Consider the following 54,206-nt stretch of genomic DNA (forward strand, 5'->3'; position numbering starts at 1 on the left):
TAACAACTTTTCAAAATCTTCTAATATTTTTTAAATACTTGGTTACAGGCCTGATTCTTTTATGATTTGCTGCTCTATGCTCTTTTTACCTGACTACTTTTTATCTGACTACTGTTTTTATGATGTGTTAATATGCTTTTATCTGTTTTTAAATTGTTTTTAATCTGTTTTAACCTGTTGTAAGCCACCTTGAGTTCCTTTGGGGTGAAAGGCAGGGTAAAAATAAAGTTATTATTATTACTTTTCATTGATTTGCTGTTAAGGATCACTTTTGCCGCCAGCGTGGATAGGATACCCCTTTCCCATCTCCCCTTTGGGAGGGCTTTATCAGCCCTCCTGTTTCTTCTTCCCAGGACAGGTTTAAACTGGACAGGGGCTGTTTTGGATCCAACACAACACCACCAGTGGCATCACTAGGATTCGCGTCACCCGGTGCGGGAGGCCTGCACATCACCCCATGCAGTGGGCGGAGCAACGGCCCAGGCGGTGGGCGTGGTGATGCACCATTGCCCCACCCCCACTGGGTTTTTGGCTGCACCTTTCGTTAGAACACAGATATTTCAATGTGGTTTGTTTCATTGCATTCTGCATGAAATTACGCATTAATTGACATATAACATGATGGGATTATTCCTCCAAACTCTGATTTTAGTGATTTTGAAAACTTGTAGAGTCTCCCACACAAACTTGTAGAGTTGACACACACGTGTCAACTTACTAACAACTTATTGCAGCAGTTCTCCAACTTTTAGCACTGGGACCCACTTTTTAGAATGGCAATCTGTCCAGGACCCATTGGAAGTGATGTCATGACCAGAAGTGACGTCATCAAGCAAATTAAAATAGTTATAAATAATTAAATTAAATTAAAATAAATAATTAAATAAGGGGGAGCCAGTCCTGTTCCACCAAGTGAATCTAATCTGAAGTAAGTCCCATAGTGGTCAATGGAGCTTACTCTTTAGCCTGCCTGCAATAACCCCCGTCCCCCCCCCCCCAAAATAATCAGTGAGATTTCCAGCCCTCTCCAGTGCCCAGTTTAAAGTTCTTCTATTTCAGGTATAAAGAGCCTCCTGGCTTCACAAGTGCAAAATAGAAAACTTCCCCTTACCAGCTGAAGCTTCTTTTTTGTCCTTTTTGTTGGGGTGGGGGGGGGAGGGGGAGGGGGAGGCTGCCTTCTGAAGCATCTCCAGCTCCATCGGATCAGGACCCTTCTGGTGTCCTCACATTCCCCTTTGCTTGGCCTGACCACCAGCCAAGGCACATCTGCCTACTCACAAGGAAACATGAAGTGAGGCTGCTTGGCTTTCCATAGGGCTCCATAGACTTCAGCTGGGAGGGACCTCCTTCTCCCTTTTGTGTTGTTGGGGGCTGCATTCATTGGATCAGGACCATTCCAACCTCCTTGGAGTCCTCTCAGCTGCCCTTTCAGATGGACTACTTGCGAGTAAATGCAGCCACGTGGCTTCGTTTGGGCTCAGACTCGCAGCTGAGAGGGATGGGACCTTCTCAGGTGTTTTTGGGAGGCTGCATTCATTGGATTGGGACCATTCTGGTGTTGTTGGAGTCCTCTCAGCCTGCCCTTTCTGAAGGACTATGGCAAGTTCACCTAATTGCAAGTAAAAGCGTGATACAGCTGACTTTCACTTTCCATAGGGTTCCATGCATTTTTTTTGGCCATAACTTTTGAAGGAAAGGAGCTTTTTTTATTCTGTTTTTTGCACTGCACGCCGCTGGCCATTCCACATCCAACGGTGTATGGCATGATGAGGTAGCTCCTAACCCCGCAAAGTTAGCCGTCCTCCCCCAGGGCACATCACCCGGTGCAACCCGCACCCCCCTACACCACAAAAGTTTTCTTCAGGTAAATTTCTATGTTGCTAAAACAGCTAATTGGGAACTGAAAAACTAGAGCACAGCAAAAACTAGTGAATATTTGGTGTAGCTACAATTTTGTCTGTCTTCTGGATAAAGAGAAATGGAGTACAGTACTTGTGCTCTAGATCAGTGATTTTCAACCTTTTTCATCTCAGGGCACACTGAGAAGGCACACCTTGCTGCCAGTGGGGGGCGGGGGAGGACTCACATCTCCCATTGGCCCTACTAATAAATGACCTTCCCCCAAATTCCTGTGGACCACTCGCGACACACCAGTGTGCCATGGCACACTGGTTGAAAATGGCTGCTCTAGATGAAGGGGGGGGAGCAACATCCTGCCATCAGAGCCCACAGTATGTTAATAAGTCCTTTGCCTGCAAACTGCATTAATTTTCCTTTTTCATGCTGCCAAAGGTGAAAGTGTCAACATGGGAACCAAGTTTTGCCCCTTCCTTCCTTCTCCAGTTCTCTAGCATGAATGAAGTTGTATCCTTGGGTACTCTGCATTGTGGAAGATTGCTTATTAAGGCATGACCCTTTGTCAATCATGTTTTAGTAACTTCATATCACTAGCAGCCCAATCTCTTCAGGGTAAGAGGACATTTGTCCCTTTGTCCTGGGATCAACCCCAGCAGTCACAATGGGTCAGCTCAGAGCTGCGCCAGCAATATCACTGGTACAAGTCCGTGTTGATCTGTGCAGCTGGATCAGACACAGGAAGAGGGTTTGGATACAATGCTTACCAGTGCCACTTATCCCACCTCCCTGCCCCAGGCCAAATCCACCCACCACCTGCCCTCCCCTACCTTGTTCAATCCCCTCCCTGCCCTCCCCCTCCCCCTGCACTTAATGTACCTGCTTGGGTGAGCTTCCTGATGATTCCAAGCACCAGCAGGAACCTGCAAGTGCACCTGGGCCTTGTACTGTCACAACATGCTTTACAGCACTTTTGTGAGCACGTGACACTGAAAGGTGTGTTCTGCTGGTGCAGGATCTTGTGAGGATAGGGCTGCAGGAAAAGTTATGGATTTATGGAGAAGGATCACACATCCACCGGGAACACCCTGTATGCAAACCTATAGAAGATGTCCAAGTGGTGATTCTACAGTGCAGATATATTGCAGTGTCAGGAATCGGATGAAAGCTGACATTTACTCATAACGGGAAATGTCAGAAAATTCTGCCATTATTCACCACTAAATGTCAAAGCCAACTTAGGGGCCTTCAGTAAATGTCCAAATGTCAGCCTCATTTCTGTCATCTGCTGGTAAAGAACATTTGCTAAGCCAAAGGTATGAATGTCAAAAAGGCCTCATGACATAAATATTTATGAGATTTCCCACCAGGCCCCTTAAAAAGGTTAAGATGCTCTGGTAGATGCTGCTTCTGTCATATCCGCATGTAGCCAGAGAAGGTCTGGCTCTGAACATGACGTTATTCACTAGCCAAAATAGAAAAATAGAAGCTCAAGCCATTTAGTTTCCATTCTTTATATCTTTTTGGACTTGTACCTGGAAAACAGGCAGTACAAGATCAGCAATGTGGCCTTCGTCTCTTGGTTCACAACATCTGCGAAGACACAAACAAAGTGAGTGTCACACTTCTCTGTGCTAATGAGAAATGGCTGAAAATATTTCAGGCAAAAGAAAATATTTCTTTACTCAGCGTGTGGTTGGTCTGTGGAACTCCTTGCCATAGGATGTGGTGACAGCATCTGGCCTAGATGCCTTTAAAATGGGATTGGACAAGTTTCTGGAGGAAAAATCCATTACGGGTTACAAGCCATGATGTGTATGTGCAACCTCCTAATTTTAGAAATGGGCTGTGTCAGATGCAAGGGAGTGCACCAGGATGCAGGTCTCTTGTTATCAGGTGTGCTCCTTGGGGCATTTGGTGGGGCATTTGGTGAGATACAGGAAGCTGGACTAGATGGGCCTATGGCCTGATCCAGTGGGGCTGTTCTTTTGGCTGGCTAAACAAAGTTACACACTAGACCTCAGGCTGGGTGGGTTGAAGGTGTCCCAGGCCCAAAACTCAGGAATGACTTGGCTGCCCACAAGCTGCAGAAATGAAGAGCTGCAAGGTACATAAAGGGGGAAAATAACATCACAGACATAGTCCTAAGCAGTGGCTGCTGTAGACACTCTACCCAAAAAATGATGGAAGTGCCATACCAGTGCCAAAAGGTTATTCACTGTATGCGGGACTTATGATTGCCACCAACAGAACCTCGTGGGTGATAAATACATCAATCAGCACTGTGAATGAAAGCGTTTGGTGGCATCTCAGCCAATAAAAGTGTGTTTAACATCATGACTGTGTGTGTGTGAAGTGAAGGCTTTGAAGTACAGTGACTCCCAGCTCCTGGGTGTTTAAGACGCAAAGGTTTAGTAAATGCAAGCAGCTTTTCCATATTAATTTTTTTGTTGTTGTTTAAAAGTTTATAACCTGCATTTAACATTTCAAACAACATTTGCGTGGTAAAAAATAAAAACTGAACTCTATCAGCATTTCTGATCTTTAAAAATTTTTTTTACATGTTTTAGTATTTTAAATAAAGAGAACTGAGAAGTGCCGGAGACCAGGGGCAGGGGTTGGGATTAGCAGTGGCGGTGCACACCTCCAAGCCCCCTTCCCAGGCTCGATCCTCCTGCACGGATCAACATGGACTTGCACCAGCAATATTACTTGTGCAGGTTTGAGTTGACCTGTTGCAGCTGCTGGGGCTTCCCGCAGGGCAAGGAGACAAATGTCCCCTTAAAACAGAGGCCTCCAGCAGCCAAAAATCCCTTGCGGGATCCAGCAAACCCCACACCAGTGATGCTAAATTGCCACACAGTGGTTTAACCACCATGAGCAGATTATAAAAGCTTCACTGGGCCTAATTCAAGTTGTCGTTTTGGCCTTTAAAATTCTAGACAGCATGAGGCCCAGGTATTTAGTCTGTCGCATGAACTTGCTAATGATCCTCATGTGAGACCCCTCTCCAAATGCCCCCGCCATCCTAGATTAGGCAGGTGACTACTAGAGAGGGCCTCTTATCTGGTGTGCTCCCTGGGGCATTTGGTGATACAGGAAGCTGGACTAGATGGGCCTATGGACTGATCCAGTGGGGCTGTTCCTATGTTCTAATGTTATATTCAATGGTGACTCCCAAATGGTGCAACTTCCCATAGCTCACTACTTACCTTTAAGAATCATACAAAGTCCACTGTGTTCTCTCAAACTTTTCATGGTGCTAGATTGCTTTTTATGATATCAGGTGTGGTGGAAAAAAGAAACTCATGGCAGGGTGGCAAAGAACAAAATTGGGTATGCTGCCTATTAGCGCAGCTTTTGCTTCTTACTCTCCACCTTGTCATTGGTTAGCCCAAAATCTACTGGGAACACAACAGCTTTTACTGCCACCAACTGAAAGAAATCAGCCAAATGGAAGCCAAACTGAAAGAAATCACTTTGGAAAAGCTTCTCTCCCTAGTTAGCAAGAGGTTCTCTAAAATCCAAAGAGTTTCACTTAAAACAGTTGCAGAATATTCTACTTCAAAGAAGCAAAAGAAAATGTGCAGGCAGTATTTTGTCTGAAACCCAGCAAGATGTAAACCTACTCCTTGTTATCAAATCCTCTGGCCAATGAATGTAAAAGTGTTAACATTATTGATGAACATTTGGTACTTCTTTTTTTAAATGTTACTAAGATTGTATTAATGTTATGTGGTTATTTAAAAATCACTAGACTCAATATTTCACTTTTGCACTGACTATTGATGACTCCTCATCATCTAGCAAAACACTGCTAGTTATGGTGTGCAAAATGATCTTTTTCATATAATGACTGACCTTCAGGGTTGATGGGAGTATTTAGAAGGCCTCCATCCATCAGTAAGCTTATTGCCAGGTTAACATTGTGCACCTATGAAAAGTTAACAACAGAAAAGGCTGTTTCAGTTTAGAAAAAAAAAATGGCAGCCCAATCCTAACCTGTGGCTGGCCTGCCCTGTATCCAATGCGGGGTTGGGGATGAAAGCAGCTCAGTTGGGGGCAATTTTGAGTTAGGAAAATCCAGTTTTTGTTACATAATATAGTTTTGTATTTTCTGGTTATTTGGCTATAACTTTTGATAAAATAGAGATTTTGACACCGTTTATTTCATTGCATTCTGCATTAAATTGCACATCAAATTATATATAACATGATGGCATTACTTGAAAATACCAGGGTTTTCACAGTTTTGGCCACTAGTGTCAAGCTCAGGTTGTTGCCCCCTTAAAGCTTGTTGCCCAGTGCTATTGCTACCCCCTGCACCCTCTGTAGCTATGCCACTGTTCCCAACCAAATTTCTTATTCCCACTAAGTAAAGGACGCCCACAAATGCTGGAAGCTGTGAGAAAGAATTATATAACAATCCAATCCTGTGCTGCTCGGAGCACAAGGCTGCCAAAATAGCTACCATGGGAGCGTGTGGATCTTGGGCAGCTGCCGCCACCTCCTCAGAAGGGGACTTTTGTCCCCTTTCACTTAGTAAGGGAAGTAGCCCCAAAATGGGGCTACTTGATTCTGTGGCAGGTCTTGAGCCACTGCAGAAAAAGAGTCCCGTGTCAGGCTGTGCGGCCCAACACAGGGCTGAGGATCTGGTGGCGTTGAGCTCTGCCAGTTCCACCCTGCTCCCATCCTACTCCCTCCCCCTGCCACGCCTTCCCCCTGCCTTTCCCATCCCAGAACACCTCCCCCTGCCTCCCCTCACACTCCCACTCACCTTTCTGCTGCCCGGCAGTTCGGGTGACTCAGAGCTAACTCTGAGTTAGCTCAGAGCTAACTCAGTGCTCAGAGCTAACTCCAGCACTGGGCTCATGCTAAGAGCTTGTAAACATACTTTATGGCACGTTTGCGACACTGCGTGCCGGGGGAAGCCAGCGTGCAGGGCTCTGGATTGGGCCCTAAGTCCTGTAGCTGGAACTTGTGCACCACCAACAACCTACCATTTCTGAAGTAGAACTTGGAGTCAAGAAGAAGTCCCCCAGATTCAAGAAATAGCCCTCAAGTTGCCCAATTAGCAAAAGTAAAATGACTCCATCTGCAAACTGGAAAAAACACAATAAGATTATCATCCTATACTTATATATGGTTGCTTGATCCTAGTATGAGTTCATACAAATTGGCCATAAAAATGTATGGCAAGACCATTACGGGGTACAAGCCATGATGTGTATGCACAACCTCCTGATTTTAGAAATGGGTTATGTCAGAATGCCAGATGCAAGGGAAGGCACCAGGATGCAGGTCTCTTGTTATCTGGTGTGCTCCTTGGGGCATTTGGTGGGCCGAGATACAGGAAGCTGGACTAGATGGGCCTATGGCCTGATCCAGTGGGGCTGTTCTTATGTTCTTATGACCAGCAGGAACCTTATGATGATCATGACTCAAACTTCAATTGTCCCTAGAATGGAAACATCAACACCCATTTGGATGGAATTTATCTGTCTTTGCCCCCTTATGGAAAGCTTTCATCTCAGCAAACTTCATCCAATTCTGAATTCTCCTTGTTATGCTTGTGTTCGATGGATACATTGATGGAAGGGGAGGGGGGGAATGTGACCTCCCTACGTCTGAGTTGGCCAAAGTCAGGAAACAGTGAAATGCATGGGGTATCTGGACTTAAAGTTGGCCGTAAGTCAGTTTCTCAGTATCCCAATTATAAAGAATATAATGATCTGTGTCACAAGATTACTGTGAGGGCAAAGACCATAAAGCACTTCTGGAGTTCAGCAGTAGATTTTTACCTGCAAATCTGCATCTTTCACATTTAGTCCTAATTTTCCAACATGCCTGTTGACAAACTTTAACAATACCTGGAGGAACAGAGAAGAACACAGCAGTATCAATGTGCTTCTGAATCCTACAATGCTTTGTAAGGTTTATAGAAAAACACAATATCTCTTTCTCACCTCTTTTATGGCATCCAGTTTCTCTGGAGCACGTTTCAGTAATTCATCAAAGACTTCAGCTTCTACAGTGAAAGGGTACATGTTAATTAGGATGGTTTTCAAGACATACCAGCTTTTGCGCAAGGCATTCTAATGCAGGTCATAATACACTACAAGCCACAGCCTCTGCTGGGCTCCCGAGGGTGGGGGGCAGGCATTTGCCATATCTACAGTTTCAGTTAACTGTGGGGGTTCCAGAACTGAACCCCCACAGATACAAGGGCACACCTGTATAAACAGGTTCTTGAGAAAGATCTAAAGGGCCGCTGTGAGATACAGGAAGCTGGACTAGATGGGTCTATGGCGTGATCCAGTGGGGCAGTTCTTATATAAAGATCACCTAATCCAATTTCTATTGTTTGAAAGAGGAATCTCTCTCTATAGGATAGGGTTTCCTTACTGGGACAGAAAGGTGGGATATAAATTCTATAAATGTTGGCATCCTTCAGTCTCGGAAGACTATGGTGTCGCGCTCTGAATGGTGGTTCTGGAACAGAGTGTCCTCTCCAGTGCGCGAAGCCTGGGTAAAGTAGGTATGGAGGATAGGCTGTTACCCATGCAGCAAATTCCCCCTCTCCACGTCGCTGGAATGGTCCAATGGAAAGGCAGAGGCCAATATGGTTGGTTCCAGCGGCGTCGCAGGAGTTGCCAGAACGTGGCTGTGTTCAGCCATGAACTGCCTCAGGGACTCCAGCTCCTGATTTTGCCTCGAGGTTGACTCCTGAAGCCTTTTCCATAACTGGATGTAGCCACAAGGCAGTGGAGGTTTGGGGTCAGAGTTTTCCTTCTCTCAGATGAGCTGCCTTCCCAGGCTGACGAGTCCCATCGACCCGGTGGCTGTTTAGTCGCTTCTTACGACAAGTACAGCCAAACTGAGAGCCTATTCTTATCCCCAGCCCCCAGGGGAATAAATAAATATGGAGAATTCCCTGTATGGAGATTAGTCCATTCCAGGGGTGCCCAAACCCTGGCCCTGGGGGCCACATGCGGCCCTCAAGGACTCTCAATGCGGCCCTCAGGGAGCCCCCAGTCTCCAATGAACCTCTGGCCCTCCGGAGATTTGTTGGAACCCACTCTGGCCCAACACAACTGCTTTCAGCGTTTGACCTCTCATGTGAGCTGTGGGAAGAGGGCTCCCTCCACTGCTTGCTGTTTCACATCTGTGATGCAGTAGTGGCAGCAAAGGAAAGGCCAGCCTTGCTTTGTGCAAGGCCTTTTATAGGTCTTGAGCTATTGCAAGACCTTCATTCATTCATATAAGTTCATCTTTAATATATTCATTTATGTAAACTTATGTAAATTTATTTAAATTTTAAATGTAAATTAATTCTTCCCCCCCCCCCGGCCCCCGACACAGTGTCAGAGAGATGATGTGGCCCTCCTGCCAAAAACTTTGGGCACCCCTGGTCCATTCCATTCCATGTGGTGTATCACTAGTGGGCACACGGGGACATAAGGGGGCTGTACAACAGCCCTTTGAAGTAGGTCAGCATTTGTCCATCCACTCACTGCAGATGGGGTTGCCAAGACCTAGTTTGCCTAAGGCCACCAACAAACCTTCCTAAATATTATCAGTGTTAAATTCTCACTTCTGCCAGGAAGTTTCACTAGGTGGCGCTGCCACCTTAGGAAACCCTTCCTTTCAGTTTCAGGGGACTTTCCAGCTCACAGTCTTAGACCTTGCAGAGCATCATGTCTGTGCTATGCAACATACAATTAAGGGCCCAATGCTAACTTGCGCTGGAACAGGCAGACCAGCAGGCCTGCTCTGTATTCAGTGCAAGTTTCAGGCAGTTGGTGGCTCACCCCGAGGCAAGGAGAAGCTTTCTCCCTTACACCGGGGAGAGCCACTGCAGCCCCAAAATGATCTGCGCCACCAAAATCAGTGGCGCAAATCTGAGCAGTCTGGGCCTGCTCCGGGATGTCCAGGAACAGAACAGGGCTAGGATCCAGCAAAACTGCCAGATCCTGGCCCCGGCTCCCGCCCGCCCACACAGTCCCGCCTGCCACCCACTCTCCCCTGCCCCAGATCCCCTGCGCCAGCCAAGCTCAGCCTACACAAACTTACTCTGCCAGGGCTGGATCCAGGGTGGGGAGGCCAGTGCAACTCCTTGTGCCAGCCTTCCTGACTCCTAGGTTGGTGCAAGGGATTTGCACCAGCCCAAGACTATTTCAGGATTGTGCCCTAAGTTTACTAAACAAATTTAGTTCTTCCTAAGAGTATTGTAAAAAGTGCTACTATTTGCTGAGAGCGGCACAAAATTCTTTTGCAGGGAATTAGACCGGTTGTCTCCGACACAGAGCTTTTGAAAACAAAACATAGTGCAGAAAGAGTGGACCAAGGCCTTGGTTTTGAAACTCACTGGAAGGATCTTCTGGAGTCTCCCTGAATAGGCAACGAAAAAAGAACAATGAAGCAGGAAACTGGTAAGGAAGATAATTAAACTAGTCAAACCCAGAGAAGAATCTTCTGATAAAGAGGCTCCAGCCCGCAAAAGTCATGTTGCATCAAATTGTTTACAGCCCAATCCTATCCTCGCCACCCTTCTGCAAGGCCAAACCTCTCCTGTGGCCAAGAGGACCCTTTAGCTCGAACCCCCAGTGTCGTTCTGCACCAGCAGGCAGGCTGGACCCTCAGATACACTGGCTGCCCACTCCTGGAGATCAGAATCAAGCTTCTACTTGATGCTGGACTACTGAGGTCCACAACGGTGACACAACCATGTGAACTTGCTCTTGTAATTTTGTTTAGATTGTTATAACCCCCTCCCTCCCCAAATAACTCTTCTACTTCCATGGCTGGCAAAATAAACCCATGTGTTGGAAAGCTCCCCTCTCGGAATCTCCCCTTTTGATGTTAAGCTACTCTGGGGGGTGAGAGAGGAAACCTACAACTCCATTCAGCCTTTAAGACAGAAGCATGCATTGATTTTTTTTATATATATATACCTGCTCTTGGTGATGTGCTCAACTGCATTTTCTGTTTTTAATCCATCTGAGGTGCACTACAAAACAGAATGCCAACTTCAGAAGAATTATGCAAAACTGTACAAGGCAAAGAGAGACATCGACTACTAACTGCAGCAAGAAGTTGACTATTTAGGAGGCAGTCCTTTGCATCTTTTCCTGGGACTAAGTTCCATTTAACACATTAGTAACTAGTCTGGGATTTCAGACTAGATATCAGGGCAGACTTAGGTTACCATCCTATATGCACTTACCTGGGAGTAAGCCATATTGAACTCAATGGGGCTTACTTCTGAGTAGACACATAGGCTTGCACTGTTATGCATTTGATGTAAAACAACAGTCTTCCTAACTTTAAAGCAAAGCCCACCCCCTGACATGACATGGCATGACAGCAGCTAACAGGGGGCTGTGTTTGCAAAAAAACCACAGCTCCCTGTTTTGCCCACTACTCTCGGATCTGTAGACTTTGGTAACCAAACATGTCGAGCCTGAGTATCTGGAAAGATAATTCTTTACGGACTTGAGCTCTGAGCTTCCAATAGTATCCTTTAGAAAAGGATGATTTTAAAAAGTTGGAGCACAAGTGAATTTGCTCCCCTCAATTTTTTTCAAAATTCTACTCTGCAGACGTTGATGTCAACTAGGTATTGGCAACCTTCAGTCTCGAAAGACTATGGTATCGCGCTCTGAAAGGTGGTTCTGGCACAGCGTCTAGTGTGGCTGAAAAGGCCAATCCGGGAGTGACAATCCCTTCCACACCGGGAGCAAGTGCAGTCTGTCCCTGGTCTGTCTCCCTGGCTATGGGCCTTCCTTCTTTGCCTCTTAGCCTCAGACTGTTGGCAAAGTGTCTCTTCAAACTGGGAAAGGCCATGCTGCACAGCCTGCCTCCAAGCGGGCCGCTCAGAGGCCAGGGTTTCCCACTTGTTGAGGTCCATCCCTAAGGCCTTCAGATCCCTCTTGCAGATGTCCTTGTATCGCAGCTGTGGTCTACCTGTAGGGCGCTTTCCTTGCACGAGTTCTCCATAGAGGAGATCCTTTGGGATCCGGCCATCATCCATTCTCACGACATGACCAAGCCAACGCAGGCGTCTCTGTTTCAGCAGTGAATACATGCTAGGGATTCCAGCACGTTCCAGGACTGTGTTGTTTGGAACTTTGTCCTGCCAGGTGATGCCGAGGATGCGTCGGAGGCAGCGCATGTGGAAAGCGCTCAGTTTCCTCTCCTGTTGTGAGCGAAGAGTCCATGACTCGCTGCAGTACAGAAGTGTACTCAGGACGCAAGCTCTGTAGACCTGGATCTTGGTATGTTCCGTCAGCTTCTTGTTGGACCAGACTCTCTTTGTGAGTCTGGAAAACGTGGTAGCTGCTTTACCGATGCGCTTGTTTAGCTCGGTATCGAGAGAATGAGTGTCGGAGATCGTTGAGCCAAGGTACACAAAGTCATGGACAACCTCCAGTTCATGCTCAGAGATTGTAATGCAGGGAGGTGAGTCCACATCCTGAACCATGACCTGTGTTTTCTTCAGGCTGATTGTCAGTCCAAAATCTTGGCAGGCCTTGCTAAAACGATCCATGAGCTGCTGGAGATCTTTGGCAGAGTGGGTAGTGACAGCTGCATCGTCGGCAAAGAGGAAGTCACGCAGACATTTCAGCTGGACTTTGGATTTTGCTCTCAGTCTGGAGAGGTTGAAGAGCTTTCCGTCTGATCTGGTCCGGAGATAGATGCCTTCTGTTGCAGTTCCAAAGGCCTGCTTCAGCAGGACAGCGAAGAAAATCCCAAACAAGGTTGGTGCAAGAACACAGCCCTGCTTCACTCCGCTTCGGATGTCAAAAGGGTCTGATGTGGAGCCATCGAAGACAACAGTGCCCTTCATGTCCTTGTGGAAAGATCTGATGATGCTGAGGAGCCTGGGTGGACATCCAATCTTGGGGAGAATCTTGAAGAGGCCGTCTCTGCTGACCAGGTCGAAAGCCTTTGTGAGATCTATGAAGGCTATAAAGAGTGGCTGTCGTTGTTCCCTGCATTTCTCCTGCAGTTGTCTAAGGGAGAATACCATATCAGTGGTGGACCTGTTGGCTCGGAATCCACACTGCGATTCTGGATAGACGCTCTCTGCAAGTACCTGGAGCCTCTTTAGTACAACTCGGGCAAACAGCTTTCCTACAACGCTAAGGAGAGAGATGCCGCGGTAGTTGTTGCAGTCACCCCTGTCACCTTTGTTCTTGTACAGCGTGATGATGTTTGCATCCCTCATGTCTTGAGGTACTCCACCTTCTCTCCAGCAGAGACAGAGGATTTCATGCAGCTCAGTGACGATGATCTCTTTGCAGCATTTTAGGACTTCAGCAGGGATGCTGTCTTTTCCAGGTGCCTTGCCAAAGGCAAGGGAGTCCAGGGCCACGTGAAGTTCTTCTAGGGTTGGTTCGCTGTCAAGCTCTTCCAGTACAGGCAGGCACTCAATGTTGTTCAGTGCTTCTTCGGTGACTACATTTTCTCTGGAATATAGCTCAGAGTAGTGCTGCACCCAGCGTTCCATCTGCTGCGCCCGATCCTGGATGACCTCGCCTGTGGCAGACTTCAGAGGGGCAATTTTCTTCTGTGTTGGACCTAGGGCCTGCTTGATACCATCATACATCCCCTTGATGTTGCCCGTGTCAGCTGCTATCTGTATCTCGGAACAGAGCTGGAGCCAGTAGTCGTTAGCACATCTCCTGGCAGTCTGTTGGACTTTGCTGCGAGCAATTCGGAGGACCTGCAGGTTGCGCTCACTGGGACAGGCCTTGTATGCTGCTTGAGCTCTCCTCTTTTCCTCAATGACTGGCGTCAACTCCTCAGAGTGGGCTTCAAACCAGTCTGCCGCCTTGTTGGTCTTCTTGCCGAATATGGACAAGGCGGTGTTGTAAACGGTATTCTTGAAATGTTCCCATCTGTTGGATGCGTTTGCATCGGCCGGGCCTGGAAGAGATTCCTCAAGCGCTTGTGCAAATTCCTCCACTTTTCTCTGATCCCGGGTCTTGCTGGTATCAATGCGAGGTCTTCCTTCCTTTTTCGTGTGATACAGTTGCTTTGTTTGCAGTTTCACTCTGCTGCACACCAGGGAGTGGTCAGTGTCGCAGGCAGCACCATGATAACTGCGTGTGATCTTGATGCTGGGAAGGCTGGAGCGTCTGGTGAGGATCAGGTCGAGCTGGTGCCAGTGCTTTGATCTTGGATGTCTCCAAGAGACTCTATGTTGGGGCTTTGTGTTGAAGAATGTGTTGCTGACACAGAGACCGTGATGACAGCAAAACTCTAGCAGGCGTTGGCCATTTTCGTTCATCCTCCCAGTGCCAAACTGACCTAAGCAAGTGGGCCATGAACTGTTATCAGCACCAACTCTAGCATTGAAATCGCCGAGGATGAACAATGGCTCTTTTACAGGGATTTTCTTGACAGTGGTGGCCAGGTCATCATAGAATTTGTCTTTGGCTTCTGCTGGAGACGACAGAGTTGGTGCATAAGCACTGATGAGAGTGATAGGTCCTGCTGATGACTGGAGCTGCAGGGACAAAATTCTTTCACTTCCCACAGTAGGTGGGATGATGGATTTCAGCAGGGTATTTCTGACCGCAAAGCCAACGCCATGTTCCCTGGTTTCGTTTGGTGGTTTTCCCTGCCAGAAAAATGAGAAATTTCTCTCCTTGACAGATCCGGAATCTGGCAGCCTAGTCTCTTGAAGGGCGACGATGTCCATCTGCAGTCTGCTCAGCTCCATGTCGATGACAGCTGTTTTGCGTGCATCGTCTATTTCTTGCAGGTCATCAGAGAAGCCAGGTGTCATTGTCCTAACGTTCCAGGTGCCCAGCTTTAGGGCAGTAGTTTTCTGTTTTCTGTTGCATGGTGCAGAGTTGTCGATCCGCTTGTCGGTTTTCACCCTAAACCCCACGCACCCCATGAGGTTAACGGACCGTGGCGAGGCAACACCTTACTGGCTGGGGACTGCCCAGCTTAAGGCGGGCGGTAGCTGCCCAATGAGATGCAATGATCTCTCCCACCGTCGGAAGCAGCCCCTGGCGTCATGCTCTACGCCAATCGAGCAAAGACTTATAACCGGTAAACTGCTGCTTCCCGTGTTGTGCCGACGCCGTATGGCGAAGTTGGAGTGTCCTCTCCAGTGCGCGAAGCCTGGGTAAAGAAGGTATGGAGGATAGGCTGTTACCCATGCAGCAAATCCCCCCTCTCCACGTCGCTGGAATGGTCCAATGGAAAGGCAGAAGCCAATACGGTTGGTTCCAGCAGCGTCGCAGGAGTTGCCAGAACGTGACTGTGTTCAGCCATGAACTGCCTAAGGGACTCCGGCTCCTGATTTTGCCTCGAGGTTGACTCCTGAAGCCTTTTCCAGAACTGGATGTAGCCACAAGGCAGTGGAGGTTTGAGGTCAGAGTTTCCTTCTCTTAGATGAGCTGCCTTCCTAGGCTGACGAGTCCCATCTACCCGGTGGCTGTTTAGTCGCCTCTTACGACAAGTACAGCCAAACTGAGGGCCTATTCTTAGCCCCCAGCCCCCAGGGTAATGATGTCAACTATTCACTGCAAATACTGACAATATTTAGAGTACTTGCCAAATCTCCGGTCAATATTTGATATTTCAACTTGAAATTTAATGACACTTTTATTTTGTTAATTGATACTTGATGTCAATCGAAGATAAGGTGGCATGGGAGATGGGTGGGTGAAACGGGCAGGGGAAAGCAAAACATGGTGATGGGGGTGGGGCGGAGCAGAATTGGGCAGGGATGGGTGGGGGTGGACAAAATCAGGTCTGGGAAGGGGGACTCCTTTCCTGGACCTAATCCCACAGCACAGGTCCATGCAGACCTATGTCAGTAGACTCACCTGGGCCATGAGGCTTACCCCTTAATAAAGGAACAACATTCCCTTGTCCAGGGGAGACCTCCATAACTGCTTCCCTGTAGGATGCAGTGGTAGCCATTTTGGCGCTGTTGCATCAATTGGGGGAGCAGTTATGGAGGTCTCCTCCGGATAAGGGGGGAGGGAGAATAGAATTGGGCTCTTAATCATGCACTATAGGATGCTTCAAGAACTTCACTGAAGCCATGTGTAGGTGAAAAGAGGATGTAGGCTGGATTACTTAGCCATCACCCTGAAAGGCATTTCTCTAAGATATTTACAGCATGTACAGAGATGTTTTCTACATCATTATGATACTGGGCCGGAAAAAAGTTCAAATGTTAAATTACCTCCATGATTATTACATCAACACAAACGTCTGGAGGGATAGGCAGCTCTGGTTGGAAATGTTCAGCAATGGACACCAGAAGATGCAATGTACTTAACAGGTCCTTCTTGAAGATGGCTAAAATCAAAACATATAGCGGCAAATATTTAGAAGTGCTGTGTTAATGCTAGCAGCTTTTGGTGTAAATGGTAATCTTACAAGGGCCGTAATAAAACTGTCACCCGTGCTAGCTCCAAGATTTGGGGACTTCTCTAGCAACGCACCTTCAGTTGGCCCCCTTGGCTTGAAAGAGGTGGGACACACAAACCAAGAATTCTCTCGTGTTGCCTCCGAACTTTTTGAATACTTCATGCAAAGTGAGAATGGCAGAGTCTTGGGATGATGGGTCCTTTGCCTAGTCTTGGGGTTGCAACTTACCACCCCCTGGAGTGAGCCCAGACTATAATAGTAATAAACCAGTAGTCCATCCTATTACAAAGACAGAATCATCAAGGGCAGAAACTTTACTTTCCAGCCCTGGTGGAAATTCATGGTTGAGGTGGGGGCTTGTTCAAATGCTGCAAAACAACAGAGACTGGCAGAGATGCTGAGCATGGATGGACAAAATGGCTTTGCCAGACCTGGCAAGGCAGGCAACTTCCTGCAACATAAAAGAAGGGGCCAGAAAGGAGGAGGCTGGTGTGGGTCTGAGGCAGGGAGTGGAGACAGGGACAGGGACAACCATGGATAGGGCTGTCTTATTGCTTTTTGCCTCAAGGAAAGAACGCTCCATGCATTCAATGACACAATCCTAGGCATTCTTGCCCTTGTGTCCAATGGGGTTGATTCCCAGAAAAGTGAGTATAAAATGGCAGCTCAGACTGAGAGAGTGAGGCAGCAACAGCATCTCCCCACCGCATCCATTTGCTCTTTGCTGGCTCTCCCTCCCTCTCCTCTTGTTCCCGCCCCCTCGAAATTCCCCCCTCCCCAGGGAAGGATGGCTCTCAACAGTGAGGAAATCCTATCATGACCACCTAATGTATGCCTACTCAGAGGTCAGTCTGATTATGTTCAAAGGGGCTTACTCCCAGGAAAGTGTGTGTAGGATTGCAGCCCAAGCTGCATAGTGAACGGACAAGAGTGAGGTGGGGAAGGACAACATTGACACCTTTTACCTGCTTTTCTGAGCCTGGGTATGAGTGGGTGTGGAGGGGGATGGGAGAGTGCCTGGAGCTTGTGTCCACTTGCTCAAAAGCAGCTGGGGGAGACCAGAAATCATACTGCAATACTACACACACATGCAGATGTGCAACTGCAAATAAATTTAAAGGTCTTCTGCATGCTGGCATAGTAAACAAACAAAACACACATGAATCCTGCAGTCACTCGCAGGAAGTGTGCAATCCTCAGAAAGGCAAACCCTCAGGGGGAAACTCACCCCTATCAGCAGGAAAGTGCTGCTGGAATACTTGCAAACACAGGAAGGGCACAATCCTAACCAGGTCTACTCAGAAGTAAGTCCTATTTTGTTCAATGGGGCTTACTCTCAGGAAGGTTTGGTTAGGATTGCAGCCAAAGTCTGCTAAGGGATGATTGGAAGCATGGAAGGAGGGTCCACCTTTCATGATGTCTGCCAGCAAAAAACCCCTAGATTGCAGCAAACATATGGTTGCAAATCCTGCATGTGGGGCCTCTCATGTGACACTCACAGGTGTGTTATGCCACAGAGCAAAGGCTCATCTGCTGAGGGCAGAATCCCATCCCCACAGGAGGTTCACTTTGCCTTCTCCCTCTTATGTTTTTGATCGGCTGCAGGTCTATGTGGCAAAAGATATGTAAGAAGGTGATAGGGGAGGCCAGGCGAGACTATGAGGAACGCATGGCCAGCAACATTAAGGGAAATAATAAAAGCTTCTTCAAATATGTTAGAAGCAGGAAACCCGCCAGAGAAGCGGTTGGCCCTCTGGATGGTGAGGGAGGGAAAGGGGAGATAAAAGGAGACTTAGAGATGGCAGAGAAATTAAATGAGTTCTTTGCATCTGTCTTCACGGCAGAAGACCTCAGGCAGATACCGCTGCCCCAACGGCCCCTCCTAACCGAGGAGTTAAGTCAGATAGAGGTTAAAAGAGAAGATGTTTCAGACCTCATTGATAAATTAAAGATCAATAAGTCACCGGGCCCTGATGGCATACACCCAAGGGTTATTAAGGAATTGAAGAATGAAGTTGCAGATCTCTTGACTAAGGTATGCAACTTGTCCCTCAAAACGGCCATGGTACCAGAAGATTGGAGGATAGCAAATGTCACGCCTATTTTTAAAAAGGGAAAGAGGGGGGACCCGGGAAACTATAGGCCGGTCAGCCTAACATCCATACCGGGTAAGATGGTGGAATGCCTCATCAAAGATAGGATCTCAAAACACATAGACGAACAGGCCTTGCTGAGGGAGAGTCAGCATGGCTTCTGTAAGGGTAAGTCTTGCCTCACAAACCTTATAGAATTCTTTGAAAAGGTCAACAGGCATGTGGATGCGGGAGAACCCGTGGACATTATATATCTGGACTTTCAGAAGGCGTTTGACACGGTCCCTCACCAAAGGCTACTGAAAAAACTCCACAGTCAGGGAATTAGAGGACAGGTCATCTCGTGGATTGAGAACTGGTTGGAGGCCAGGAAGCAGAGAGTGGGTGTCAATGGGCAATTTTCACAATGGAGAGAGGTGAAAAGCGGTGTGCCCCAAGGATCTGTCCTGGGACCAGTGCTTTTCAACCTCTTCATAAATGACCTGGAGACAGGGTTGAGCAGTGAAGTGGCTATGTTTGCAGACGACACCAAACTTTTCCGAGTGGTAAAGACCAGAAGTGATTGTGAGGAGCCCCAGAAGGATCTCTCCAGACTGGCAGAATGGGCAGCAAAATGGTAGATGCGCTTCAATGTCAGTAAGTGTAAAGTCATGCACATTGGGGCAAAAAATCAAAACTTCACATATAGGCTGATGGGTTCTGAGCTGTCTGTGACAGATCAGGAGAGAGATCTTGGGGTGGTGGTGGACAGGTCGATGAAAGTGTCAACCCAATGTGCGGCAGCAGTGAAGAAGGCCAATTCTATGCTTGGGATCATTAGGAAGGGTATTGAGAACAAAACGGTTAGTATTATAATGCCGTTGTACAAATCGATGGTAAGGCCACACCTGGAGTATTGTGTCCAGTTCTGGTCGCCGCATCTCAAAAAAGACATAGTGGAAATGGAAAAGGTGCAAAAGAGAGCAACTAAGATGATTACGGGGCTGGGGCACCTTCCTTATGAGGAAAGGCTACGGCGTTTGGGCCTCTTCAGCCTAGAAAAGAGACGCTTGAGGGGGGACATGATTGAGACATACAAAATTATGCAGGGGATGGACAGAGTGGATAGGGAGATGCTCTTTACACTCTCACATAATACCAGAACCAGGGGACATCCACTAAAATTGAGTGTTGGGTGGGTTAGGACAGACAAAAGAAAATACTTCTTTACTCAGCGCGTGATCGGTCTGTGGAACTCCTTGCCACAGGATGTGGTGCTGGCGTCTAGCCTAGACGCCTTTAAAAGGGGATTGGACGAGTTTCTGGAGGAAAAATCCATTATGGGGTACAAGCCATGATGTGTATGCGCAACCTCCTGATTTTAGGAATGGGTTAAGTCAGAATGCCAGATGTAGGGGAAAGCACCAGGATTAGGTCTCTTGTTATCTGGTGTGCTCCCTGGGGCATTTGGTGGGCCGCTGTGAGATACAGGAAGCTGGACTAGATGGGCCTATGGCCTGATCCAGTGGGGCTGTTCTTATGTTCTTATGTTCTTATGTTCTTATGTCTATATGACTTTACCTGGGAGTATGTCCTATTAAACTCTGAGTACTTACTTCTGAATGGACATACCTAGAATTGCACTATTTACTCCTTCTCAGGCCTTCTCCAACAGCTTTTGACATTCTGTTTTTTTATTGCTTTTTTCTCTCCTGAGTTGCTGGGTATCGCTTGTAGTTTCTTGGTTGTGTGCCTTTGTTGTTTTGCTTTTTGTTGCATATTTATTACATCTCTTGTCACTTTGGAGACAAGGCAGGGTATAAATATTTTAAAAGAAAACTATTCCTTATTTTTCCTGCAAATGTTATGCTGAGCCCAGCCATAAATTTGGGGCCAGGTCAGGAGTCAAAACATGATGGCACACAATTATCACAATATAACATCTGCACTGTATTCTGTACATACCATCCACACTCCATTTCAGTTCGCTTTCTTCTAGTTGTAAGCACTCACTCACAGTTTTCAGAATAATTGCAAGCTTAACCCTTTGTTTCTGTTCCGTCAAGGCAATCTTCTCTACTTCCACAGTGAGGGAACCAAGTTTCTCTATGGGTGGAAAAAGGAGTCAAGCCAGATGAAATAATATAGCCCTGACTTAGCAATTTCTTGCAAATTGTTGAAATCTGGCAGCAGTATTTTCATTTACATCCAGCACTCCCCAAGCAGGGTTGGATATTGGTGTGATAGCCCAGTCCTATTGAAATGTCCCCCCCCCCACCAATGCAGAAGGGGGGAGGTGTAAATCAGGTCTGGGAAGGGAGTGGGGCCGCCGCCTTCCCCACCTGATCCTGTGGGATGGGTCCACGTGGACTTGAGCCAGCAATTTTGCTGGTACAGATGTGAGTGGACCCATCTGCACCGTGGAAGGTTACCCCCAGTAAGATGAGACCTCTGTGACCCCCTCCCTCTGCAGGATATAGCAGTAGCTATTTTGACATTGCTGCATCAACAGCAGGCAGGGACAGGATTGGGCTGCAAGTTAAACAAGAACACTGTCTGAATTAAACATAATCCTCTGGATGACTTCCAGTTAAAATGGTAGTGCAATGAATGTTGTATGAAGAGCTTGTCCTTGGTGCATCCTTCTAGCAATAATTTCAGGCTAATTTCAGAGGATAATCCCTGGTAAACTGTGGATACTTTCATTTTTTTGTTCTTGTCCTCTTGAATTGGGGCTTGTATTCTGTCAGGTGATCCGTTGATGTATCACATTTTCTTGGGATCCCCACACCCATTCTCTGTGTTGTCTTATGTCTTATGTCTTGAAGAGGCAGGCTGCTAAAATTCTCGTGGCAGCCTCACTGCCCTCAATATCTCCTACTTCCCCTCTCATCCGATCTTGGGATAAGGAAACACTTTACTAAAAAGAAGTGACTGAGAGTATCTCTGACGCAGAGGAATGGAACTAATCTTCAGCAGCAGCCATTATGGAACTACTGAACCATTAGTAAACCACAAGGAAAATCAAATATTTAAGCTAACTAGGACAGAGGGTGCTGGTGTATGGTGTACAGACCCCTTGGTCTTATGTGTGGTGTCACACTTCATCATCAAACTTCCTGGCTACCAAACTGCATGCTGCACACAGCTTGGTTTAGAGCTGTGTGGACACATAGCCACACAGCCTACAGGGAGCACTGCTGGAGGGGCATTCTTGCCACCAGAACCTGCAGATTGTGGGAATTCCAATAATACAGGCCAAGGCAACCTCATGGATTTTATAACACTGATACCAAGTTACTGCTATCATTGCCTATTGATTATGCTCTTGAATTGGAGGGCATGCATCGCTCCCCATGTGCTGGATTCTGCAAAGGAAGACATCTCTTTCCTCTAGTCCAGGGGTGCCCAAACCCCGGCCCTGGGGCCACATGCGGCCCTCGAGACCTCTCAATGCGGCCCTCAGGGAGCCCCCAGTCTCCAATGAGTTTCTGGCCTTCTGAAGATTTGTTGGAGCCCACACTGGCCCGATGCAACTGCTCTCAGCGTGAGGGTGACTGTTTGACCTCTCACGTGATCTGTGGGATGAGGGCTCCCTCTACTGCTTGCTGTTTCACATCCGTGATGCAGTAGCGGCAGCAAAGGAAAGGCCAGCCTTGCTTTGTGCAAGGTCTTTTATAGGCTTTGAGCTATTGTAAGACCTTCATTCATTCATATAAGTTCATCTATAATATATTCATTTATGTATACTTATGTAAATTTATTCAAATTTTAAATGTAAATTAATTCTTCCCCCCCCCCGGCCCCTGACACAGTGTCAGAGAGATGATGTGGCCCTCCTGCCAAAAACTTTGGACACCCCTGCTCTAGTCTCAGACACTTAACAAGATGGCAAATTAATATTTCTTTACTTAAAGGTGTAGCATTTGACTCACAGATGCAAGGTGAGCTTACTGATTTTTTTATGTGTGTGGCATCTCTCCAGAGGATAAGGCATTCTGAGACTACAGCTTGACAGACCAGCACTTGGTGATGATGTCACTGCCAAGTATCTGGACAGGCTGGTGCAGTTGTGGTGCAGCCACTATAGGAGAGGCAGGGCAGAGTGAAGCTGGGAGAGACGCAAAAGGTGGAGAGAAGCTGAAAGGAGGGGAGAGAGTGAGCAGAAGGAGAGGACCTGGGCAGGTGAGACCAGAATTGGTGGGAAAAAGATGAGGTGAGCAAGTGAAGAACGCAGAAAGACAGGAGGAAGAAGGGACAAAAATCACAGAAAAATGGTGGTCCTCTCCAATGGTCTTCTTTCACCACCTTTCCCTTGGGACAAGGATGCCCACTTGCCCCTCTTGTTTGATCTCTCCTTAGGACCACTAGCAGAAGTAATACTTATTGAGGGCTTACTTATTCATTTATTAAGGGCTTTAAAAAGGTAGGAGAGCATGAAGAAAGGTGGGAGAGATTTTACTGTATGTCGATGATGCCTTCTTATTTGTATATTGTGCTCTATACCAGTCCTAATATCTATCAGGCTCTATCAGGTTACACCAGGGGTGTCCAAACTTTTTGGCAGGAGGGCCACATCATCTCTCTGACACTGTGTTGGGGGCCGGGAATAAAAAAAAATTAATTTACATTTCAAATTTGAATAAATTTACATACATTTACATAAATGAATATATTAGAGATGGAACCTATATGAATGAATGGTCTTGCAATAGCTCACGGCCTGTAAAAGTCCTTACACAAAGCAAGACTGGCCTCTCATTCGCTGCTGCTGCTGCATCACAGACTTGAAACAGCAAGCAGTGGAAGGAACCCTCATCCCACAGCTCATGCAAGAGGTCAAACAGTTGCCCTCACACTGATAGTGGTTGCATTGGGCCAGCATGGGCTCCAGCAAGTCTCCAAAGGGCCAGAGGCTCATTGGAGCCTGGGGGCTACCCGCAGGCCGGATTGGAAGTCCTCGAGGGTCACAAGTGGCCCCCGGGCCGGGGTTTGGGCACCCCTGGGTTACACCATTACCTGGTATAAACCCGAACGGATGTCCTTGCACATGGAACTTTTTGTTCACAGTTCTCCAACTGGCAGTTTAAATGGTGCCCAGATAGCTTGGCTCATTCAGCCCTAAAGAGTCCATGGAACTATCATGATAACTGTGTTAACTCTAATCAAACTGTTGCCAACTCTCCAACAGGATTTAACAATAGGGGTGAATACTAATTGTTGTAGGACAATTTTTAATGTGATTTATTCTACAGCTGAGATGTTTTTCAGAATGCCTACATCAGTGATGCAGCTAGAAGGGGTCAAAGCAGTAAGTTTTGCAGGGGGCCTCACTCCATCACGCAAGTGGCCCCTCCCCTTTGGAGCCATTCCGATCAGTGGGAGCAAAACGAAGCAAATGCCAGAGAAGACCCAGAGAAGAGGTGAATGCATCTGTTTTGCTCCCCCACCCAGAATGGCTCCAAAGGAGAGGGGCCCCTTGCATTCGGTTGTGAGGCTCCCTGCAAAACTTACTGCTTTGCACCTCAGCTGGCTCCAGCACTGGCCGACATAAATACATTTTTAAAAAATGGCTTACCTAAAAGATGGTGAAGTACTAATCCGTCATATAAGTCTTGCTCAAGGTTTTTCACCACGATGTGTTCATGCTTCAAGCTTGTGTTAATCCAGTCCATCAAGAACTGTGGGGGAAAATGCTGGACTAGAATAACAGCTCAGGATTTTTTTCTGTTTTCTTTTTAAAATAATGTATTAACATTTCTGCCCAATGTTGCATATATGCAACCTGTGGGCTGGGCAGAAATGGGTTAAAGGGAAGATGGTGCCATCGATCCCATCCCCTCTTGGGCCTGATTTGCCCACCCCATTTGGACCCCTCCTCACTCTCCCCCTTTATTCACTGGCTTCCCATGGCTATTTTAAAGCATTCCACGCTAGTCCTGGGTGCCTTTTGAAGGTCTCTGATGCCTTGCTGAGGGTCTCCACTGCTGGCAGGTAAGCTACCCCTCCCCCTAACCCCATTGATCCCATAGTATCAATTATTCCCTATCTGCAGATCAGTATCCACTGGGGTTTCCAGGAACCCAGACCCTTAGTATACTGAGAACTGACTGTATTTGCACACCAGTATCCTATGGAACAACTACTACCACTCACACTACAGACCTTGATTGCTATTTCAAAGATTGCTATTGCTCTTTCAGCCCTATAGCTCATGGTCACATGCACCTCTTTTCTCTGTCCATTCTTTTTTCCTCCCCCATTCAGAACCTGTCCTTTTCCTTGGGTTACACATCTAACAATCCTCCCTGGGCCCCCACTTCCCTTGAGCTAGGGTTTTCTACACAGTAGCACAGCTACAGGGGACACAGCACTAAGTTTTGCAGGGTGCCTAACATGCCTTGCAAGTTGCCCCTCCCCCTCGGAGCCATTTCCACCTGAGGGAATAGCCACCTGCAGGTGACAGGAGAAGCTGGCATGGTGCGTTGAGGGGCCCTGCAAAGCTTAGTGTTTTGCCCCCCCCCTTAGCTACACTACTGTTTCTAAATTCTTCTTACATCCCTAGCCCCATGCTTCTTTTATTTCTTGCCCCCAAAGCATTTTACACACCTCTACCTGGAGAGCATTATACATTTTACCTGGAGAGCATTTTGCATCTCTCCAGGATCAGGACAGCTAAACCGGGGCAACCTTTGGCCTCACCGCTCTGATCTTAGACAATCAGGGCCAGAGTTTTGTCAATTCCAGTACAAAAATCCTGCATTACAGCACTGATGCTTTTGTATTTTTGGTAAGAATAAAAAATTGTGCTTTAAACAGAAATTGAAGGTCAATTTACTCTGGTCACAGGGAAAATCCAGAAGCTGAAATAATTTCTGAATTACTGCTCACAATTTGTGTGACTTGGAGCGTGACCTTTGAGAAGGTGGTTGCTAAAGAAGAGATGTCAATGCGCCAAAATCAGGTTGGAGAAAGTGCTTTACCGTTTGCAGAGCTTTCAGTTTCGGGCCATTCTGAGAGCTTGCTTTGATGTATTTCCTCTTGTCTCCTAAAACACAGGCAAAGGAGCATCCATTACAATTAGGCAGCTTGATAACAAATGCAAGCACTGGTGACAGCTACCAGCCATGCAACATGTTGCCAATTTGTGCACAAAGTAATGCACAATCTTCTATATTTTTAGATTACCTTGGAGGAAATATAAAACAATGCAGATATTTGAGATGGATTTGAATTTATCTTTGCAGGGAATTAAAATTTATGGGATTTGGGGGAGGGGAGGTGCCTTCAAAGAGCAAAATAAGAAAACAGTTTTCAAAAACATGTACATTTAATTTTTGTGGTATGTAAGCCACATTTAAAGAATTTTCTCGAATTTGAATGTCCAGTGGAAAATGGGAGGGACCATATCACCAGCAAGGCACTTGATGGAGTCTATTTTGAAGAAAACACACCCCTCTGCAAGACAGTCTGTTTTGTTTTACAAACAGCTCTTGTATGTTTGGTTGTATTTTCTGCAGCGACTCCTTGGCTGACTCTTAATCACATACCTGGAACCAAGTCCTCCTCTTGTGGCAACTGATTAAGTGCAACCCACCCTGTTAAAGGTCTGACAGAGCCTGGCTCCATTGGTCTCCTAGAAAACAGAAGGCTTTGTTTAGTTTACTTTAGCTAGAACAGTTGGCAGGATGATACAGATGACCAATGTACTCTGGAGCAAAGAGATACTCAGGAGAAGTGAAAGAATAGCCACATGGGGGTGTTGATTTGGGCCACCAAGTGGGCTTGAACCAGATCACTCTGCAGCAGTCACTGGTGCCTTGCCTTGCCTTGCCTCCTGCGTAACACAAGCCTGACCCTTGAGTAACCTAGGCTAAGGGGCAGCCCAATCTATTGCAGATTCCCCTGCACCAATGCAGCTGCACCAGCATGGCTTCCACTGCATCCTGCGAGGGAATTTCAGCTGCTGGAAGTCTCCTCATAGTAAGGGGAAATTAATCCCCTTCCCCTGGGATGGGCCCCAGCAGCCACAATGGAACAACTGTGGGCCTGCACAGCAACCTTAATTCTGCAAAGGCACTCCTGGTCACAGCCAAAACATAGACATTCAGACTTGGAGCACCAAAACTATGAGCTGGATTGAAAGAGTGGGTAGAGGAAAGTTATTTTCTCTCTCACACTAGGAATCAGGGAACATCCACTAAAATTGAGTGTCACGAGAGTTCGAACAGACAAAAGGAAGTATTTCTTTACCCAGCATGTAATTATTCTGTGAAACTCCTTGCCACAGGATGTGGTGATGGCCTTTGAAAGGGGACTGGGCAGGGTTATGGAGAAAAAGTCCATCACAGGTTCCAAGCCATGATGGGTATACACAACTTCCTGGTTTTGGAGGTTGATTGTTTCTGAATGTCAGGTGCAAGGGAGTGGCTGTCTGCTGGTATTCCTTTGCATCTTTTTAGATTGTGAGCCCTTTTGGGACAGGGAGCCATTTACGTTATTTGATTTTTCTCTGTAAACCGCTTTGTGAACTTTTTGTTGAAAAGCGGTATATAAATACTGTTGTTGTTGTTGTTGTTGAGTGGCAAGAGGATGCAGGTGTCTTGTTGTCTTGTGTGCTCCCTGAGGCATCTGGTGGGCCACTGGAGACACAGGAAGTGGAACTAGATGGGCCTTTGGTCTAATCCAGCAGGGCTCTTCTGATGTTCTTATGAGCTTGTGCTTTCAAGGGATTAATACCCTCTCCAGTACCAGCTGTAATCCCCCTCCTCAAAACAGCAGTTCATAATTTCTCTTTAACATTTATCTCAAGCAAAATTGGGAACAACCTTTGTTTAGGGACTCATCAGCACTCAGGAGGGAGAAAAAATGATGAAAGACTTTCACACCAGTCTCACACTCAGAAGCAGACACAAATTCTTAATGAAACCCTTGGGGAGTCTTTAAAAACCTCAGAAGGAATATATTTCATTGCAATGGCCACAAACCCAACAGGAACTTGAAAAATGGAGTCAACGATAAGAACATAATTGAGGCAATGAACCATCTAGAATTAAATTAAAGACCACAGTGTCTGCAGAAAGACAGGATAAATGTGGCAGGATAGGAAAAAATACAGAATCTACTTTTATTACCAGGGCTTTTTTTCTAATGGAACGCGGGGGGACGGAGTTCCGGCACCTTTTTGCAGGGGCCCCTCCCCTTCGGAGGCATTCCAGGAGGGCGGGGAGCAAAACAGAGGCAGAATAGACAGGCACAGGATTGGGCCCTGAGGCTGCCATCCTATCCACAGTAAGCCCCATTCACTAAAGTGGACTTCTGAGTAGACATGCATAGGATTGGGTGCAATCCTAGGCACTTTCCTGGGAGTAAGCTCCATTGACTAGAACGAGACTTACTTCAGAGTAGACATATCTAGGATTGGGCTCTTAATCCTGGCAGAGATATATATCTGCATCCGTTTTCACATGCTAAGGGCAGGTGAAAAGGGATTCTACATGTGTACAACATGCTGTCCAGCCTTGCCAGAGATCTTCCTCGTCCTTCCCCCACAAGCATGCCCTCCGCCAGCCAGCGTTTGCAGCTCCTCTCCAGCAATGCAGAGCAGCTGCTCAGGGTAGCAGAGAACATACAATTGCATGCCAAGCGCCTTCCCAAAGACACAGAGTATTCTGATACCTGAATTAAACCATATTTAATCGCTTGTTTGCAAAAGTAGCTGTTTCTATGTGCACCTAAGGACCCCTCTCATGTAAGAATTCCTTTTTTGTTCTTACTCCCACAGTTGCTTAGAGTAATTTTACCACATGGAACTCATGTAAGCCATTTTTTGGAATCCATTCACTGCTTCCTCTCCTCGAAGTAGTGCCACACTACATACTACACGCTACAAGTGCACCTGTACAGTATTTTTCCCCATGTGAAGAAAAAGTAGCTAGGGGGAAGGGGATGTGGAGATTGACAGCCCAATCCTATGCATGTCTACTCAGAAGTTCATCTTTAGGGGGGAATCACATAAAAATATTTTATTTCTCCAATAAAAAATGGTTTGTAAATAAATAAATAAATAAAAAGATTAACAAGTTGTGAGTTCCTGCACCTTTTTTTCCCCACAAAAAAGCACTGTTTATTACAATATGCTTATTAGCTGCAATCCAAACAACCAGGTGCTTGTACAATAAACCTTTCATTGTAATATTTATGGATAGGTATATTTATTATCTCAGTTTTATCCGCTTGGGCTAGGTTCCTGGAAACCGCGGGTACCGAATCATTGATCCTATGAGGAAAATGGGGTTAGGTTCCTGCAGACCCTCTTTGCTATATACTATATGAACTTTAGGAACCTGAATCTTACCTTGAACTCTATGGGCTGGGTGATAGTGGGGGCAGCTCAACATCTTGATAAAACACTTTCATCAGCACTACCCTTTGCCTCCATTGTTGAAACAATGTAAAAAGCACTTTAATTAGCACTTAACTGCAACATGTTAAGCAGGTGAGAACCACTGAGAACACTAAGAACTGCCTGACGCCTCTCAGTCTTGTCCACTATGAACGGGTGCAAAGAGAACACATATACGGCAACATAGGTTACGCTTTTATTGATGTGGATAAATGCATCCACAAGATGGGAGTTCATGGATAATGAGGATTGACTGTACAAAGGAGAGATACTCAAGAAACAGAGTTCATATGTAAAGTTTTGCACCAAATCCAGAGCTCAAAGCACACCATGACGAACACCTATACCCATGTAACATACCAACTGTAACTGGGCAAAGGTGCTCCAGTAGACAAACTGTCCCATTCTTGCAAAGGGTTGTGCAAGAAATGCTGCCTCCTTCATGGAAGTGATGGATCCTAATCAGCCTTTGTGGGTAGCAGCCAACAGTAACTGTCAAGGTTCCCAAAGGAATCTAGGAAATGTTCCTAAGTTGCAGCCTCAGGCAATGTTTACAACAGCTGACCAAAGAGGATTCAGTGCAATGATCTGTGCACAACAGTTACTCTCAGGGCAATTTCATAGGCTATCTTTGGACACCAGGTAGCACCAAAGGAATAGCAGACTGAATGTGCCAACTCTTCTCTTCATCATCTTGTACTGATTCGGACTCCCTTCTTTCTTTCTCCCCCTCCTCCCCCCGCCAGCCAAATGGCTGCTGCTTTTTTTCCTGATTGTGCACCTTGTTAGAGTTTTAGGGCTGGGGTCTGAAGGCAAGCAGGGATGGGCAGTTCAACAGCAACTCAGGGTACAAGCCTAACCAGGTTTACTCAGAAGTAAGTCCTATTTTCTTCAATGGGGCTTACTCTCAGGAAAGTGTGGTTAGGATTGCAGCCTCAGTTTGTGTCTGAATAACAGTGTATTCAGGCTAAGGAGTCGCCCCCTCTATAATAATGTTGGCAACCTTCAGTCTTGAAAGACTCTGGTATCGCGCTCTGAAAGGTGGTTCTGGAACAGCGTCTAGTGTGGCTGAAAAGGCAGATTCGGGAGTGACAATCCCTTCCACACTGGGAGCAAGTGCAGTCTGTCCCTGGTCTGTCTCCCTGGCTATGGGCCTTCCTTCTTTGCCTCAGACTGTTGGCCAAGTGTCTCTTCAAACTGGGAAAGGCCATGCTGCACAGCCTGCCTCCAAGCGGGCCGCTCAGAGGCCAGGGTTTCCCACTTGTTGAGGTCCACTCCTAAGGCCTTCAGATCCCTCTTGCAGATGTCCTTGTATCGCAGCTGTGGTCTACCTGTAGGGCGCTTTCCTTGCACGAGTTCTCCATAGAGGAGATCCTTTGGGATCCGGCCATCATCCATTCTCACGACATGACCGAGCCAACGCAGGCATCTCTGTTTCAGCAGTGCTGAAGGATTAGCACTTAGCAGTGCAGCTAAGGATTCCAGCTCGTTCCAGGACTCTGGAACTTTGTCCCGCCAGGTGATGCCGAGGATGCATCGGAGGCAGCGCATGTGGAAAGCGTTCAGTTTCCTCTCCTGTTGTGAGCGAAGAGTCCATGACTCGCTGCAGTACAGAAGTGTACTTAGGACACAAGGTCTGTAGGACTACGTGAAACTCCAGTGACCACTTGTGTCACTGGATCATAACTGCAATACTACTCCTGGACTACCTGCTGTGCAAGCAATAAGAGCAGTTCAACAACTCCTTTCTCCAGCAAGCTGCCATGGTGGGGTAGAAAGGCTGGGCCCTGCTGCTAGGGTTTAGGACCCCTGCTGTTTTGGGGCATGGGAGTGACAGCACCAGTAAATACTGTTGGATGCTTGGACAAACATTCCTTCCCTTCGCTGGATGGGCTGGGAAAAAGAGGAATCAGAAAGATATTAACTCTTTGCTCCTCTTGTTTTTTTATTCCAGTTATTTAGGTTCAAACTACACAAGTCATGGGACACCCATGTTGGCATCCTTTAGTCTCGGAAGACTATGGTATCGTGCCCGGAATAGTGTTCTGGAAGAGAGTGTCCTCTCCAGTGCGTGAAGCCTGGGCAAAGTAGATATGGAGGATAGACTGTTTCCCATGCAGCAAATCTCTCCACGTCGCTGAAATGGTCCAATGGAAAGGCAGAGGTATTCCCAAGCGGTTTCCCATCCAAGTACTAACCAGGCCTGACCCTGCTTAGCTTCCGAGATCAGGGATCGGCAGGGTAACAGTTTGCACACTTTGGCCCATAAGGCAGTCGAGGTTTGGGATCAGAGTTTTCCTTCTCTCAGATGAGCTGCCTTCCCAGGCTAACGAGTCCCATCTACCCGGGACACCCATAGGACACATGGGACACCCATGACTGGACGCTCATTTCTGTTTTCACTTTAGAATAGCCATGGAGGACTTTAAATTGGCTTGGAGATCTGGTGAGGAGGTGGTGGGTTCACTCTTTCCTATATTATTTCTCCATGAAGGGCAAACAGAAGCTTTTTATTTTTCTCTGCTGCTTTTCCATTAACGTTTGGAGAGTTCCTGCTAGGGCTGACAGCTTGCTCCTTTTCAGCGTGGCTGCACCAGTGGGTGGGGGAGGATGAGATTGGGCTCTGAATCTAGGGCAGAGACTCAGCTCTGTTGCCCTCCAATATTGCAGGGTACCAGCTGCAATTTCTTTAGCAACGTTTCTTAAAAACCTAAGTTGTTGTACCAGAACAGCAGGCTTTGTACCGATTCAAACGCTTCTGTTGTTGTTGTCGTCAATTGTTTTAGTTTTCTGTTCTGTTCTTCCAGTACAATGAAAACAAACCTCCTTCTATGTGGACCAAATGCATGAAGACTGATTAAAACTCCATCCAAAACCTACAGCGTACTTGGCTTTTTGCAAAACAAAAGATGTGTGATCTACACACAGGAAACCCCATATTTCCTGTGTAAATGCCGTTCTTACAATTTCACACTCTCTACTTCTTTAAACAGAGAAGTCACATGGCCACCTTTTACAATACCAGATTCTTCTTAGATAAGAAATGATGGTACTGGACCCTTACAAAGAAGATAATCGTTTAGAATTGTACAGACTTAGCAAGTACCAAGCAAGTCTACAGACAAGTAGTACACACACCAAACCAATTCCACACTCTGAGAGCCGTAGGGCGCAGTCCTAACCTGCTTTGCAGCCCCAACATAAGGGCAGTGCAGCTCCAAGGTAAGGGAACAAACATTCCCTTACTTTGAGGAGGCCTTCATGGGTGCCGCCCAATCGCAGGATGCAGCACACGTCCCATCGGTGCAGCTATGCCAGTGCTGGAAAGTTGGTTAGGATTTGGGCCTAAAAGGCTGATTTTTTTTTTCCCCAGGCAGAAACTTCTCAGCAATCTTCTCCAAGCAGTTATCTTTCTCTTCCTGCCCACCTTTAAACTTTAGGAGCTATTCTTTCCAGCTTTACTGTACTCAAAAGACAAGTGTGCCTTCAGGCACCTTTTATAACTGGCTGTGTTTAGATAAAGACTTGCTTGATGAGGCCTTTAAAAGACACAATTACAGTCGCATAATTACAGATGCAGTAAAGTGCAGTGAGTAGATTTTGACTGGGGAGACCCAGGTTCCAATCCTCGGGCTTGAAGGGAACTGAGGACCCAATTGTATTCAACTTTCCAATGGGCATGCACTGCATCTAGCAGTGGAGAAGGCCACTGGAGGCCTCCTCGAGGTAAGGGAGCATTTGTTCCCTTACCTTGGGACAGCACTGTAGCTGCATCAGTGCTGGAAAGTTGGATAGGGTTGGACCCTGAGTGTCCTTAGGCTAGTTACTATCTCTCAGCCTAACACACCTCACAGGACTGTTGTGACGAAAAAATGAGTAAAAATAAATGCACACTATTGAGCCCTATTGAAGAAAAGCTGTGATAACAACTGATCAAAATGTATTGTTCACTGTCAACTAGCAGGCCATGGAAGCACCTTGGAACAGAAAGTTATTTCTTCATTTGGCACAGAAGTGTAGCACAGCCCATAATATTATCTCCCCTGCAGGGACATGGAGACCATAGTTGGAGCAAGGACATGCAGAATATTATACTCTGATGTGCTTTTATTGCTGAACTCAAAAGACGGACAATCCTTATGACAAGGACAACAGTCTCCGATTGTGTGGGTGTAATTTATTGCATGGTGATTTATTGGGTACAAATCCCAGAAACACAGATGGAAACAACTTACTTTGGCAGATATCCAGAAGAAATGTGGGCTTCTTTATTTCCTACAGGAAAGAGAAACATATACACTAAATTGCACCAAAGAAAAACTGCACAGTGCATATCTTGGGGGGGGGGGGGGAAAGAAACCCCCCCCCCCCGTACTTAATCATATTGACTATTTTCAAATAGTTCGCTTAAAGTTGTGAACAGCTAGAGATACATTAGTTTGATTCACACAGTCCTCTGAAACAACTTCCCAGTTGCATTCTGTGCTTTTAAAGATTAAACCTTTCAATCTGCTGGGCTCCTTTGGAAGAAGGGGGGGTGCAAATATCACTGTTTCAACCTGAAGAAAGACTTTAAATTGTATTCACCATGCAAAAGCACTCAAAGGATACTCAAAACATCTTTTAAAAGCACCTTTTTCTTTTACAACGAAGGTGACTATATATTTGATCTACATTGGTCTAGAGTTGTCTTCAGGTGACAGCTACAGAAGCCAGAGAAAGAAAGCCAAAAGAAAACCCCAGCCCCCAGGAAAGGATGTAATTTGTTGCTGTCTGATGATGACTGTCTCCTTGTTCGACAGTTTAAAGAGCAGGAGGTGAGACTTTTTTTTGGGGGGGGGGGGAACTATAGTCACAGATCCTCCTGTGGAATGCTGTGGATAAAGAGAATTATATGAACAGTGTCTGTGAGTGCTGGATGGGTTTACATCCCCCCATCACCCCCCTTGACACCCCATATCCCCCCATCACCCCCCTTGTTTTTACAGAGATCTTTCAACTACTTCCCCCTTAATACTTGTACTTACTCTGGAGTAAACATGCAACACACTGTGCTGTTAGGCAGCCGCTGCAGACACTGTAGGTTCTGCTCTGAATGGGTGTCACTATCCATACAGCTACGCTGACGATGGTGGCCCAGCTGGTCCACAAAACCACGAAACCAACATCACGATGTCTTCAGACTCGGCAGGCTTGCAGAACATCTGTCAAGGACTTCCGCACTTAAGGAGACTGAAAGCTCACCAAGTGTGTATAAGAAGTAACGCAGACAATCAGCAGATAAGAAGGTGACTGACTACCCACAATTAAAACCCTATATTATATCTCTATTTAAACTACACTTTTCATTAGGATGCTTGTTGCAACAGTGGTGTAGCTAGAGGGGGTTGCAGGGGTAGCAACTGCACTGGGCTGCAGGCTGCCTGGGGGCAAGAGTCTGGCTGCCCACCTGCAAAATTGCACCCCCACCCCCAAGATCACCACTCATACCTTTTGCAAAAAGTGCTAGAAAAAGGCACTCTTTGGAAGAGAGGCAGCGGCAATTGCAGTGCCTGGCTCCTTGCTCCGGAAACTTGGGGGACAACTGTGGGGCTTGAGGGGCAAGCAGGAGAGGGCTTGGGCTGGAGGAAGGTAGCAGAGGAAGTGGAGCGAGCGACCAGAGACTCCAGTTGTTTCTAGATGTGACGTGGGGGGCATCATTTTCAACTTTGCCTTGGGCTCCAGGCTGGCTAGCTACGCCACTGTATTGCTAAGGGCACAATCCTAAGCAGGTCTAAGAAGTAATTCCTATTGTGTTCAATGGGACTTACTCCCAGGAAAGTGAGGTTAGGATTGCAGCCAAAGTGTGTTAAGGGATCTCATCCTTTCAAAGTGTCCTTCTCAACACTGGAAAAGAAGAGCCGGAGAATTGGCAGGCAGCCCCTACTGATAGACAACCATCATTGAATATTTGTATAAGCCTTTTCGTTTGTTTAATCAATATAATTAATTATTTCTAATCAGTAAAGGGTTGATAAATAATAACTTCTGGAGATATTCCAAAATTTATTTTGTTAGTCTTAAATTTGTACAATAAAACAAATTCTGCTATACAACAGTTTCCTGTGGATTTTTTGAGTGGCGTTTTTTTTGACTTAGGGCCCAATCCTATCCAATTTCCCAGTGCTGGTGCAGCTGTGCCAGTGGGGCATGCACTGCATCTTGTGGTGGGACAGCAATCACAGAGGCCTCCTTAAGGTATGGGAACGTTTGTTCCCTTATCTTGCGGCTGCATTGCGGTTGCCCTGGTTCTGGAAAATTGGATAGGACTGGGCCCTAAATTAGCAGCCCACATCAAAGTTTTGAAGTTCAGGGAAGTGGCACTGGGAAGGGGTTAACCCCTTCAGGGAGAATCAGGGAAGGGGTTTCGCTCTTGCTACACTGTTAGAGATACTTTATGCAGTTTTTTTTTTCCTTTTCTATTTTTCTTTTTTGTTTTTTATGTATTTTTATGCATTTTTTGTATTAATGTTGTTGTTTGTTTTTTTTAAAATATATTATAAATAAAATAAATATATCCAAAGAATCAGGGAAGGAGTTAACCCTTTTCTTCCTGCATCTGTTCTCTGACCTAAATCCCTTCCTCCTAAAGCTGCTATTAGCTGTAAAGGCAAAACCATACAGGCACCTTATGATTTGGGAGGGGGGATTTTTTAGATTGGCAAAATGGTGCAGCAGGAAAGGGTTAATCTACTGCCACCCCCCATTCTCCTGCATCCATTGACCAGTTTTTAAAACAGCAGTATATGGGGTGGTTAATTACTTTAAGGAAGGAATTTGGGAGGTGCTGATTGCAGATCTTCCACATCAAGTTTGATCCTTGGCAACAAACAGAAGTAGGTCCATCCATTCACTACTCCAGAGAGCAAGAGCGCAGGTACTGTATAATTCAGAAGAGAGGAATAGTTAAGTCATAAAGTTATTATATTATTATTATAAAGTTCTAATAGGAACATAGCTTTTCTAGATGAGATATAAATAAAACATAGCAGTATTTTTGTTTCTGAGAAGATTCTTATAAAATGCATGGGCCTGGAGGAGACATCATACTAACCTGGCATGCCATCCCTGGCACAGATGGTGAGAAAATAGGTTCAATATTGAAAAGGGGTGTTCTGTAATTGGGGCAATGTCAATTGCTAAAGCCTTGTCCACTTACTAACCTCCAATCTGGGACTATCCAGAACATGGTCTAAGTTCAGGGGCTAAGAATCTTGAAAGTAGACCAATCTTTCAACTTTAGGGCTTCTGGATTCCTAACAATTTTGGAAGGGGGGGGGCCATTTGCACACTCTGCAAAACTTAGTTCTTTACACCCTCTAGCTACACCACTGTCTACTACACATTTTGCTGGAGGTTTCTCACTATATAAGAGGTTAGATAAAATTGCCTGGAGGCAACCTCAGGCCTTTGTCGGAGAAGGCTTTGCTCTCCTGTGGACAAAAATTTACTTCTTGTAGCTGCATCACATTGCTGACTAATGCTGTGATCCACTGCCATTCCAAGATTCCTCGCACATGTTGTGTTGCCAAGCCAGATATCTCCCATTCTATACTTGCAACTTTGGTTATTTCTGCCTCAGGTATAAACTATGTCAATGTATTAATACTGCATCTGTCTCATGTCTTTAATCCTGCCCCAAGTACTGTGCTTCAAAGACTGAGAATGTGTATGCGCTATAAACTGTGGGCACGATCCTAACCAGGTCTACTTAGAAGTAAGTCCTATTTTGTTCAGTGGTGCTTACTCTCAGGAAAGTGTGGTTAGGATTGCAGCCTGTGTTGTCTAACCATCCCTTTCTTTTGCAGCAGCTAAGAGCAAGGGGTGTCTGCTCTCTCTTGGTGAATACCATAGACTACAACCATTGGTTCCGCTGGCCAAACACTCATCAGCATCCCTCTTGTTTTTCAGTACTGCACGATTGCCACAGGGGGGTTGGACCTCTGCAGAGCTCCACTGCAGTCCCCCAGGAGAGGGAACAGTAGTGACCCAGGCTACAATGTGCTCCTCCCCAAGTGGTTGGTAGGGGGGCCCGTTACTGTGTTGCTCATTTCTAATGGCTGAAATGGCCAGTGGTGGCCATTGGCTTTTTGGCTCTGAGCCTGCCCCGCCCCCTGCCCTGTTCACCTTTATGGCACTTCTCTGGTCATTTGTGTTAGGGCTGTGTGGATGTAGTGACTGGCTCCTTGAATGGCAGTTCCAACAACATGCCAGCCTGACACCAATGTTGTCAAATGTTGAGAACAAAATGGCTAGTATTATAATGCCGTTGTACAAATCTATGGTAAGGCCACACCTGGAGTATTGTGTCCAGTTCTGGTCGCCGCATCTCAAAAAAGACATAGTGGAAATGGAAAAGGTGCAAAAGAGAGCGACTAAGATGATTACGGGGCTGGGGCACCTTCCTTATGAGGAAAGGCTACGGCGTTTGGGCCTCTTCAGCCTAGAAAAGAGACACTTGAGGGGAGACATGATTGAGACATACAAAATTATGCAGGGAATGGACAGAGTGGATAGGGAGATGCTCTTTACACTCTCACATAATACCTGAACCAGGGGACATCCACTAAAATTGAGTGTTGGGTGGGTTAGGACAGACAAAAGAAAATATTTCTTTACTCAGCGTGTGGTCGGTCTGTGGAACTCCTTGCCACAGGATGTGGTGCTGGCGTCTAGCCTAGACGCCTTTAAAAGGGGATTGGACGAGTTTCTGGAGGAAAAATCCATTATGGGGTACAAGCCATGATGTGTATGCGCAACCTCCTGATTTTAGGAATGGGTTAAGTCAGAATGCCAGATGTAGGGGAAAGCACCAGGATTAGGTCTCTTGTTATCTGGTGTGCTCCCTGGGGCATTTGGTGGGCCGCTGTGAGATACAGGAAGCTGGACTAGATGGGCCTATGGCCTGATCCAGTGGGGCTGTTCTTATGTTCTTATGTTGTGCTGATGTGCCAATAATGCACCAGCAGGGCGTTTCCTGGGCAGGATTTGGATATGATGGATGTTGCACTGGGGTCAGCGCATCACTGGCAAGGCATCAGAATAGGATTTGACCAGAAGGCTGCAAGTGTAGATAACCTTTATCTGTGAGTAAATCCCACTGATTCAATTGGATTTATGTGTGCATAGACATGAGTAGAGTTGCCCTGTAAGGCTGCAGTCCTATACAGACTTTCATGGCCTAAACCCCATTGAACAAAACTGAATTAATTGATGGCGAAAGGAGAAGGGGATGGCAGAGGGTGAGATGGTTAGATAGTGTCACAGAGGCTATGAACATGAATTTGGACAAACTCCAGAAGTTAGTGGTAGATGGGGGGGGAGGCCTGGCATGCTGTGATGCAGGGGATCACAGAGAGTCAAACACAAGACTCTCCCCAAGATGCCTGGCAATGCCAGGGAGGTGGGACGCACAGATTGAATACCTCAGTAACAGAGTAATTGCAGAGTCTGGGGAAGGGCCCCTGACAGGAGGCAGAAGAACTGGGCACCCTCTGATTGCCAGGGCCTTCTCCTCCGCCTCTTGCATCCCTCTCTCACCGCAGAGGAGTCCTCGACCTTCTCTTTCTTTTCCAGCTTCGGCCCTGGAGGTCCAGCAAAAGCAGAAGAAGGGAAAAATCTGCTGGAGTTTGCTTGGACTGCTCTTCAGGAGACAGATACCATCCTTGGATACCACCCTATACATTGCCGTCCAGATGCGGGGTGCTTTACATGTGTGGGACTCTGCCTGCCCCAAGGGGCTTCCAATCACTACACATCTGAACTCCCAGCCTAAAATATTTTTTTTTTTGGGGGGGGGGGGGGGTCCATTCTTTGCTTCCAAACGTATCTTCCAGCCAGGCTGGCATCCACCTCGCTCCAGCCTAAAGGGGTTTCCATTAAGTCTGCAATGGCCACTGGGGGCCCAACTGAGGAAGGGGGAAAGGGCACCCACTAGACCCTTCCCCAAGGCAGGCTTGCTCGCTTTCAGACAAAGCCAAGTGAGGTTTAATAGATTAGATGGTGCAGAAAATGGAGGGGGGCCACAAGCTCGCTCACTAATCCAGTTGCAAGGTGGAGCAGGGGTGGCTGGGAAACAGAACTCACGGGTGCATGTGTTCTCTCTCTGATTCTCGTTTCTTTAATGCACACACTGCCTCCCCTTAAGACACTCATAAGAACAACCCCACTGGATCAGACCATAGCCCCAACTAGTCCAGCTTCCTGTATCTCACAGTGGCCCACCAAATGCCCCAGGGAGCACACCAGATAACAAGAGACCTGCAAGGCTTCCTGGGAATTGTAGTTAAGAACATAAGAACAGCCCCACTGGATCAGGCCAGAGGCCCATCTAGTCCAGCTTCCTGTATCTCACAGTGGCCCACCAAATGCCCCAGGGAGCACACCAGATAACAAGAGACCTGCATCTGACATAGCCCATTTCTAAAATCAGGAGGTTGCACATACACATCATGGCTTGTAACCTGTAATGGATTTTTCCTCCAGAAGCTTGTCCAATCCCCTTTTAAAGGCACCCAGTGTGAGATGAAGTGAGTCATTGCAGCTGTAGCAGCACCAAATCTGATGCAGCTGTGAGTTGGGGGCACACGCAAAAAGAGTAGAAAACCAGAGGAGAGCTGATTGGTGGACAAATCAATTCATGGGGGTGTAGGAAATATAGGCTAGAGGAGGGGATCGGTGTGAAGTTAGTATTTCTGAGTGATTCAGCTGGAAGGGGTGGGCTTCTGTTCTCTGGCTATGCAGAGTCATTTGGTGGTGCTGGTTTTTTGCTGTTTGTGGAAAGGATGTGTTGGTAAGTTATTACTTGTTCCTGCTCTTATTTTTGCTACCTGATTGGGTTAATTTTGGAAACTTCTGAAAGGAAATGCCTTTTCTTTTTCTAAGAATTCAAGATCTACTTTTATTTTCTAGATTTAGGCAGTTTCTGCCCTGTGTAATGTGAGGTATAATCTGGAAGTAGGACTTTTTTTAGTATGTTTTGGACTGCTAATCTCTCTCATAGCTTAGACTGCTAACCTGGGTGCCCAACTAGTTGTAAAGGCTTCTACAGCAGCCTTTAGAACATGTTCCAGGGTATTAAGTATTGGAATGCAAGTTTGAGCTTGGTTGGGGCTAACTGTAATATGTTGTTCAGGGTATAGCCTACAACTACAGACTTTTTTTTTTTTGGTCTTGACAGCTCAGTATCTGCTTGATGTATGTATTTTACTCAATGAGCTGCACTCCCAGTCTTCTTTTTTTTTTTTCTTGTGGATGATACCTTTACTACTCTTCCTTTCACAGGGTTTGTTATTCTTTAATGCTTACATGTTACCACTTTTCCTAGCTCTGTGTCCTTCCATCCACAGACCTTGCCCATGGTAGCCATGTTGAAGTAGACCTTGATGATGCTTTTCCAACCAAGTGCTAGGCAAGGGGTTCCCAACATGTGGACCCCTGTGGTCTGCAGGAGCACGAGTGGTGGTCCGCAAACCAGCTGGACTTTGCAGTTGGAAGATGAGCTGAGCACTGTACTCATAGCTTTTCTGGTGCTTATTGAGGTCTGCCTGCCCTCCCTTGGTTATGATTGGCCCAAAAATGGGGTAATCTGACAGCCATTGGCTAACACCACGTCCTCCTGCAGCTGTGCACACCATGGTCTGCAGCAGACCCAAGTAGCCCACAGAAGGGAACTTCTGTGCTAGACAGTGGAAGCAATGGAAGTGTGTAATCCTTCCATGTTTGGTTAATAGGACTCCATAGCTGGTGTTCCTGTGTCTACAATTACTTTGTTTTGACAGGGAAAGCTTCTTGCCTCTTCACAATGAGACATCCCTATAGGCTCCTCTTTGGCACCATAGTACAGGTGTTCCCCATTATCTGTGGGGGTAGTATTCCTCCCTCGTGGGTTCTGAAACCATGGCTGGATGGGAACCCTATTTTAAAATAAAGTTGCTTTTTAATTTACCCTGGAGATTCAGAATGGCTGTGCAAGGCATTTGAGGTGTTAATTCTAATTGGCTAGTGAAATTGACTGACTCTAAAATGGCTGTGCAAAGCTCTTGGATGGTGTGGAGAGCCTGCTGAATGGCTTGGCAAGCAGCGGCAGAATAGTTTCAGGATAGCTTGCTGGGGAACTGCAGGTAAGTGAAACTGTGGATACTGGATCAGCAAGTATGCAAGGATGTCTACATAAGAGCCTACATGACAATTGAACCTAGTCACTGGCTACTAGGTTTTTTACCAAGGGCTGCTGAACTTAACTCCCTCCTACCTTCATTCAGGCCGTTAAAGTGGGAAATGTGGGGCTGGAAATGTGCCCTGTGTGTGCTGTACTTCCCACGCAGAGTAATGAGGAAGGGGCGGCTTGTAGGACTTCATCTTCCCATTGGCTAAAGGAGTCCTTGTCTCCCAGACCCTTGTATGCACTCCTGGCTCACTGACTTAACACTCCCAGTGAGCCAGAAATGTATGTTCCTAATTTATGTATCCAACGATCTCAAGGGCTTTGGCACTCCATGAGAATGCAGGGTACAATTCCCAGGCAAATAAGCCCAACACTGAGTGCAAGTTCTTGCACACCTCTGCCTGACTGGTCAAACATTCCCAATAGATGGGTGTTCAAAACACCATGGAGTACAGCCCAACTATAGGTGCCACAACCCCTTTTAAACAACCAGTCCTCTAGCTAAGTGGGAGATGAAGTCCTACAAGCTAATCCCCAGCCCTTGCAAGCTCTTAGCTTCCCCAAACTCCAGGGACCTGGGCAGCAAGCCTCTGCCAGACTTGGGCGGACCCGTTGGACCAGAGAAAGATCCTCCTACATGCATTCATCCATCCCCCTCTGGATTGCAAGATGTTGTGCCCTTATGAATGCAACTATTATTATTATGTTAATGTTTTTATTTTTTAAATTATGTTTTTAATCTGTTGTAAGCTGCCTTGAGTCCCTTCAGGGAGAAAGGCGGGATAAAAATAAAGTTTATTATTATTATTAACAGTATTTATATACTGCTTTTCAACGGAAAGTTCACAAAGTGGTTTACAAAGAAAATCAAATAACTAATGGCTCCCTGTCCCAATAGGGCTCACAATCTAAAAAGATGCAAAAGAACACCAGCAGGCAGCCACTAGAAAAGACACTGCTAGGGTGAGGAGGGCCAGTTACTATCTCCCTGCTAAATAAAAGACGAGCACCCACTTGAAAAAGTGCCTCTTAACTCAACTCAGTTGTTTTGGTCTTGATTGAAATATGGTAAAATTATTGGAAACATAACTTTTTCTCTTCTGTAGTCCAGATTCTAAGACCACAGATTGCAAACCCAAAGTTTGCTACAAACAATCCTACCCTGACTACAGTTGCTTTAGAGAAGCCTTTCTGTGTGTTTGATGGCTCAATGATGAAAGGAGCTTCCTATGAAGTATACCTGTTTGTCATCATGGGGCATTCTGGTAAGTGATGGTTGTTCTTGTTGCTTAGTCTCTGTTTAGCCACTGAAGACAGATGAACATGTGAATAAGTTTTTAAATCAGCAATTTTCAACTGGGGTGCCGCAAAAGGTCCAAAGGTGTGCTGCAGGAGTTTGGAGCACGTTTTCACAGTTTGGGTGAAAATGGCTAAATAACTCTTCTGGGTTCTGTGGCAGATCTGGTTGAGGGACAGGCAATTGGTTACTACAGACAGTTGCCCTAGAAACAGAACCTAGAAGAGTCTCCTAGAAGCCAGAGGTGTCATTACAGGAGGTGAAGACTTGTAGAGAAGACCATAGAGATCACTTGGTGTACCATGAGAAGAAAGGATGTTTAAAACTGCTTGAAAAGAGAACCAATAGCATGGATGGAGCCTGCTCCACCTGATATCTCTATTAACAGATGTGCAAGTCATTTTTTGATGCAGTCTGGAGGTGGGACATGCATCCCTGAATATATCCTGAAAGAAGTCCAGGCACATGCTACATTCTGATGTGGGGATGCAGCGAGCTAGACACAGCTTCTTTATGGCTATGGGTTTCATTTCTTTTCGCCTAATTCTCTGCTAGAACTGTTGTGAAGTTCTAGCTATCTGAATTTGTGGACAATGCCTTTTTTCCCAGGGCAACCTGGAAGTATCTTAGTGGTTGAGTGCTCTGTCCCCAAAATGGGTGGAAAGGGAGCAACTGCCATGCAGAAGCAGTTTAGATATACCAAAGAGATTTAATTGGCAGAAGGGGTGGCATCCAGAGTGGGCAACTTGTGCTGGATGCTATCCACTCCAGGGGCAGCCAACATGCCCCTTCTGTCTCTGTGAACTTGTGTCAGCTAAAGAACTAGTGCCATAAAGAGCTAGACCCATTGTGGAACTGGGGGGCTTATGGAAGGGTAAGGGAAATATTTTCCTTTCCCCTACCAAGCCTCCTAATCTGCCCTCACCCCTTGCTATGGCAGGGAAGGGGATCAGATTGAGCTGTGAGGCATGCAGGTCTTTTAGCTTAATGTCATAGTAATTGAGGAATGAAAAGGCATTGTAAACCAGTCTATCAAGCCAGGCCCAAGGTCCTGTGGTATCTGGGCAGATGAGCAAGGCATGTCCCGCACCTGCAGAGTGCACCATGCACATATCTGACTGAATTTAAACCATGGTCTCCATTACAGTGCTGCAATGTAAAATAGCTGCATGAACTTGTTTTTCAACCTCTGTTTCAGCAAGTGCTTCAGTGTCTGTAACAGACAGTAGTAGTAAACCACTTGGTGCAACTTTCCGACAAACCAATGGTGGACAAAACAGGCCGTACAAAGCTGCAGTGTTTGATGTTCCCAGCTGTGCGTCGCCTCCCAAGCTGTCTGATGCTGCCGATCCAATCCAAGTACCTGCTGTCCTGACCCAGTATCTGGTCAGAGTTGGCAATGATTCATCTTGTTTATATGACCCAAATTTCCTAGATGTTTGCAATCCACCTCTCTTCCAAGACACAGCCTACAGGTATGAATGTCCTGGGGTCTGTGTGGCTTATTTCACGCCCTCCAAGGCAACATTAACAGCCAGAGTATTCTAAAAAGAATTGGGTATGTTCTGTCTTAACTGATTAATGCAATGTAAGTTCTCAGTTGACTTGCAGCTGACACCTAACTGCAGTAAAAGTCTCGAAGGATTTAATTAAAAATGCAGGTTTGATGGCTCAATCCTATGGAGCTGTATTGCTGCTGAAACTAGCATTCTGGTGATGGTTGATGTTTTATGACATTGTAAAAGCTGCTCTGGAAGCACATGGCAGTGAGGAAGAGCTCTGCCAATGTCAGCAGGGTGGGTGGTAGGGGAGGGATGGGGCATGTAAGAGGCAGGTTTATATGGGAGTGTACAGCCTTTCAAACAGACTAGGTTAAAGCCACTATTTCAGTTGTTGACATATTAAATACAAATATATAGAGAAGTTAAAGCTGTCAAACTTGTTTAAAAATGTAGAACATCTGGTTTATAGGAAAATTTAGGAGGGGACCCCATTCAGGCATCTTGCCCCAGGCCCAATGCCAGCTCTTGGTGGCCCTGGCTGCACACAGCCAAACCCCTGCATACAATTTGGTGGATGTCTGCAGATCCCTTAGTCAGTGATGTCAGTGGCACATAGATACCAATGGGAAACATTGCAAGCGCTTGGTCTAATTCATAACTGAGTCAAACTGCATCTCTGTACATTGTGTACAATATGTGTGCATGATAGTACACATACATATGGCACTATAAAGTATGGGTACACTTTCTTGAGATGCCCTGTGTGTGCACTTTCTTGATTCTAGGTTTAAATACCTTCTGGTTGACAGAACAGCTGGCATCATGAGAGACCAAACTCTCTGGTCTCATCCAACCAAAACCAAGATGTGTAAGTATCCTGAGAAATGTTGCTGATTATAGTGCTCCAAAATTCTAAAACCAGCTGCTTGCGAGTTACTCACAAAAGGAAACATGGCAACAACTTGAACATACTGTCTCTCTATTCCTAGTGAAGCATTCTGGGACTATTGATAGTTCACCTGGTCAGAGAAGCGGTGGAATGATAGTCATCACCTCCATCCTGAGTGTGCTGATGTTCTTGCTAGTGGCTGGATTCCTTGTTGCCGTGTACTCAGCTGTAACGTGAGTCTCATCTGTACTTTGTCTCTGCTTGCTATTAAAATGTAGGTCAAAGGAAAGGAAACTGTACACTGTACAGGACTTATCTTGCAGAATGTGAAATAATGTGTTTGAATAAACTTTCATGTTGCATGTGCTAAGGGGAATTAACCGTTCAGTACTCCATAATATTACACATCAGAAGGAAGGAAGGTATATGATGATCCTAGGAAAGTTGCTATTTTGCTGCTGTCAGAAGGATAACACTGTCCCAGCATTAAGAAAGCACAGGTATTGTTGCAAGGTCAAAAGCAAAGTTCAAAAGCAAACTCAGTAGGCAAGAGTGGTGATCGCCTGCAAGCTTTATTTTGTTGCCAGCAACGGGCTTCTCAGGGACTCCTTGTCCAAAGCGATGAGAGCAATTTTCCAGTGTGAGCCTCTGACTTATATTCTATTCTGGCTCCTTTGTTTGAGGGGTCTTACACCTCTCGTTGGCTGGTGTGTGACATCAGAGATGGGGCTTTCTCAGGATTAGCTAGAGATAACTTTACAAGCATTTGATTGGCTGGTTCCGAAAAAGGCAAAAATGTACATTGAGACATATATATCTTAAAGATTTCAAAAGCCACTAGGTGGTACTCTTTACTCAATTATTACAGAACTGGCATTTTTTGGTATGTCTTTGTGGTTATCTTTTGGCACTCTTTACTTGTTTGACCCTGACATGTTGCAAAGAGCTCCCAGTGCTCTCTCTCTAAATTCCTTTCTTTGTTCTTCCCAGACACCATGGGGCTCTGTGCCAACATTGTTTAAACCAAGTCCTCTGGCTTGCCTGTTTCCGTGTGTGATTCCATATGTGATCTGTTACCTTTTGAGATGTTGTTGTTGGCAACCTTCAGTCTAGAAAGACTCTGATATTGCGCTCTGAATGGTGGTTCTGGAACAGCATCTAGTGTGGCTGAAAAGGCCAATTCGGGAGTGACAATCCCTTCCACACTGGCTGCAAGTGCAGTCTGTCCCTGGTCTGTCTCCCTGGCTGTGGGCCTTCCTTCTTTGCCTCTTTGCCTCTGACTGCTGGCCAAGTGTCTCTTCAAACTGGGAGAGGCCATGCTGCACAGCCTGCCACCAGGTGGGCCGCTCAGAGGCCAGGGTTTCCCACTTGTTGAGGTCCACTCCTAAGGCCTTCAGATCCCTCTTGCAGATGTCCTTGTATCGCAGCTGTGGTCTACCTGTAGGGCGCTTTCCTTGCACGAGTTCTCCATAGAGGAGATCCTTTGGGATCCGGCCATCATCCATTCTCACAACATGACTGAGCCAATGCAGGCATCTGTTTCAGCAGTGCATACATGCTAGGGATTCCAGCACGTTCCAAGACTGTGTTGTTTGGAACTTTGTCCTGCCAGGTGATGCCGAGAATGCGTCGGAGGCAGCGCATGTGGAAATATAGTGGTGTAAACATATATTTAATACAAGACAAACTAAACTCTTATTGTACAAAAGGATTTTAAGGGACCTTTCTCATTCATTTTAACTAAATCCAGCCCCTTCTGTCAGCTTTCAGCTCAGAGGCTCTCATGATGTTTTGCTGATCAGGGGACTTTCCCATATCTGTTTTCTGTTATCTTCTGTCTAGCTGGTGTTTACAGGTGCTTGTATCTTAGAAAATGCTATTTCTGCTTGCCAACAGATAAAATTGCATTACTAAGGCACTTCCATCTAATGTTTCTAGTTTTTCCACTAAGATGTTGCAAGTTGTGTGTCTTTTCAGCCTCATATTCTGTTTTCCCTGCATTCTGGTGCCAAGACAGATAACATTGCCCTCGCTTTTTGTTGCAAAGTCTGTTTTTAAGAAACTACCCCCTACTTGCTCTCCCGTATGTTGTAGCCAAAAGCTTCTCTGAGATGCAACAAATTCTGCAAAGCTTGGAGTTTTCAGGTTTGCAGAGATACAGGCTGAGACAGACCCTGATTAGAGCTGGAATGGCTTTTGCCAGACATCTGCCTCTCAAGGTTGCATTTTGGATCACATCTGAGACTTAAGCATTTTGAATTTAATGGCTTCTACTATTCTGTGTGTTTATGCTTTAATCAAACTATTCTAACAGCTAAAACTCATTACTATGCCTTTATATATAGATTATAATTTTAAGCAATAACTGAAGAATTATTTGGCTTGCATGCTAACTTTGTGATCTTTGTGTAATACTTTCTAAATAGCTCTTTTGACCTGAAGCTTTGGTGTAAATAGCTCTTCCCAGTGCATACTAGACTGCATTTTGGTTTAAAAGGGAAAGCCTGTCTGAATTATGTTCTAAAATCCAAAATGTTCTCTGTTTAGTCTGACATGCAGGCAGTTGTGCTGGTGATAGGAAATTCCCTCCCTCATGCTGGCTATTCAGAGATAGTGCCTTATCTGATGGTTTGGCAGTCTGCCCAGAAACATTCCTTGAGACTATTTTTAACAGCCAGCTTGCAATTTGCAGACGGAGACCAGAGAAATGCTTTTTGGTTTTAAATTTAAACATGTGAGCATCTCCCTATAAGTTTGTTCTGTTAGGCTTTAAACTAATAATTTGTTTAATTGCCCTAAGCTAATGTTTGTTTATGAACAATTTAGCTATTAACACCCATAACATAGCATAAGCACTATTAACATAAGTAAATATTTGGTTTGTTAGCATAAGTGGCTTTCATGGCCTTGCCTCAGTATGTGAGTCAAATGCTTTGTGATGTACATCAATGTGTATAGTGATGGAGGAGGAGGAGTTCTGGTGTTGGTGGCCTCCTGCCTTATCCCAAATCTACCCCTATACCAGAGCCAAAACTGGTAGACTCCACAGCCACGACCAGGACAAAGCCAGGCACACAGAGACTGTTGTGGCAAGCCTGCCTCCCAGTAACATATATGGTTAATTCCCACAAACCTATGCTGTGGCATGTAACCCAGAGTTTAGACTGAGTGTAACCAAGAACCAAAATGTAAAAGGTTTATTAAATTAAAAAGGGGGTGGATAATGCAAGAAGAATAGAACAAAAAGGTTTGGGGAAAACTGCTTCGAGTTTTAACAGTACTGAGTACATAACTTGCAAGCAGGTAATTACAGGCCAACTAAAAACAAAACAATTCCTTTACTCTCTCTGTTCCCTAACTAGTACTTTGAGGTTAGTGTGAAGAGGCCCATCATACACCTTTGGTCCCAAGGTGGAGGGGGTGACAGCTTAGCTACACACAGATGTCATTGTTGAGGGACCTCAGCCAGAATGTGCTGGAACACCCTTGAACTAGACTTTGAGAAGCCTAGGTGCTGATGTCATGCGTCTGTTCAGTTTGAGCATTCAAACCCACTGACCAGGCCAGAGGGTGCCCAGGTGACTATAAATGATCCAATGAGCTGGTGTGTGTCAGTTCTAGCAATTGAGCTGGCTAGGCCTATTCTGGCTGAACCTGGATGAAGTAGCTGGCAGATCCACAAAGCAACCTGTCTGCTGGCAGACTTGGAATCAGAGTTGGAAGGGACCTAAAAGGTCATCAGGCTGATATGTGCAGAACTTGAGCTCAGTTGACTGCTGTAACTTGGTCTGGTGGGAGCCTTTCATGAGCCAATAGACAGTCTGTTTGAGTTTGTCTGAGCCAATAGTTACAAAGTTTTGTCTGAGCCAGTCTGCTCACTGTTGAGGAAAGTGAACTGTGTATGACCTGGTAACAAGCCCTTGAGAGTTGGAGGACCAAATGGAAAACTGCTGCATTGGAGAGACAGGAGCAGGACTGGAAGGGGCTGAGCAGGAGACTTGAGTGCCCTGTGCAAAAAGGCTGCAGTACCATCAAAAGGAAGCTAGAGGGCTGCCGTGTGCAGAGCCACTGAGGCTATAAAAGGGGCTGCAGCAGCGCAGAGAGTTCAGAGACCACCAGGGAAGAGCTGCCAAGAGGAGCTTCAAGGTGAAGCTGCAGGACGAGAGACCACCAGGGAAGAGTTGCTGTGAGGAGCTTTGGGAAGCAGCTGCAGAAAAGGAGCTGGAAGCAAGCTACAGAGACCTCCCGGAAGAGAAGCTGTGAGGAGCGAGCTGGGAGAGACCAAGCTGCAGAGCGGAGCTGAAACCTGAGCTCTGAGGGAGAGCTGAGGACAGAGCTGCTGGAAGGAGCCCTGACAGAGCCTCTTGCTGGAGCTGAGAACCAGAGGGGAGCATCCGTCAAGCCTCCAGTCTTTGGCCTGCTTCAAGTCCTGTCTCATTTGGAGGTCATTTGAAACAAGGTCTTTCCATTGTTTGGTTCATGTTCCATTCCTCCTAATAAAAGGCCTTATACTTAGCTTGGTGTCACTGGTCTCTTTCAATCCTCCATAACAGGGGTGTCCAAAGTTTTTGGCAGGAGGGCCACATCAGCTCTCAGACACTGTGTCGGGGGCCGGAGAAAAAAATTAATTTACATTTAAAATTTAAATTTACATAAGTTTGCATAAATATATTAAAGATGAACTTATATGAATGAATGAAGGTCTTGCAATAGCTCAAGGCTTATAAAAGGCCTTGCACAAAGCAAGGCCGGACTTTCCTTTGCTGCTGCTGCTGCTGCATCACAGAGGTGAAACAACAAGCAGTGGAGGGAGCCCTCATCCCACAGCTCACGCGAGAGGTCAAACAGTCGTCCTCATGCTGAGAGCAGTTGCGTCGGGCCAATGCAGGCTCCAACGAATCTCTGGAGGGCCAGAGGCTCATTGGAAATGGGGCTCCCTGAGGGCTGCATTGATAGGCCTTGAGGGCCGCATGTGGCTCCAGGGCCAGGGTTAGGGCACCCCTGCTCCATAACAAGGTCCAACCGCCTGCCTGTTGCAGGAAATCCTCCTAGAAAGTATCTCCTGCAGGTGCTTGTCAAGCCTCTGCTCGAAAATGTCTAGAGGGAGAATCCACCACCTCCCTCTGCAATCTGTTCCACTACCGAACCATCCTGACCATCTTTCTGCAATGGTGCTGGGACTGCTCCTTGAGGGAAGCCTCTTTCCCATTTGGCCTTATGCCGAGGCTTAAGGGGAATCGATGGGGTGGGGCGAAGGAAGCAGGAGCTGCTAATTCATCACAGTAGAAACCATTCCTTTTGTTTCTCTTCCCCCCCCTCCCCAGGGAATCGGAAGACACTCTGACTGAGACCAGATATGAATCCCAAGCTACGCAACAAGTCGCACCAGCACTACAAGAGCTTTCTGAGCTAGCTGCTTCTCCATGTCATTGAAAGTGTCCTGAAGATGCAGTTACAAGTGACCTGGACCACTGCTCTGAACTACAAGTGCTTGGATACAAGTGCCTGTGACTACCAATCTCCATATTTTCAGTAGCAATTGCTTCATGCATTGGTCTAGCTGGTTCCTGACAGAGCAGACTCTCTAGTAACACTTGCTCAGCTTTGAATCTTTGCATAAAGGAATGTGCTATGATGCAAGAACCCTCCTTCCCTTGAGAAACCTAGTTGTCTTCTGACATTCTATAGTCTGTCTCCTGTTTGCAGGAAGATTTGCTTTCGGTGGGGTGGGGGAAAGCACAATCACCAATCTGCAGCATTCCTACGGAGCAAGACCTGCCCCATGTGACTGGAGCCCTCTTTGCTTTGTGTTGGGTTTTATAATGCGTACAAGACATTTCCAGCTAGCTTGTGTGAGGTGCTGCGATTGATTCACTTGAAGCCATAGTGCAAATGTGAACCTATGTGGATGTGATCATGCACCTGAAAGCATCTCAGTCTTGATGCCATCATCTACGAGTCTTTCAAAGTTGGGAAGAACACTGATGGGTGCATGTATACCACAAAGCTAGAAGCTGAAATGTGAGCAAAACTCTTCTTCAACTGTGAGCTTGCTCAGGTTCCTCAGTTATCCCTGACGGCTTGCTTTTATGACTTTCATCAAACAGTGAATGAGGAGAGAGTTCAGCACTCCCTGTTCTATTGGTCTATATGTTGGACTAATAGGTGAAGGTCAGCTTTGCCTATGTGGTCTTGGCATCCACAGATTTGAATATCCACAGATGCTGAACCCATGGCTGGAAGGCCTCAGAATGCACCGTGTCCAGGAGGCCTTTTGAAGCCTTGCAGCCACAGGCTCAGCATCTTTGGATATTCAAATAAACAGATAAAGAGGGCAAATAAAGAGGGCCCAGTATATGTCCTCCAGGATGAGCTGGTAGACTACTAACACCTAGATTCTTCAGGTGGAGAAGAGATGCCTTTTTAATGCTCCCCTTCAGTCTTTAAAAAAAACAAAACCTCAGCAGGGGGAGAGATAGAGCCCTGCCACTTCCCTGCTGTACTAATGCGTACAGGAGGTTCTTGCATAGGGGAACATGTGGAAATGGCATCTCTCCATTGTAGTCTGAAGCAAGGTAGTCCACTCTGCCGCCTGATTCTGCAAGATTTGTAGACTGGGTGAATTGTGTCTTATGAGCTTCTCTCTAGATGCAGCCATTTGATTCTTGGCTACTAGCACAGGAATCTGTCTTCAAGAAATGGTGGCTAAGTCCATGGAGAGCCCACTTCATATTAAAATGTCCTCGAACCAATTTAATGGCAGCTAGAGCATTGGGAGGGGATGGTGCTCGTCACATTACTGTAATGTATCAGTGCTGTTAGCCATGGCACACTTATGTTGGATTAGCACTGCAAACAGGGCGTGCAGTAAATTCATGTTCAATTGCCTGTTCACTCCCAAGAAGACTTCTATTGTGACTTGGCAGTGTAGTGTGTTTGTACTGGCTCTTGGAAAAAATGTACAAAGTGTTAACCTTCCCAAAAATAAATTAGAATGCTGTCAACCATCACACTTGGAAGAAACTTCTTACAGCAGCTTGCCTTGAGGCAATCAAACTACATACCTCAGAAAGACAGACCTCTTTCCTTTTCCTGGAAGGTGCTTACTACAGCACTGCTCTCTAGCAATTGTAAGTGGGGGCCTTGGTATCCTCAGGGGATCTGTTCTCAGACCCCACCTATGGATGCTGAAATTCACAGGTAATCAAACCTGTGATTGGTCTCTTTAAGCCCTCCAAAATGAACCAGGGGGCTTTCTGAAGCCTGCAGAGGAAAATAAGCCCTCGGGGGCTTCCCTTGGCCTCAGAACATCTTGTATGGCTTAAAAAGTCACTTCTGTTTCCCTCAGAAGACTGGAAGTTGTGTTCTTTTGGCCAAAGTGGCCATTCTGAAACTCACAGAGGTAGCAGGCAGATGTGTGCTGCCTCTGAGCTTCAGAAAAACCTTTGGAGGTGACCAGAACACAGCTCCTTTTACCTCTGGAGGGCTCAGGTGGGGCTAAGTCTGACATCACGCAGATCTGACAGGACCTGTGTGGAGCCATATCTGCAAATGCGAAGGCCCCACCTGTATCCCAGAATATTGATTTGGTGAGGGTGGATCCAGTTTTTGTATGGGGGGGGGGGGCTATGTGCACTAGCTTAACTCCAGAGCCCAGCTCAACCAGGCAGGTAGACCTGGGCTCCTGGTTGAACTGGCCTCTGTGGCTGAGGTTTGCTGGGCTGGTAGACCTGTGCTGCTGCCTAGACTTAGAGCCCAGATCTACTGATTGGGTAGACTTGGGCTCTCATTCCACCTCTTCCAGGCAGGTAGACCTGGGCTGCTTGTTGTACTTAGGCTGTTCCCTATCCCAGCAGGTGCCCTTCACTGCTGGGGCCACAGTTGAGGGGACCATGCACAGATGCGCCCCCCCCATCCACCCCTGGTCAGTGGTGTGGTGTACACTTATGGCAGAATTAAGTGTCAATTGTAGGAGAATTCTTCTGCAGGTGTTGACATGGTTTATTTTGTGCCACAAGGGCAGCTACCTTGGTGGCATCTATCTGAACATTTGCAGAAAGTGATGCTGGAAAGTAGATTTAGTACGATGCTGAATGTGGCACACTAGGGGGTGGAGTATTGTCCAGCAGCCAGATGATTCCAAGGCTACCTGTCTCAGAGCTTTATTTTGACCTCTTTAACCTGTGGGTATGTGACACACTACTTTTGCCTGTGCTGTCCCCTTAAGATCCTACCCCCATCCTTGGTGGTATTGTTACAAGGGAAATGTATTGTTCTACTCTTGTGTTTTGTACAGCCTGGATATATGTTTTGCTTTGCATATAACTTATAAAATTGTAGAGATTTAGTAAGCTCTCATGAAGTCATTAATATTTTTGCCCAGTTCATAAACATCAGCTATATGAATAATGCAGCCCCTCTCCAGCTCAATTCATTATGACCTTGCTGGGCAGAACCGTAAACAAGAACTGCTGCCTGTATAACTATTTCCTACCTGGGGCTAATTTGTGTGTGGGGGAGGGGGGGAGAACAGCTTGTATGTCATCATGTGTGACATCTTAATCAACTTGGTACACTACCAGTAATCTTCCTAGAAGAATTTTAATGTAAAAGAAACTTCTTTGTGATTCTCAGTTGCAGGTGTTACAGTAGATGCAGCAGGAAAGGTTTCACTTGCTGTAAGCACAGCATCTTGCTTTTGGGAGATAGGCTTAAACATTTCTATTTCAGTTAGCTTTGGAGGGGGAGAGGCTTAATTTTGTATTGTAGACGTATTTTATATTTTTATTCATTTTATTGTGTGTGTTGTAGCAGATGTTGGTGCTCTTTGGGAGAAAGTGGGATAATCAGCCAAATCTTGGCATTGCCATTGTTGGTCCTGACCTCCCAAACATTAGTGTAATATGTGGCAAGCTAAACTCCTGTGAATTCATCTCACAGGACCCCATAAACACAGTTTTCCTCGCCTGTGTAGAGAATTGCAACATACAAAAAACCCTTGAAGGTATCATTCCTCCTTTGGTACTCTTCCTTATTTCACAAACTGAGCAATTATTGAGCTTATGAATACTTTGCTGAATTTACCTTGCTATTCTTGCTGATTTCCTCAAGTAGGCAGAGAAGGAAAGTGAGCTGAATCACTGTAGCCCAAGACAAGAAGCTCTAGCTAATGTTCTCCTCTAGAACAGCAGTCGCCAAACTTGCGTAATCAAAATGCGGTGCCAGTTTGGACCTCAGCTTACCATTCTGCGGTCACTGCATGTCTTCTCCTGTTCAGGGGACAGGGGCACTCTAGGCAGTCATGGCTGTTGCCTGGCATCCCAGAAGGCTGCGCAACTGGACGTCCAGGCAAACACAACTGCCCAGCACATCCATGTCCCCCAAACGAGAGAGAAGACATGCAGAACAGTAAGCACTGCTCATGGGGCGGATGGGTTAATCCAGGGGTGCCCAAATCCCGGTCCTGGGGCCACTTGCGGCCCTCGAGGCTTCCCAATGTGGCCCTCAGGGAGTCCCCAGTCTCCAATGAGTCTCTGGCCCTCCGGAGATTTGTTGGAGCCCGCACTGGCCCGACGCAAC

The 54,206-nt window shown here is 46.3% G+C and overlaps 2 protein-coding genes across 2 annotated transcripts; one reads left to right on the plus strand and one right to left on the minus strand.

Moving 5' to 3' along the window:
• Positions 1-3,367: 3,367 nt before the first annotated feature.
• PARVG (parvin gamma) lies at positions 3,368-33,827 on the minus strand. The gene is made up of 14 exons (XM_066632946.1): positions 33,762-33,827; positions 32,970-33,009; positions 25,880-25,965; positions 25,313-25,377; positions 23,908-24,010; positions 20,295-20,435; positions 16,070-16,185; positions 10,809-10,864; positions 10,223-10,245; positions 7,821-7,882; positions 7,656-7,724; positions 6,855-6,956; positions 5,716-5,788; positions 3,368-3,447 (listed from the first exon to the last, which is right to left on the minus strand). The coding sequence occupies exons 3-14, from the start codon at positions 25,956-25,958 to the stop codon at positions 3,368-3,370; spliced, it is 969 nt and encodes a 322-aa protein (XP_066489043.1). The 5' UTR covers positions 25,959-25,965; positions 32,970-33,009; positions 33,762-33,827.
• A 6,372-nt stretch (positions 33,828-40,199) lies between these two features.
• UPK3A (uroplakin 3A) lies at positions 40,200-50,060 on the plus strand. Its single transcript, XM_066632947.1, has 6 exons — positions 40,200-40,355; positions 42,051-42,208; positions 43,439-43,711; positions 44,524-44,606; positions 44,728-44,860; positions 49,952-50,060. The coding sequence occupies exons 1-6, from the start codon at positions 40,200-40,202 to the stop codon at positions 50,058-50,060; spliced, it is 912 nt and encodes a 303-aa protein (XP_066489044.1).
• The last annotated feature ends 4,146 nt before the right edge of the window (positions 50,061-54,206 follow it).

This window comes from Tiliqua scincoides, chromosome 6 (genome assembly GCF_035046505.1).
Source record: "Tiliqua scincoides isolate rTilSci1 chromosome 6, rTilSci1.hap2, whole genome shotgun sequence".
NCBI classification, from domain to species: Eukaryota; Metazoa; Chordata; class Lepidosauria; order Squamata; family Scincidae; genus Tiliqua; species Tiliqua scincoides.

What these genes read in the sequence shown, in the direction of transcription:
- UPK3A (XM_066632947.1), top strand. Translation starts at nt 40,200, where the DNA reads ATGTGGACCCCTGTGGTCTGCAGGAGCACGAGTGGTGGTCCGCAAACC. An exon ending in TTCCAAGACACAGCCTACAG is followed by an intron (nt 43,712 to 44,523) that starts GTATGAATGTCC and finishes TCTTGATTCTAG; the next exon opens with GTTTAAATACCTTCTGGTTG. An exon ending in GCCGTGTACTCAGCTGTAAC is followed by an intron (nt 44,861 to 49,951) that starts GTGAGTCTCATC and finishes CCCCCTCCCCAG; the next exon opens with GGAATCGGAAGACACTCTGA.
- PARVG (XM_066632946.1), bottom strand. Translation starts at nt 25,958, where the DNA reads ATGGAGCCAGGCTCTGTCAGACCTTTAACAGGGTGGGTTGCACTTAAT. An exon ending in ACTGAAATGGAGTGTGGATG is followed by an intron (nt 16,186 to 20,294) that starts GTATGTACAGAA and finishes TTTTGATTTTAG; the next exon opens with CCATCTTCAAGAAGGACCTG. An exon ending in GAGCACATCACCAAGAGCAG is followed by an intron (nt 10,246 to 10,808) that starts GTATATATATAT and finishes TTGCCTATTCAG; the next exon opens with GGAGACTCCAGAAGATCCTT.